Source organism: Apium graveolens, chromosome 10 (assembly GCF_009905375.1).
Source record: "Apium graveolens cultivar Ventura chromosome 10, ASM990537v1, whole genome shotgun sequence".
Classification (NCBI taxonomy): Eukaryota; Viridiplantae; Streptophyta; class Magnoliopsida; order Apiales; family Apiaceae; genus Apium; species Apium graveolens.
In genome coordinates this window covers 209,648,401-209,720,489 of record NC_133656.1, presented here as the reverse complement: position 1 = coordinate 209,720,489, position 72,089 = coordinate 209,648,401, and positions in this window count along the sequence as shown.

Below are 72,089 nucleotides of genomic sequence, written 5' to 3'. Positions count from 1 at the left end.
CACAATTAAGATAGAAATTGAATAGGCATCAATTATGTTGAGTCCCTATATGTCTACAGAAATTGACAACATAACGATTTAAGCACACGTTATTCCTTTTGATTACATGGGGCGAATAAAATGGTTAGAGTTACCCACTAATCATGTATACTCATACATGAACCTATGCTAGCATGGCAAGTTCTAAATCTCAAAATCCACCGTCGCTTCACAAGGGTAACACCCTATCTTATATGTTCGCGACGCACATAAGATGAATAAGCACAACTAATACTAGATATCATTCAATCATCACACACTAAGGTATTAAACAACTAACTAAAGAATTCCATAGTAAATCCGTTACGACCCCATGATCACGATTAGCCCATGATAGCACTCATCGTCATCATGGGTTCATATGAAAACATGATAATAACACACAAGAATAATAACTAAAACTACTTATATTAAACCAGAGTACGTCACAAGAGTATATAGGTTCAAAGTAAAGAAAACTAGCATCCAACGTTACAACGAAATAAGAATCACAAGAAAATATGCTTCCTCTTCGTTGCGGTGTGCTAAAACGGTCTTCTTCCTTATCTCCTCGCTCTTCGATTAATACTACGATCCAACCTTTGTGAAACGTCTCTGAAATCTACTTATATAGGAGTCCCATAATCCCCAGCTACCTCAGAAGTTGGAAGTTAAACAGAACTAGGAGTCTAAAATATTAATTCTGATTTTCCGTCCCTAAGCGGCCGCTCAGCATTCCTGAGCGGGCGCTCAGCTTCCTGAGCGGGCGCTCAGCTCCCTACTGGAAACTGCTCTATTTTTCTCCCGTTTCTTCGCTGCAATTTGCTCCTATCTTCCCTCTTACAATGCTAATCACATGCCAAGGCTTATTATTGATGAAATCTCTCCCGAAATGTAATTAATACCCTGAAATGCACAAACACTAGAAAAAAGCATCAAATACACAAAATACTTAATTTCAAGACATCAATTCAAGCCATTATAAGACATTCTAAGTGGTATAAAATGCCACTTATCAAGAAGTTATGATGAGAGTCTGTGCAATAGACTTGAAAGAATTTAGAATGATCAATTATCGCGGATTGGATTTTCTTACGATAATAGATCATATGTCATTATCGAGATGTCGCCATATGAGATCCTTGAGGGAAGACAATATCGATCTCCCTTATGTTAGGATGAAGTTGTAGAGCGCAATATGCTCGGACCCGTAGTAGTCCAAGGGACCAGAGATATAATAGATCTAAGCAGAGGACGCTGGCAGTAGCCCAAGATGGACATAAGAAGTATGTTGATTTGACACGGAAGGACAAAGAATAGGAAGTAGGGGACCTAGTGATGTTATAGGTATTCCCTTGGAAAGGATGGATGAGGTTCGGAAAGAAAGGAAAGATAAGCCCACGAATTGTTGGACCCTTGGATATATTAAGACGTATTGGGAAGTTAGCATATGAGCTAGCCCTACCCCCGAACATGTAGCAAGTTCATAACGTGTTCCACGTATCAATGTTAAGGAAGTGTAATCCGGATGCCAGACAAATAGGGGTATATGAGCGCATAGACATGCAACCAGGAAAGGTTATAGATCGAAAAGGAACAAGTGCTTAGGAGAAGGGTTACCAAACTAGTCAAAGTTTGGTGGTAGAACCACAATGTGGGAAAATTTACTGGATAGTTAGAAAGTACAATGCTAAGAGAGTATCCCTATTCATTTTCTATCTGATTCCGGGACGGAATCCTTTTAAGGAGGGGAGACTGTAATAACCCAAAAAATTTTGGACTTTTTGTAACCCTTATGAATTTTGATTTTGCTGATTATGCTGAATAAGAAAACTTTTCATGTCATACTATGTAGGGGTTCTTTTATTGATATTCTGAGATCTTATTAGTACTCTATATGGTATGTAAGTGTATGTAAAGATCGTCAGAATCCAAATTCGAACACTTTGATTTTTCCCGAAAACCCACCAGATACAGAAAGAATTGAGTATAAGGTAACATGATTAAAAGGATTTAAATTCAAGGATTATAAGAGAAGATCATAAAAGGAATATAAAATAATGAGAAAGGTTTAGGGGAACCCAAGTAATAAGATCCCGGGTATGATCCCTCAAACGATAAACGAGAATGAAAGTTAAGCGAACCGTATAACAGATAAGCGGTCATTAGCCAAGTAATTAGGGGTTAATCAAAGAGGTTAGTGGATGATGATATCATCACACCACAAGAAAAAGACATGTGGCAATTGGATGATATAAGAAAAATGACATAAGTATGACAAAAAGAAGTGTGTTGTTGGTTGATTCTTGGCCATGCAAAAGTTACCATGGAAAATCCTAAAAATTAGCCAAGCCATAAAAAGAAACAAAAAAAATATCATAACACAAACTTGGAGTTGACTTTCCCTTTCAAGAACATAAAGCTCTCGGCTCTTCATCTTTTCAAAGAGGAGAAAATCCAAAACCAAGATCCAAGCCTTGTTAAATTGTGAGGTAATTATCCAAGGTTCCTTATACTTAGATATAGTTATCCTATGAATCTAAGCTTCCATTTCCTTCACAATCTCTTTCAATAAATCATTGAAGAAGAGAGTGAATAGTGTTTTCAAGAACTTGAAACTTTTGATCTTGTGTTTTTGTTTAGATATAGCTTTGGTAAGAATTTTCAAAGGTTGTTTCAAGATCCTTAGTTACTTCTACTCACCAAGGAAGGTATAATCTCTTACCCTAGCCTTATTTTTGAATATTAGAGCTTGTTATGATTGGTATAGTCTATGGAAAGTATGATTCTTGTATATTTAGAGTTTTGTTGGATTTGTAATGAGTTTGAGTTGTAAATCTTGGATTATTGGTTAATGAACTTAAGTATAGCTTTTAGTTCATGTTAGGGAGTAGTATAATTGGAAAATCTTGAGATGTTGGGATTGTTGTAGTGAAGTATGGATGGAGTTTGGTTGTAATGTTGATTGTGGGTTGTTTGGTGAGGTTTTTGTGTAGTGAAAAACTTGGAAAACTCGTAAACATGGCCGTCGTAATGGCAATGGTCAGAATCTTACGGCGCTCAGCTTCCTGAGCGGTCGCTCAGAAGAGCTGAGCGGGCGCTCAGCTCTCTACTGGAAACTGCTCTATTTTTCTCCCGTTTCTTCGCTGTAATCTGCTCCTATCTTCCCCTTACAATGCTAAACACATGCCAAGGCTTATTATTGATGAAATCTCTCCTGAAATATAATTAATACCCTAAAATGCACAAACACTAGAAAAACGCATCAAATAAACAAAATACTTGATTTTAAGACATCAATTCAAGCCATTATAAGATGTTCTAAGTGGTATAAAATGTCACATATCACACCCCCAAACTTAAATCGATGCTTGTCCTCAAGCGTCACAGACTCAAAAACAAAACGAAAATATGCATGAATGCAGTCTATATGAAATGCAGCGATCCCCCTTACTTCGACAAAACCAACCAACTTACGACATCCCAACAAATGCAATTAGGCGAATAAAGATCAATCAAATCGTGCAAACTAACATACAGCCGGAAACGTGGTGTGTGCAGATGCTTAACAGATATGCTTCGAAACTAGATCAATTACTATAACTCGACTATCTTCAAGGTAATTACATGATTATACGAAGAATAAAATTCTAAGCACAAAATGACTTATAACACTTCAAGATTTCTGGAGCTTATTCTGGAATCATGCTTTTTTATTCATAACAACAAATGCTTATTTGACCGTGCAATGAGTGAGGTCCACAAAAGACTTATACAATGGCATCCATGTAGCGAGCGTTAGGTTAGCGAATCCCAGACTATAAAAGCCTTAGGTCACTAGGCACAAAGTCCCCTAAGAACTTAATAACTTGAATATCAAAAAGTCCACTCGTGATCAATTATGCATAAACTCTTTTTTTTTCTTTCTATTTTTTTATCTTTTTCTTTTTTTATCTTTTTATATTTTTTTCTCAATTTCTGAGCAAGTGCGTTTTGCTCCATCTTGCTCAACCCTAGACTACTCGCATAAAAATACGAGCTGGCTACTAGCCATTTGACGCCTAGCCACAATTAGCAATGAATTCCACTTTTCACTCCATTTTTTCTTTTCATGCCTTTTATCACTAAAAACCTATTATAAATTCTAAGCATAATCAATAGATTAACCCTGAAAACCATCAAACCATAACAACAATCTAGCCTTAAGCATTCTCTAAGACTTAGTGAAATTACAAGTGTTTCTAGCATGCATGTCAACCGACATTACTCAACATCACTTTAACGCTATCACTACGCTCGCATCAACAACACAAATCAATTGGTAAATCAACACAAAAGGGATCATGATATATGCATGAGCTACATGACATGATAAATAAATCTCTAAATAAAAATAAAAATCATAATAAAAAAACTATATGGCAAAAATATGCAATTATATGAGCTAAACTATCATGAATATGCAACTATATGACACACACAAAATATTCCTTAACTACCACCCCCAAACTTAAAATCTTCACTGTCCCGAGTGAAGGTAGTAGAAAGGAACATAGGGTATACCTACTCAGAGAGATCATCATCATCATCACCCTCAGAGGGTGGAGTATCAGGAGGCGGATACGCAGAGTCCTCACCAAAAACTGGCCATTGGATGTCAGCTCCAAGGCCTCTAAAAGCAGTCCCAAGCGCAAGGGTGAGCTCCTGAGCAAACCTGCTATGCGTCTCGTACATAGCATCCATCCTCCTCGACAGCCTCCTATACTGGGCATCAGCCATCCCATCCCCCTCCTGGCCTCTAGAAGAACCAGCCTCATCACGCGTTGGCATCGCCATGGTAGCACCACGTGTTGGACGCCCTCCTGGAAGACGATAACCCAGCCCATGCTCCTCGGGCTCTCCACCAGTCCACTCTTGCATCGCATGCAGAGTCCGAGAGTCAATAGGAGCGGCCGACAACTGCAACTGCTCATGAGACGGCCACTGAACCCCCACTGCTCGGCAAAGCTTTGTAACGGTGGATGCATAAGGGATGTTCATGTGCTTAACTCCCCTCAAAAACTTCAGAATTCCTTGGTAGATGAACTCACCGAGGTCCACATAGTACTCCTCATTCAAAATTCCCCATAACAACTGTGCTCTCTCAACTGTGACCTCATGTGCATGTGAAGTAGGCAGAATATTAGCGCAAATAAAAGCATTCCATGCACGGGCATACCTATTCATCGCAATCACCGGAAAGTGGCGATACTCGTTAGTCCCAGTCTTGAAGGTCCAAACTGTGCCCGGCCTACAGAGAGTAACACAAATCAAATCCAAGTCAAAATCCTCAGCAGTCTTCTCATTCCAATTTTCCTCCGTGGGCTTCCTCTGTCGCTGCCCAATCACACGGCGAATCACCGCAGGGTGATAATCCACCGTCATCCCCCGAACAACAGAATACCCATTTTTTTCAGCCTTCGCGTTCGCATAGAACTCGCGAACAACGCTCATCGGAACTGCTTCAGGAGACTCACAAAAAGTAATCCAACCCTTCTTTGCAATCATAGGCAACAACTCACCATCCCTCCCCGATGGTAAGAACCCCTTCTCCTTCAAAATTGGCTTACCCAGAAGCCTAGTATACTCCTCCTCAGTAGCCCTATCAAACAACCGAGGCCTCGCAGCAGTACCCCTCGAAGAATCAGCAGTAGGGACAGTGCTGCTGCTATCAATAGTCCTGGATCTCTTGGGTGCCATCGAAACTGAGAAAAAGTGTTTAAGATTTGTGTTTTTTAATATGGGAGGGAGTTTAAGGTTTGAAAGTGTATGGGAAGTATATGGAATAGGTGTATGTATATATAGGGTAAAGATTATGGTAAAATTTGATTAGGAGTGGGTTTGAGGGTTAAAAATATGGGATAATGGGCAATAGGTCGTGGGTAATGGTTTTGTGTTTTGTTTTTTTTTTATTTTTCAGATTTTTTTTTGGATTTTTATAAAGCTAAAAAAAATTCTGCCAGTCGGCCCCTGAGCGGTCGCTCAGCGCCAAAAACTTGTTAGGGCAAAAACGCGCGCTAATAATACACGCAAGTATACGCGTTCGCAAGTAATATAGAATACTTTCTACTTCGTTCCCACAGAGACTTAGACTAATTATGTTCAATTACACTCACTCACCAATGTATGATTACTTCTCAATGTTAAAACAATAACACTTAGATTGATTAGCTAATTATCAACCACGATTAACTACTAGAATTAAGCACTTAATTAACACTTGAATTAACAATATTAAAACACACATGAGATCACAACTTCATTACTACTTCCTTCAATAGTCATATTTATTACCTTTAGCATGCAACAGTGATGATATTAATCGAACAACACGAAACTGATAAAAGCCAACTCTCATTGTACTAATACCATTCTACCAAACATCCGCAATTAAGATAGAAGTTGAATATGCATCAATTATGTTGAGTCCCTATATGTCTACAGAAATTGACAACATAACGATTTAAGCACACGTTATTCCTTTTGATTACACAGGACGAACAAAATGGTTAGAGTTACCCATTAATCATGTATACTCATACACGAACCTATGCTAGCATGTCAAGTTTTAAATCTCAAGTTCCACCGTCGCTTCACAAGAGATTAACACCCTATCTTATATGTTCGCGACGCACATAAGACGAATAAGCACAACCAATACTAGATATCATTCAATCATCACACACTAAGGTATTAAACAACTAACTAAAGAATTCCATAGTAAATCTGTTACGACCCCATGATCACGATTAGCCCATGATAACACTCATCATCATCATGGGTTCATATGAAAACATGATAATAACACACAAGAATAATAACTAAAACTACTTATATTAAACCAGAATACGTCACAAGAGTATATAGGTTCAAAGTAAAGAAAACTAGCATCCAACGTTATAACGAAATAAAGAATCACAAGAAAATATGCTTCCTCTTCATTGCGGTGTGCTAAAACGGTCTTCTTCCTTATCTCCTCGCTCTTCGATTAATACTACGATCCAACCTTTGTGAAACGTCTTTGAAATCTACTTATATAGGAGTCCCATAATACCCATCTAACTTAGAAGTTAGAAGTTAAACAGAACCAGGAGTCTAAATTATTAATTCTGATTTTCCGTCCCTGAGCGGCCGCTCAGCATTCCTGAGCGGGCACTCAGCTTCCTGAGCGGGCGCTCAGCAGAGCTGAGCGGGCGCTCAGCTCCCTACTGGAAACTGCTCTGTTTTTTCCCGTTTCTTCGCTGCAATCTGCTCCTATCTTCCCGCTTACAATGCTAAACACATGCCAAGGCTTATTATTGATGAAATCTTTCCCGAAATGTAATTAATACCCTGAAATGCACAAACACTAGAAAAATGCATTAAATACACAAAATACTTGATTTCAAGACATCAATTCAAGCCATTATAAGACGTTCAAAGTGGTATAAAATGCCACTTATCATGAAGCTATGATGAGAGTCTGTGCAATAGACTTGAAAGAATTTGGAATGATCATTTATCACGGATTGGGTTTTCTTACGATAATAGATCATATGTCATTATCGAGATGTCGCCTTATGAGATCCTTGAGGGAAGACAATATCGATCTCCCTTATGTTAGGATGAAGTTATAGAGCGCAAGATGCTCGGACCCTCAGTAGTCCAAGGGACCAGGGATATAATAGATCTAATCAGAGGACGCTGGTAGTAGCCCAAGATGGACATAAGAAGTATGTTGATTTGACAAGAAAGGACAAAGAATAGGAAGTATGGGACCTAGTGATGTTATAGGTATTCCCTTGGAAAGGATGGATGAGGTTCGGAAAGAAAGGAAAGATAAGCCCACGAATTGTTGGACCCTTGAATATATTAAGACGTATTGGGAAGTTAGCATATGAGCTAGCCCTACCCCCGAACATGTAGCAAGTTCATAACGTGTTCCACGTATCAATGTTAAGGAAGTGTAATCCGGATGCCAGACAAATAGGGGCATATGAGCGCATAGACATGCAACCAGGAAAGGTTATAGATCGAAAAGGAACAAGTGCTTAGGAGAAGGGTTACCAAACTAGTCAAAGTTTGGTGGTACAACCACAATGTGGGAAAATTTACTAGATAGTTAGAAAGTGCAATGCTAAGAGAGTATCCCTATTCATTTTCTATCTGATTCCGGGGCGGAATCCTTTTAAGGAGGGGAGACTGTAATAACCCCAAAAATTTTGGACTTTTTGTAACCCTTATGAATAGTGATTTTGCTGATTATGCTGAATAAGAAAACTTTTCATGTCATACTATGTAGGGGTTCTTTTATTGATATTCTGAGGTATGTAAGTGTATGTAAAGATCGTCAGAATCCAAATTCGAACACTTTGATTTTTCTCGAAAACCCACCAGATACAGAAAGAATTGAGTATAAGGTAACATGATTAAAAGGATTTAAATTCAAGGATTATAAGAGAGGATCATAAAAGGAATATAAAATAATGAGAAAGGTTTAGGGGAACCCGTAATAAGATCCCGGGTATGATCCCTCAAACAATAAACGAGAATGAAAGTTAAGTGAACCGTATAACAGATAAGTGGTCATTTGCCAAGTAATTAGGGGTTAATCAAAGAGGTTAGTGGATGATGATGTCATCACACCACAAGGAAAAGACATGTGGTAATTCGATGACATAAGAAAGATGACATAAGCATGATAAAAAGAAGTATGTTGTTGGTTGATTCTTGGCCATGCAAAAGTTACCATGGTAAATCCTAAAAATTAGCCAAGCCATAAAAAGAAACAAAACAAATATCATAACACAAACTTGGAGTTGATTTTCCCTTTCAAGAACATCAAGCTCTCGGCTCTTCATCTTTTCAAAGAGGAGAAAATCCAAAACCAAGATCCAAGCCTTGTTAAATTGTGAGGTAATTATCCAAGGTTCCTTATACTTAGATATAGCAATCCTATGAATCTAAGCTTCCATTTCCTTCACAATCTCTTTTAATAAATCATTGAAGAAGAGAGTGAATAGTGTTTTCAAGAACTTGAAACTTTTGATCTTATGTTTTTGTTTAGATATAGCTTTGGTAAAGATTTTCAAAGGTTGTTTCAAACTCCTTAGTTACTTCTACTCACCAAGGAAGGTATAATCTCTTACCCTAGCCTTATTATTGAATATTAGAGCTTTTTATGATTGGTATAGTCCATGGAAAGTATGATTCTTGTATATTTAGAGTTTGGTTGGATTTGTAATGAGTTTGAGTTGTAAATCTTGGATTTTTGGTTAATGAACTTAGGTATAGCTTTTAGTTCATGTTTGGGAGTAGTATAAATTGGAAAATCTTGAGATGTTGGGACTGTTGTAGTGAAGTATGGATGGAGTTTGGTTGTAATGTTGATTGTGGGTTGTGTGGTGAGGTTTTGGTGTAGTGAGAAACTTGGAAAACTCGTAAACATAGTCGTCGTAATGCCCGATTTACCTTAGACTAGTTTTGTTCTTAACTTCAGGATCCGTGAACTCTCTGTAAGATTCTGACCATTACCATTTTTAGATAGTTCATGTTATGATCTTCGTTTTGATATATGGTTCGCTTGAATCCGATGTACTGTTTAGGAGAAATGACCATTTTAAGTAATGGCATTTTGGCATTTTACGAACGAACCATTACCTCTCGCCTTACTTTGAAACCTTGGTTAAAGCCTTTAAATGACTAAGTGGAGTATGAAATAATTATGTAAAGTGGATTAGGCAGTTGGTAGAGTACTCACAAAAGAATCGCCTTAAAATTCTTAATGGTTAATTTATTAAAAATGGTGGAGCCAAGGGTACTCGAGTGACTTAAGTGAATCGTTGAGCGTATAATAGGTTACCAGACTCACCCCAGGCCTTTTACTACCCCCAGTCGCTCAGGCAAGTTTTCTACCCGTTATACTGTTGTTGTGATATATATGTATATGCATTATCTTGCGATAAGTGCATGATTGTTATTAGCAAAATTTGCGATATATTGGAGCATGCTGATATGGTATATATGCATGCCTGTTTCATAATTTTGATATCTAATTATTGATTCAAATGCTTATAAGTTGCATAATACTTATGCTAGAGATAAGCAGTAGTTGCGTATACCCTTAGTATAGGGGACCCAAAGGTGAACATTTTCTAAAATCGGGAGTCGATGTTCCCGAGTATATTATATATATATTTATATATATATAGATATAGTTTTCAAAACTATTAATCAAATAAGGTTTATTCGATAACTTTATTTTAATTAATGAATATTATTTTGAATATTCATTCGAGGACTTATGACTCCGTTTATTTTATTTAATGAATATTATTTTGAATATTCATTCGAGGACTTATGACTCCGCTTATTTATTAAATAATATTCTTTATTTTATTAAAGAATAATATTTCGATAATCAAACTCATTTTCGATTATTCAAATAAAGATCGTACTTTCGTATAAGTATATCTTTGGTTATTTATTATTCATTTCAAGTATGAGTTTTAAAACTTCTACTTCAATTATTTTTATAGAGATTATCCTTTATGGGAATATTATTTAAATAATAATATTCAGATATTCTCCAATATATCGGGACTGATTTATTTTATTAAATCAGCATTACTCCAAACATTCTTAAAAATGTTTTCGAGTCTTCAAAATGATTTTAAAAGTTAGAGCGGATCCCAAAACTCGTTTTCAAATTTAAGATATTCCTTTCGAAGGGGATTTAAATACTCGCTTAAAAATCTGAGGGATCCGGCTCAATGGTGTATTTTATATTTGCAACGAGGTTGCTGTTTTGAGAAAACATTTTGATTACTTGCCCAACGTTCGGGAAGTAAGTCCATCTATTTGAGTTGGAATAAGCAACATGGGCTCAGTGGGCGTCCATGAAAGTGTAAGTGGCTCAGTGGGAGTCCATCAATGCGTAAGTGGCTGAATGGCAGTCTAGCATAGGTCCTAATGCGGCCAGGGTGATGATCAGTGGGGAATTCGTCCATCTACTAGTAGAAAATGTTACTTATTGGTATATTTGCCTGATCAACAAGATATCAGGTTTATGCCAAAATTCTTTTCTTCCAAATTCATTGGATATTACAACTCGTTCATACTTTTCATGACGGAGGTTTTCAGGGAATGTATAAGATATATATAGGTGTATATATATCGGGACTTAAATGAAGTATCTCGTAAATTAATTTCTTTTGAATGATATTTCAAAGATTGAATCTATTCAAATCTTATCTTGTAGTCTCATCTATGTGATGAACTTTTGAAACTGATTATAGCTTGAACAGTGGTAGTTCGAGTAGTATTCGAAAAAGATATAAGTATATTGGAGTATCTTGTAACTTCATCTTTTCAATTTATATCTAGTAAATGATTATCTTATGCATGACAAAGATTTTCAGAAAAATATTGAGATAAGGTTAGATATATGAGATCACCTTGCAACGATATTTTTATACAGTTATAAACTGGAACTCTGTGTATATTATGCATGGAAGAGGACTTCCAAGATTTTGAAAAGTATATGTACATATATACTGAATATTTTGCGACTTGGTCGCGTTAAGATATCAAACTTGGTTCATTTCTTCTTGACCAAGACTTTCATGAGTACTATGAGAATGCTCATATATTGTTAATTATTATACATATTATTTTAGTGGGCTTGTTGCTCACCCTTGCTTTCTTCTTTCATCACACAACAAAAGATAGAAAAGATGAACAGGACCAAGCTCCCAATTCGCAAGCGGTTAGGAAACGTTCCGCAGTTTTCTGGAGGCGTTGATGCCGTAGTAGCTGAGGTAGGAATTACCAATAGGCTAGGCTTTCAACTTTTGATGCTCCAGACTTATGTATCTATATGAATTGTAATAATGGCAAGGAAATGTAAATTTATTCAGAAACCCTTTCGAGGTATAATGACTTACAATTATGGAATAAACTGACTTGTGTTATTTTTGGTATTCATCTCTGAGACTATAACTTGTGGTGTGTGTGTGTATATTGTGGGGTCACGGTACGCAGTAGTTGATTGTTTATTAAGATTAAGTGTTATTAAGGGAAATGGAACTCGTGACAACCCGGATCCCCGACCCCGGATTTGGGGGTGTTACAGAATTTATCTCCAGAGCTGGTGTGGTTGCTTCAGAACTTGAGGAAGACTCATTATGTTCTGACAACACAACAGTGTGTGAAGCAACTGGAGATTCAGGAACAACTTCAGTTAAATTCTGAACATCAAAATTTATCTCCAGAGCTGGTGTTTTTGATATAGATGGTATCTCAGCATTTAAAATTGGAAAATGAGTTGGAAATTGCTGAGCTTCTGTAGATGGAGCTTCCAGATAAGAATATTTGGTATATTCAAATTATGAATATCAATTTCAGAGTTTTCAGTTTGTTCTTTAGCATCATCTGTTGCTTTAATAGGTGAGACAGGAGGGGTTACAACTGTATCAGTAGCAGTGTCGTTGGCTTGAGCTAGAATGGCTTCAATGATAATCGGTTCTTATGAGATCAGAGATGCCTGATCCCCTTCCTCAGCTTCTTCAGTATCTTCTGATGGAGCCTTAGCCAAATACCTCATAGCCTTCATTTTCTTCAATCTCTTTGCCAATGAAGGAGTTGCTTCAACAGTAACAGAACTTACAAATTTCTTTCTTTTCAAAGTATCAGAACTTTGAGCTACTGTTTCTGTCTGAGAAGTAACATTCTCAGGTTCAGCTATCACAGGTTTTGATGCATGAACACATGCTTCATTTATTTCATCTTTATCACTATCATATTCATCTCTGAGAATCACCTTCCTTCTCTTTTGTGGAGGTTGAGGAACATACTTTGTCCTCTTTGTCCTGGAAAATGAAGATATGATAGTATGTGCTGATGATTCAGGTTGAGATGATTGAGTTGATGGTTTGAAAGATTTCCTGATGGTAGATTTTGGTTGTGGTTGAGAAGTTTGAGGTGATTGGGTAGTGGTGGTAGGTGCTGATGGTTGAGGTTCTGATGGTTGGTCATCAAGATATAATGCAGTGTATGTAACTGGATCATAGATTATTAAGGCTTGTTTGACAGATAAAGGAATTCGGAGGGGTCTTAACACAGCCTTCTTATTATCAGTAGATAATAAGTCATTAAAAGCTCTTTTAGCTAGTCTAAATGATGGAAGTAATTCACTAGCTAATTGGGGCTTATCAACACAATAAAAACTATAGATAAGCTGACAAAATCTAGCAAAATAGACAGTATTCCTATCTTCTGTCATCCTATCCCCAATAAAGCCTAAAACAACACTAGCATAATCAAAATCAGTTTGATTAATGAGAGCATACCCGATTTGTTGACTGAGTATAGGGATTGCATCGAAATTGGAACATTTGTTGTTGAAGGTCTTTGTAATGCAGTCAAAGAAGAAACTCTATTCCCTCCTTATGTTGGATCTCTCCAATTGACCAGCTTTGCCAATGTCTTTTCATACCCCATACTGGCCATCATATTTTGAAGAAATGGCTCCTCAACAATTGTATAAGCACAGTTCTCAGGCAACTGCAATGCTTGGCGTACTGTAGCCAAAGTCACGACATGCTCATCCTATGTTAGATATATTTGATAATGTCATGACTAATATGATTTGTGTTTAGTTTTCAGATCTTACTTAACAGGACAAATCAGTACTTAATTGGAAATCAGTACTTATACTGGAGTCAATACTTAAGATATCAAAACTTAAGTTGTCAGAACTTAAGTTATCATGAGATATTTATCAGGAGATAATATCAGGACTTAAGGAGACTTTCAGATAAGGAAGACGGCTGATTGAAAGGAAAGAAGATCAAGACAAATGCAAGAAGAGATATGCATGAAGAAGGAATTCTATGAAGAATAGAAAACTTGGAAGAAAAGATAACTGGTTGATATATTTTAGGAAGCAGATTTATATTCCATATCAATTAGAATTTATCTTGTAACTGTGTAGTATATAAACACAGACATAGGTTTTGCACTATATGTGTTATCATAATCGAAGTTATTATTCATTGTAACCCTAGCAGCTCTCGTGATAAGTTGTTCATCACTGAGAGAGGACAGTTCCATATTGTAACAGAGTTTATTGTGTTATATAAAATCTATTTTTTGTGTTCTTATATTCGATTTGATTGTGATAAACATTGTATTCAACCCCCTTCTACAGTGTGTGAGACCTAACAAGTGGTATCAGAGCAGATCTATTAACACACAAACAGTTTAAGATCCAAAAACAATCATGTCTGAAGAAGAACAAACCCCAACCAAGCCCACCAAAACTGAAGAACCTACAAAGACTCAAATCCATAATCGATATGAGACTATTAGAGTTCCCATACTGAAACCATCTAAATATCCTATATGGAAGGTGAGGATGTCTATGTTTCTGAAAGCTACAGATCCAGAATACCTTGACAGAATCAATGAAGGACCACACAAGCCAACCAAACTCTCTGTTGTAGTTGCAGGTGAACCAGCAAAGTCTGTTCCAAAGGAGAAGAGTGATTTAACTGCTGAAGATATCTCATCGATTGCTAAGGATGCTAAGGTACGACACTTGCAACATAGTGCCATTGATAATGTCATGTCAAATAGGGTAATTAACTGCAAGACTGCAAAGGAGATATTGGATTCCTTGGAGACAAGATGCCAGGGAACTGATTCAATTAAGAAGAACAGGAAGACTATACTCACTCAATAGTATGAGAACTTTGACTCAAAACCTGATGAGTCATTGACTGGTTTATATGACAGATTTGTCAAACTCTTGAAAGATTTGTCACTAGTTGACAAAGAATATGATCTTGAAGATTCAAATCTTAAATTCCTGTTAGCTCTTCCTGAAAGTTGGGATTTGAAGGCCACCACTATAAGAGACAACTATAATCTTGAAGAAACAACTCTTAATGAAATTTATGGGATGCTCAAGACTCATGAACTTGAGATGGAACAAAGAAGCACGAGGAATGGAAGAAAATCAAGGACAGTTGCTCTAAAGGCTGAGGAGGAATCCCCCAAAGAAGCTTCCTCAAGAAAAGGCAAAGGAAAAGCTCTCATCACAAAGTCTAATACTGAGTCATCAAGTTCTGATAGTGATGATGACTCAGAAACTGAAAGCTTACCTGAGATGGATGCTGATGAAGAGATGATGAAGCTGTGTGCTCTTATGGTGAAAGGAATCACAAGGATTGCATACAGGAAATTCAGAAAGAGAAAGAATTTTTCCAGGAAAGGTGCAAGTTCTGATAAGAAGGGTTTCAGAAAATCTGAAGGCAAAGGAGGAAAGTCTGACAGAGGAGATTACTCAAATGTCAAGTGCTACAACTGTGGTGAGAAAGGCCACATATCTCCTGATTGCAAGAAAGTGAAGAGTGAGAAAGGCAAGGCTCTTGTCACAAAGAAGAAAAGCTGGACAAACACTTCATATTCTAAAAGTGAGGTGAACTATGCCTTTATGGCAAATGCTGATAGCAGTTCTGATAATGCTGAGTTAAAGGTACCTCAAACTACTTATGCCTTTCATACTGATGATATTACTGAGTTGAGAAGATATCTTAAAACCATGTTCATTAGTTACAAAGATCAAACTTTAACATGTGAAAGATTAACTTCTGAAAATCTTGCTTATAAAAAGAGGAATGATTATTTAGAAAAAGAGTTAGTCATGTTCCATCAAACTCAGAAAGATAGAGATGATGTCTTTTATGTCAGGGATGAAGTACTTAAAATAAATGAATCTCTAAAAACTGAGTTAGAAAAGGAAAGAGAGATTATCAGGAATTGGACTAACTCTGGCAGAACAACTCAGAATTTGTTAAGTAGTAGAAACTGGAAAGAAGGCTTAGGTTATGGAGATGATAAGAATGATAAGGGAACTGTAGAAATTGAGCCTATAGTTGTTAAATAAAAGACAAAGGTAAATCCTGTTAAGTTTGTAGCTGTAAAGTCTGATATTGATAAATCAGAAGTTAAAGAGAAATTAACTTCTGACAAACCAAAACAGGATAAGCCAACTGAAATTAACATAGGCTTAATGACAAAGAAACAGCTTAAGCATAAGCTGAAAGATATTAAGAATGTAAACAAGGTAAAGCTCCCTAGGAAAAATAGGAATGGAAAGGAAGGTGTGAGTAAAAGTAATGATTATAAGCCTATTCCTAATGCTCCTTGAAAGAAATGTTATAACTGTGGAAATTCTAACCATCTGGCTTCTTTTTGCAGGAAAAATAAGAACATAAACTCCTTACCTTCAAAGTCAGGAGTTAAGAGTAAGTCTGTTAGATATAGGCCACAAAATCCTTGTTTTCATTGTAGTAGTTTATGGCATTCCATTTATACTTGTAAGGAATATCATAGTTTGTACTATGATTATTATCAAATAAAACCTTCTTTAAAGAAAGTTAGCATTATTCCTTCTACTGTAAATTCTGATGCAAAGTCTGATAGTGTAAATGCTGATAAGAAAAATGTTAACATAAACTCTGATGCTAAATCTGCTGCAAATGTTAACAAACTTAATAAGGCGAAAGGATCCAAGCAATTCTGGGTCCTTAAAACTAATCATTAATGGTCTTTATGATTACAAGGCAATAGGAAAAACATCCTAGTTCTGGACAGTGGATGTTCAGGACATATGACTGGAAATAAAGCCCTGCTATCAAACTTTGTCGAGAAAGCTGGCCCAAGTGTTTCTTATGGAGATGGCAACATGGGAAAAACTTTGGGATATGGCAATATCAATCTAGGGAATGCCATCATTGAAAAAGTAGCTATAGTCTCAGGATTTAAACACAATTTGCTGAGTGTTAGTCAAATCTGTGATAGAGGTTATCATGTAGATTTCTTTGAAGAACACTGTGAAGTTGTAAGCAAATCTACAGGAAAAGTTGTTCTGAAAGGATACAGGCATGGTAACATTTATGAAGCTAAGCTTTCAACAAGTACTGATGGTTCTGCAATCTGTCTGTTAAGTAGAGTATCAATTGAAGAAAGCTGGAATTGGCACAAGAAACTCTCTCATTTAAATTTCAATAATATAAATGAACTAGTCAAGAAAGATCTTGTGAGAGGTTTTCCAAAATCAGTATTTGCTCCTGATGGCCTTTGTGATTCCTGTCAAAAGGCAAAACAACGAAAATCTTCATTCAAGAGAAAGACTAAATCTTCAATTCTTGAGCCTTATCGCCTACTACATGTTGATCTATTTGGTCCAGTGAATGTCATGTATATTGTAAAGAAGAAATATGCTATGGTCATAGTGGATGAGTTCACCAGATACACATGGGTGTATTTCTTGCACATAAAAAGTGAAACTGCATCTATCTTGATTGATCATGTCAAACAACTGGATAAAGTGGTTAAAGACTCTGTGAAAATCATAAGAATTGATAATGGCACTGAGTTCAAGAATTTGATTATGGAAGAGTTCTGCAAAGACCAAGGAATCAAGCAGGAATTCTCTGCTCCTGGAACTCCACAACAAAATGGAGTGGTTGAAAGAAAGAATAGAACTCTCATTGAAGCTGCACGAACTTTGCTTGATGAAGCAAAGTTACCAACCTATTTTTGGGCTGAAGCTGTGCAGACTGCTTATTTTACTCGAAATGCAACACTCATTAACAAGCATGGAAAGACACCATATGAGATGGTGAAGAAAAAGAAGCCAAATCTGAAGTATTTTCATGTATTTGGATGCAAGTGTTTTGTACTTAAGACTCATCCTGAACAGCTATCCAAATTTGACCTAAAAGCTGATGAAGGAATTTTTTTTGGATATCCACTTTCCACAAAAGCCTTCAGAGTCTACAATTTAAGAACAAGGGTTGTCATGGAATCTATCAATGTCTCTTTTGATGATAAGAAGATTACTGGACTTGAAGATTTCAATGATCATGATCAGCTGAGATTTGAGAATGAAGTTTTAAATTCTAATACTGTAAATCCTGACAGTCTAAATCCTGATACTGCAAACTCTGATGGATTAAACTCTGATGTTATTGAAAATGTGGTGTGTTAGGAATATGTTTATTAGTTTGATGATAAGTTAAGCAAAACACTTAAGTAGAAATCTAGTGTTTGTAGCCTCAACGGATAAGACCATCTTGGCTATCCGTTGAAGGAGTAGCTTTACTTAGCAATAAGTTTAGTATTGTAGCACATTTCACTCTCTGGTATCAAGACCATCTTGGCTAGCCGTAATTCTTAGATGTTGTTAGGAAATAATCAGTCATGTTGACTACTAATGGATGTACAAATAGGAGGGCTAATTGTAAATATTTCATGCCTTGTAATTTTGTATAAGTGAAGAAGTGTCAACGGATATTGAAGACCTTTAACGGATAAGAAACAATGCTTCAACGGATAATATCCATCAACGGATTAATGCTTCAACGGATAATATCCATCAATGGATAAATGCTTCAACGGATAATATCCATCAATGGATAAGTGCTTCAACGGATAAAGACTTCAACTGATAATGCATCAACGGATAAAGCTTCAACGGATAAAGCCTCAACGGATAAGGCATCAACAGATGAAAGCTTCAACGGATGCTTAGTTCATTAGCAGTTGATAGTGACAATTCACAAGCTGACAGAGGCACATGGATTGACAGAGACATACTGGAATGTGGAAGCCTCTAGGAGGAATCAAGAAAATGCAGCATTTCCATTCTGATGCAAACAAGGAAGTATTCAAAGATTTACAGATTACTCTAGATTGCATTGGATAGAGAAATGAAGAAGAAACATGTGAAGAATCTTTTCAATTGTATTTTACAGTTTGTCTTCACTTGTAAACTTGGTGATATATAAACCAAGTAGCAGCTAGTAATTAGATATGAATTTTCCTTGAGCTGTTTAGAAATATCAAAAGAGAAAATCATCTAGTTTGTACTAGGAAGCAGCTGTGATTTAATTCTTTGAATCACAGATTTTCTGAAATAACACATCTCTGGTGGAACAACAAATCCACCAGAAAAGTTTTTTAAAGTTCTTTGTGTTCATTACATTTGTGTTTGAATATATATCTGTCTGCATCTGCTTCAAGCAATTCACACATATTTGATCACTTAAACACTTAGCCTTAGAAACTGCTCAAAACTTGAAAAAGTTTTGAGATTTACATTCAACCCCCCTTCTGTAAATCTCATTGTTAGTCCACTGGGAATAACATGGTGACTACGCCAAAGGAAGATGCACCTGTGTAGGGGGAGCATACTGAAGATACAACCACATCTTAAGAAGCATCAGAACCTACAACTGGCTCTTCAAGTTCTGATTCATCAAGTTCTGATGGGCCAAGTTCTGATAATTCTGGGAACTCCAATTTTGAAGGATCCAACTCATAGAGCATAAATTCAGGGGGAGCATCAGAAAGGTTGATGAAGTCAGCATGTGTAATAACCCCAATTTTTGGAAATTTTTGAAACCCTTATGAATAGTGATTTTGCAGATTATGCTGAATGAGAAAACTTTTCATGCCACACTATGTAGGGGTTCTGTTATTGATATTCTGAGATTTTATTAGTACTCTATATGGTATATAAGTGTATGTAAAGATCGTCAGAATCCAATTCCGAACACTTTGATTTTTCCCGGAAATCCACTAGATACGGAAAGAATTGAGTATAAGGTAACAGGATAAAAAGGATTTAAATTAAAGGATTATAAGAGAGGATCATAAAAGGATTATAATGTATTGAGAAAGGTTAAGGAAACCCAAGTAATAAGATCCCGGGTATGATCCCTCAAACGAGAAACGAGAACGGAAGTTAAGCGAACCGTATAACAGATCAGCGGTCATTAGGCAAACAATTAGGAGATAATCAAGGAGGTTAGGGATGATGAGGTCATCCAACCAATAAGAAGAGGGCAAGTAAGGGATGATGACATCACAAGGTGACATAAGCATGACATAGGGGGGAAGGAGGTGTGGATGAATGATAAATACACAAAGTTCAAGGTTAATAAGGTAATTAACCAAAATCTAAACAAAAACAACCAAGGCAAGCAAAACAAATCACAAACACACCAAGCAAGCAAAAAATTCATTTCCTTTCTTTTTCTTCATGAAGCTCTCGGCTTCTTTCTTAGAAAAAGGGAAGTCCAAGCTCCTCCACTTGCTAATTTACAAGGTAATTATCCTAGCTTCTCCTAGTTAAGTTACATACTTCTTAGGAATCTTAGCTTCAAAATCCTTTCCTAGCATTCCTATAAATCATTCAAGAAGATGGTGAACAGTACTTTCTTGAAATTAATTTTTGTGTTCTTGATTTCTTTGAAAGATCAAGCTTGTAGGAGGTTAGATTAAGGCTTCCATGGGCATTCCAAGGATCTTGCATAGATTAAAAGCTTCAAGGAAGGTATAACTTTTCATTATCTTAGCATTTAGTTGTTTGGTATACATGATTATGATGATGGAATGAGAGATTAAGTGTAGTAGTTGTTTTGTCATGTTGAGATCTTAGTTGTTAAGTGCTTTTGTTGATTTTGGAGTTAAAGAGTAGCACTAGTTGTTCTTGATGATTCATGGTATGATTTAGGCTTGGTTTAAATGGTTGAAAGTGGTTGATGAGTGATATTGTCATATGGTTGTATTGGGATTGATTGGTGATAGTTTGGTGTTGAATTGGTTTGGTAAAATTTTGGGAAATCGCGTAAACATAGCCGTCGTAATACCCGATTTACCGTAGACTGTTTTTGTTCTTAACATCAGAACCCTTGAACTCACTGTTAGGTTTTTACCATTGCCATGTTTAGATAGTTCATGTTACGAGCTTCGTTTTGATATGTGGTACGCTTTAATCCGATGTACGGTTTAGGAGAAACGACCGTTTTAAGTAACGGCGTTTCGCGACCGAACCATTACCCCTCGCCTTACTTTGAAACATAGGTTAAAGACCTTAAAGGACTAATTGGGGTATGAAACAATTATGTTAAGTGGATTAGGCAGTTGGTAAGGTACTCGCGAAAGAATCGCCTTAAAATACTTAATGGTTAATTTATTAAAAATGGTGGAGCCGAGAGTACTCGAGCGACTTAAGTGAATCATTAAGCGCGAAAACGAACGTTAGGACTCTAAATGGTTAAAGTCTAGTTTCTTAAGCGACCGGGGTTTAATTCCGACTTATATTGTTGTTCATAGGTTATCGGACCCACTCTAAGCTTAAGTCTATCCGGGAGCACTCAGGCAAGTTTTCTACCCGTATAACTGTTGTTGTGATGTATATGTGTATATGCATGATCTTGTGATAAATGCATATTTGTTATTAGAAAATTCTTGCGATATATTGGAGCATGTGATATGGTATATATGCATGCCTGTTTCGTATTCTTTATTTAATGAATATTATTTATAATATTCATTTGAGGTATTATGACTCCGTTTATTTTATTTAATGAATATTATTTATAATATTCATTCGAGGTATTATAACTCCGCTTATATTTAATAATATTCTTTATTTTATTAAAGAATAATGTTTCGATAACCAAACTTATTTTCGATTATTCAAATAAAGATAGTACTTTCATATAAGTATATCTTTGGTTATTTAATATCCATTTCAAGTATGAGTTTTAAAACTTCTACTTCGAATATTTTTATAAGGATTATCTTTATGAGAATATTATTTAAATAATAATATTCAGATATTTCTAATATGTCGGGACTGATTTATTTTAATAAATCAGCAGTACTCCAAACATTCTTAAAAATGTTTTCGAGTCTTCAAAATGATTTTTAAAGTTAGAGTGGACCCCAAAACTCATTTTTATATTTAAGATCTTCCTTTCAAAGGGGATTTAAATACTCGCTCAAAACCTGGGGGATCCGGCTCGGTGGTGTATTTTACATTCACAACGTGGTTGCTGTTTTGAGAAAACAATTTGATTACTTGCCCAACGTTCGGGAAGTAAGTCCATCTAATTGAGTCGGCATAAGCGACAAGCCGGGGTACGGTCTATCAAAGTGTAAGTGGCTGGATGGCAGTCCATCAACGCGTAAGAGGCCGGGTGGCGGTCCAGCACAAGGTCCTTATGTGGCCAGGGTGATGACCGGTGGGGGATTCATCCATCTACTAGTAGAAAAGGTTACTTATTGGTATTTTTGCCTGATCAGCAAGATATCAGGTTTATGCCAAGGTTTTCTCCTTTCCAAATTTATTGGATATTGCAACTCTGTTTATAATTTTCATAACAGAGGTTTTCAAGGAGTGTATGAAATGTATATATATAGGTGTATATATATATCGGGACTTGATGAAGTATCTCGTAACTTCATTATTTATAATGATATTTCAAAGATTGAATCTATTCAAATCTTGTCTTGTAGTCTCATCTATGTGATGAACTTTTGAAACTAATTATAACTTGAACGGTGGTAGTTCAAGTAGTATTCAGAAAAGATATAAGTATATTGGAGTATCTTGTAACTTCATCTTTTAAACTTATATCTAGTAAATGATTATCTTATGCATGACAAAGATTTCCAGAAAAACGTTGAGACAAGGTTAGATATATGAGATCACCTTGCAAAGATATTTTGATACAGTTATACAATGGAACTCTGTGTGTATTATGCATGGAAGAGGACTTCCAATATTTTGAAAAGTATATACGTATATATACTGAATATTTTGTGACTTCATAGCATTAAGATATCAAACTTGGTTCAATTCTTTTGACCAAGACTTTCATGAGTACTATGAGAAGGCTCATATATTGTTAATCATTATACATATTATTTTGGTAGGCTTGCTGCTCACCCTTGCTTTCTTCTTTCATCACACAACAACAGATAGAAAAGATGAATAGGACCAAGCTCCCGATTCGCAAGCGGTTAGAAAACATTCCGCACTCTTCTGGAAGCGTTGATGCCGCCGTAGCTGAGGTAGGAGCTACCAATAGGCTAGGTTTTCAACTATTGATGAACCAGACTTATGTATAATATGAATTGTAATAATGGCAAGGAATATGTAAATTTATTCGGAACCCTTTTAAGGTGTAACGGTTTATAATTGTGGAATATAAGGACTTGTGTTATTTTTGAGTATTCATCTCTGAGACTATAACTTGTGGTGTGTGTGTGTATATTTTGGGGTCACAGTACATAATAGTTGATCGTTTAATAAGATTGGGTGTTATTAAGGGAAATGGAACTCGTGATAACCCGGATCCCCGACACCGGATTTGGGGGTGTTACAGAAGTGGTATCAGAGCTAAGCGTTATAAACCTCAGAGATGACGTGACGATAAGATAATAAGTTCACTAAGATAATAAGAACTCTTGCCAAGTTCATAGTCGGGCTACCTAACGTAGTACTGACAGCTAAAACCCTTATGGGAACCCTTATAAATATCGTGATAGAAGCGTAGTTCATTATCGTATATGGTAGCGGGACTCTGAACCCTGAGGTTGAGGAGCAACAACGCGATGATGTTTTATTACTTATTGGAGATCAGATTATGGATCCGATAGAGCGTCCTAACGCGGGATCGGATGATGTTCATATTGAGGATGTAGCGGTTAAGGATGTTGTCCTAGAAGGGATAGTTGCTGAGGAGGATTCCATGGAGGATCCTGACAAGAATGAATAAAGGACCATTGAGGAATTGATGACCATGGTTAGGGCGACTACCAGAGGTAGGATTGGTCGGTCACTACCGGAGGTTCGTTTAAGTTTGTAAAGATAGTAGCCCCTTTAACGCGGCTTACTCGTAAAACTGAAGCAAAGATTGGTGATGGCCCCTATGTTGGCATTGCCGGATGGAAAAAGGAGATTTTGTGATTTGTATTGACGCTTCGCATAAGGAATTAGGGTGCTTCTTATACAGCACAACAAGGTAATCGCGTACGCGTCAAGACAATTAAGGGAATATAAAATTCGATATCCCCACCCATGAGCTTGGGCTCGTGGCAATAGTTTTGCCCTAAAGATTGGAGGCACTACTTGTATGGAGAGAAGTGCGAGATTTACACAAGCCATAAGTGCTCTAGTGCATTTTCACGCAGGAAGAGCTCAATATGCGCCAGAGGAGGTGATTAGAGCAAATCAAGGATTACGATTATGAGATTCTTTATCATCTAGGGAAAGCCAAAATGGTGGCTAATGCCCTTAGTGTAAAGGAGAGACTCAAGATGATAATGTCTTTGGGAAAGTTGATAAGAGATTTTGAGAAAATGGAAATATATATGAAGGTAATCGGAGCCGGTACCGAAAAGCTGTTTAAGATTGCAATACTGCCCGAATTTTTGGAAAAGAACATATTATGCCAGAAAAAGTGATGAATAAAGGCAGAGAGCCAACAAATAGATAAGAGATTAATACCGAGAAAGATGATAAGGGAATAATGAGGTATTCCTACAGAATTTGGGTTCCAAATGTTCAAGAGCTTAAAGATGAAATCTTAGATGAAAGCTAGTTTGAGGAATAAGATTTAGAGCAAACCCTGAACGTGATAGTCAGGGAGGTCGCCACCAAGATTAAAGGAACCCATAACATGATGGAGTGGAAAATGAGGATTTAAAACATGTAGGATGACCCCGATTATGGGGAGAATGAGGGAACGTTCAGACTATGGAAACGGGAGTCGAGTAAGGAAAGGGGACCCGAGACGGTACTCCTATACAAAAAATTATGGACCTTTGTAGACAGAACTTAGACTATTATCCCCAACCCCTGAGGAAACAATGCGGTGAGAAATTCTTTCAGGTTCTTTAAGTCGCTAAGCTCTCGGAGTTCCAAGGAACAAGCGAACCCAGTCGAGGCAAGAGCCTGGCTAAAGGAAATATAGGAATCATTTGAGATTCTAAATGATTAATGAATCACAAAAGACTGTTTTGTCACTTACCCTCCTAAGAGAGAGGCCACCCGCTGGTGAAAGACCAAGAAAGGCACGGAGCCAGAGGTTAGAATAAACTGATTAACGTTCAGTCAATTATTTTCGGGAAAGTAACTCCCGAGGTTATGAAGGTAGTATAAAAAAAAAACTTTAGAGCCAGAACAAAAGCGGACAAGTATGATGAATTATGAATTTAAGTTGTAAAAGTTGTCAAGATTCGTTCTGAGGACACGAATCTAGAATGACGGGATGTTTGAAATCAATGCTTATGTTGTGTTGGTTCATGTAATGGTTGTAATGGAAACGAAAATAAAAGACTGAAAAGGGTAGAAATATAAAGGGATATAAAGGAAATAGAGTTGAGAAGTGATAAGGGAGTTAGGTATGGGAAACCCTAAGAAACCCTTGCAATGAATATAGAGAAGTGTGTCATCATCAGCGCGATGGTGACTGATCATGAGATAAATTCAAGGTTTGAAGGAGTAAGCGATCCGTATAGTTAATTCCCTTGAAGTTGACAGTATTCGATGAAACTTTGAGATAGATCGATTGATTAATAAGGAAACGCGGATGGACTGAGGAGTCAAGAAAGTAAGAAATTAGGAAAATTGGATGAAGGAAGTGACCTTCAAGAATATGAAGTGTAAGACCGGTGGCTTGATACCCAAAAAGGGAGATGCCAGGTATGAAAGATATCCCAACATTGAGATGACTGTTGAGATAAACAACAAAAGTAAATAAGGAATTATTAAGAAGAAGTTCACGTTGAACACGACCAATATCTTCCAGAACATCCTTGTTATCGATACCCAATTTAGGCAATAAAAGCGGATAACCGTTGTTATCTTTTGGAGGCCATATTGATTGACCTCATTTTGAATACAGATGTTATTGTGAAATTCAGCATATACTATCGAGGTGGGAATGATTGAATAAGACACCCTTATCAGGGATATATGACTTGATTATCCATGGAAGGATGCATGTACCTTTTTAAAGGTGGAATTAAGGATAGAACATCGGTAACTTAAAATGAATCCTAGGGGAATGCATAGAGGTTGGCATTTCACCCTTAATAGGGATAGTATGAGTTTTGACAGTATGAATTGGAAAGGATTAAGGTAATAACAACCTTTAAGAATCAGTGGAGAAATTTTTCAGAAGTATGTAGACAATGATTCTGGTATTAATAAATGGTATCTTGATATGCCCTGTATCTAGGGAATACATGAGGAACGATTCAAGGATAACCTTAGAGGTGTTACAAGGAGAAAGGTAATATTCAAAATTCTCAAGAATAGAAATATTGATAAAGGAAATATGACGTAATTATAATGATGCCAAGTGGGGCACATGTTAAACCACGAGAAAGTATGGATCGAACCAGTAATGGTCGAAATTGTTCAGGGCAATTAGGACTTAAGATAAAAGATGTTCTGAGTCTGATTGAGAGTCAGTCGTGACAGTGATTAACCTCTAAAGATTGAGGCAATAACTTATGGAAAAATGGTGATATTTTTTTTACTCATCAGGTTTTAAGGAAAACATCTTCACATAAGCTGTGATTGAAATGAGGTAGAAAATTTATTTGGAGGTGGTTAAAATGACATTGACTGTAAGGAAATTTTACTATCAGGAAAGGCCAAAGAGGTGGTCGACACTTTAAAGGTAAGAGGATAATTATCGGCGCTCGTGCCAGAAGAATACAATGATAATGGTTAAAGCCGTGAAGATTGTATTATGATTTGAAAGATTGACATTCCTTCTGATGACTGTGCAATACCCAACTGTAATAGTAGTTTGGTAAAGGTTTAATTCGTATAATCGCCATGAGCGGGCTATCTATCTCAGAAGATACTATCTTGAGATAAGCCAGGACCATGTTTCAAAAAGGACTAGACGAACCCTTGAGTTAAGTCTTCTATTTAAGGCATACGATTAAGAATGGTATTAACCTGCTATCGTTGCTTTGACTGAAACTCTTCTGTAATTTTATCTACTTCATGTCATGAAAGTACGTCAGAGTTTGGAGAGTTCTTCATGAATTATGATTGGTGATTATGTTAACTCCTTAGAAGTATTCTATACGACATGTATGGACTCCGTATGGTTAGATATTAAGATTTCATGGAAAGTGAATGCCGACAGTAGGTCAGTGGTGGACCATAGTAATGCAGCAATGATTCTGCGAGTAATGAGTCGATTACAACCATGAGAGTTGTATTGGAATGGATGTTGAGATCGAGTACCACTAATCGGGTCGTGGTAGTGTATAAGTTATCATTGATAGACTAATTAAGTAGAGTATCTACCTATTGAATATTTATTCCCTCTAATGAAAAGAGAGTCGTATTACTATACGAGGAAGGTTGCGATGCAAGCATAGAATTCTAGTAACGATGATGTCTAGAATGAGATCCCAGATTCGATTTTCGATATCGAGGGAGTTTCAAAGGTGATTGTGTATAAGCTCGAGGAAGAGCATGGGTCCATAGAATTATGGACGGAATATCAAAAATATTTAGGCATGTGAAATACGATGCTATAATACTTGATGTTGATATAAATATATATATGTTTTGTTCTACTATGACAAACCTCTATAGTTTAGAGGTAGGTTCCAAGCCAGATATTTTGTGGCAGTATATTTTTTTTCATATATACAATTCTCTTCAATTCATTCTTTTCTCTTCTTTTCATTTCATATAAACTGAGAAGAACAACCCTTCCAGAAGGGGAGGTATTGCCGAATGACTATCTAACTGTGTGATAGAAGCCGAGTAGGATACCATCTATTGTTTAATTGCTTGTCAAGTACTAAAAGATGGCCACATTCTGTACTAACTATGCGATATAACAAGTGTTCATGATCATAGTGATCTCTCAACAAATTCCTTTACTTCTATATGATTGATCAAACTTTGGGAAATAGAAACAGCTGAAAAAGGAGTAATAAAGTTGTGGTAGTATTCAGAATGGAAACACATTCGTGATACTAAGGTTGATGTGGTTATTAAAAGGTTATAGAACGCTAACGAGCAAAAGTATAACCAGTATAATATTAGGAACGGAAGGTAGTAGCGATTACGAATTGGAAAAGAATGGGTATTGAGAAGCAAAAGCTCTAATGCTAAAAGCTATAATGAGAGTCTGTGCAATAGACTTGAAAGAAATTGGAATGATCACTTAACACGGATTGAGTTTTCTTATGATAATAGATCATATGTCATTATCGAGATGTCGCCTTATGAGATCCTTGAGGGAAGACAATGTCGATCTCCCTTATATTAGGATGAAGTTGTAGAGCGCAAGATGCTCGGACCCGCAGTAGTCCAAAGGACCAAGGATATAATAGATCTAATCAGAGGACGGCTGGTAGTAGCCCAAGATGGACATAAGAAGTATGTTCATTTGACACGAAAGGACAAAGAATAGGAAGTAGGGGACCTAGTATTTTTAAAGGTATCCCCTTGGAAATCCTTGGAAAGGATTGATGAGATTCGGAAAGAAAGAAAAGCTAAGTCTACAATTTGTTGGACCCTTGGATATATTAAGACGTATTGGGAAGCTAGCATATGAGCTAGCCCTACCCCCAAACATGTGGCAAGTTCATAACGTGTTCCACGTATCAATGTTAAGGAAGTGTAATTCAGATGCCAGATAAATAGGGGCATATGAGCGCATAGACATGCAACCCAACGTAACCTATATGGAGCAACCAGGAAGGGTTATAGAGTAAAAAGGAACAAGTGCTTAGGAGAAGGGTTATCAAACTATTCAGAGTTTGATGGAAGAACCACAATGTGGGAAAATTTACTCGAGAGTTAGAAAGTGCAATGTTAAGAAAGTATCCCTATTCATTTTCTATCTGATTCCGGGACGGAATCCTTTTAAGGAGGGGAGACTGTAATAACCCCAATTTTTGGAAATTTTTGAAACCCTTATGAATAGTGATTTTGCAGATTATGCTGAATGAGAAAACTTTTCATGTCACACTATGTAGGGGTTCTGTTATTGATATTCTGAGATTTTATTAGTACTCTATATGGTATATAAGTGTATGTAAAGATCGTCAGAATCCAATTCCGAACACTTTGATTTTTCCCGAAAATCCACTAGATACGGAAAGAAATGAGTATAAGGTAACAGGATAAAAAGGATTTAAATTAAAGGATTATAAGAGAGGATCATAAAAGGATTATAATGTATTGAGAAAGGTTAAGGAAACCCAAGTAATAAGATCCCGGGTATGATCCCTCAAACGAGAAACGAGAACGGAAGTTAAGCGAACCGTATAACAGATCAACGGTCATTAGGCAAACAATTAGGAGTTAATCAAGGAGGTTAGGGATGATGAGGTCATCCAACCAATAAGAAGAGGGCAAGTAAGGGATGATGACATCACAAGGTGACATAAGCATGACATAGGGGGGAAAGAGGTGTGGATGAATTATAACCACACAAAGTTCAAGGTTAATAAGGTAATTAACCAAAATCTAAACAAAAAAAAACCAAGGAAAGCAAAACAAATAACAAACACACCAAGCAAGCAAAAAATTCATTTCCTTTCTTTTTCTTCATGAAGCTCTCGGCTTCTTTCTTAGAAAAAGGGAAGTCCAAGCTCCTCCACTTGCTAATTTACAAGGTAATTATCCTAGCTTCTCCTAGTTAAGTTACATACTTCCTAGGAATCTCAGCTTCAAAATCCTTTCCTAGCGTTTCCTATAAATCATTCAAGAAGATGGTGAATAGTACTTTCTTGAAATTAATTTGTGTGTTCTTGATTTCTTTGAAAGATCAAGCTTGTAGGAGGTTAGATTAAGGCTTCCATGGGCATTCCAAGGATCTTTCATCGATTAAAAGCTTCAAGGAAGGTATAACTTTTCATTATCTAACCATTTAGTTGTTTGGTATAAATGATTATGATGATGGAATGAGAGATTAAGTGTAGTAGTTGTTTTGTCATGTTGAGATCTTAGTTGTTAAGTGCTTTTGTTGATTTTGGAGTTAAAGAGTAGCACTAGTTGTTCTTGATGATTCATGGTATGATTTAGGCTTAGTTTAAATGGTTTAAAGTGGTTGATGAGTGATATTGTCATATGGTTGTATTGGGATTGATTGGTGATAGTTTGGTGTTGAATTGGTTTGGTAAAATTTTAGGAAATCGCGTAAACATAGCCGTCGTAATGCCCGATTTACCGTAGACTGTTTTTGTTCTTTACATCAGAACCCTTGAACTCACTGTTAGGTTTTTACCATTGCCACGTTTAGATATTTGATGTTACGAGCTTCGTTTTGATATGTGGTACGCTTGAATCCGATGTACGGTTTAGGAGAAACGACCGTTTTAAGTAACGGCATTTCGCGACCGAACCATTACCCCTCGCCTTACTTTTAAACATAGGTTAAAGACCTTAAAGGACTAATTGGGGTATGAAACAATTATGTTAAGTGGATTAGGAAGTTGGTAAGGTACTCGCGAAAGAATCGCCTTAAAACCCTTAATGGTTAATTTATTAAAAATGGTGGAGCCGAGAGTACTCGAGTGACTTAAGTGAATCGTTAAGCGCGAAAGCGAACGTTAGGACTCTAAATGGTTAAAGTCTAGTTTCTTAAGAGACCGGGGTTTAATTCCGACTTATGTTGTTGTTCATAGGTTATCGGACCCACTCTAAGCTTAAGTCTATCCGGGAGCACTCAAGCAAGTTTTCTACCCGTATAACTGTTGTTGTGATGTATATGTGTATATGCATGATCTTGTGATAAATGCATATTTGTTATTAGCAAATTCTTGCGATATATTGGAGCATATGATATGGTATATATGCATGCCTATTTCGTATTCTTGATTTATATATCTGTTGGTTTAAATGCTTATTAGTTGCATAATACCTATGCTAGAGATAAGCGGTATTTGAGTTTACCCTTAGTATAGGGGATCAAAAGGTGAACATATTTCTAAACCGGGAGTCGATGTTCCCGAGTATATTATATATATATATATATTTATATATATATGGATATAGTTTTCAAAACTATTGATCGAATAAGGTTTATTCGATAACTTTATTTTATTTAATGAATATTATTTGAATATTCATTCGAGGACTTATGACTCTGTTTATTCTATTTAATGATTATTATTTGAATATTCATTTGAGGATGTATGACTCCGTTTATTTTATTTAATGAATATTATTTGTAATATTCATTCGAGTTATTATGACTCCGCTTATATTTAATAATATTCTTTATTTTATTAAAGAATAATGTTTCGATAACCAAACTTATTTTCGATTATTCAAATAAAGATAGTACTTTCATATAAGTATATCTTTGGTTATTTAATATCCATTTCAAGTATGAGTTTTAAAACTTCTACTTCGAATATTTTTATAAGGATTATCTTTATGAGAATATTATTATAATAATAATATTCAGATATTTCTAATATATCGGGACAGATTTATTTTAATAAATCAGCAGTACTCCAAACATTCTTAAAAATGTTTTTGAGTCTTCAAAATGATTTTTAAAGTTAGAGTGGACCCCAAAACTCATTTTTATATTTAAGATCTTCCTTTCAAAGGGGATTTAAATACTCGCTCAAAACCTGGGGGATCCGGCTCGGTGGTGTATTTTACATTCGCAACGTGGTTGCTGTTTTGAGAAAACAATTTGATTACTTGCCCAACGTTCGGGATGTAAGTCCATCTAATTGAGTCGGCATAAGCGACAGGCCGGGGTACGGTCTATCAAAGTGTAAGTGGCTGGGAGGCAGTCCATCAACGCATAAGAGGCCGGGTGGCGGTCCAGCACAAGGTCCTTATGTGGCCAGGGTGATGACCGGTGGGGGATTCATCCATCTACTAGTAGAAAAGGTTACTTATTGGTATCTTTGTCTGATCAGCAAGATATCAGGTTTATGCCAAGGTTTTCTCCTTTCCAAATTTATTGGATATTGCAACTCTGTTTATAATTTTCATAACAGAGGTTTTCAAGGAGTGTATGAAATGTATATATATAGGTGTATATATATATCGGGACTTGATGAAGTATCTCGTAACTTCATTATTTATAATGATATTTCAAAGATTGAATCTATTCAAATCTTGTCTTGTAGTCTCATCTATATGATGAACTTTTGAAACTAATTATAACTTGAACGGTGGTAGTTCAAGTTGTATTCGGAAAAGATATAAGTATATTGGAGTATCTTGTAACTTCATCTTTTAAACTTATATCTAGTAAATGATTATCTTATGCATGACAAAGATTTTCAGAAAAACGTTGAGACAAGGTTAGATATATGAGATCACCTTGCAACGATATTTTGATACAGTTATACACTGAAACTCTGTGTGTATTATGCATGGAAGAGGACTTCCAATATTTTGAAAAGTATATACGTATATATACTGAATATTTTGTGACTTCATCGCATTAAGATATCAAACTTGGTTCATTTCTTTTGACCAAGACTTTCATGAGTACTATGAGAAGGCTCATATATTGTTAATCATTATACATATTATTTTGGTGGGCTTGCTGCTCACCCTTGCTTTCTTCTTTCATCAAAAATAACAGATAGAAAAGATGAACAGGACCAAGCTCCCGATTCGCAAGCGGTTAGAAAACATTCCGCACTCTTCTGGAAGCGTTGATGCCGCCGTAGCTGAGGTATGAGCTACCAATAGGCTAGGTTTTCAACTATTGATGAACCAGACTTATGTATAATATGAATTGTAATAATGGCAAGGAATATGTAAATTTATTCGGAACCCTTTTAAGGTGTAACGGTTTATAATTATGGAATATAAGGACTTGTGTTATTTTTGAGTATTCATCTCTGAGACTATAACTTGTGGTGTGTGTGTGTGGATATTGTGGGGTCACAGTACAGAGTAGTTGATCGTTTAATAAGATTGGGTGTTATTAAGGGAAATGGAACTCGTGACAACCCGGATCCCCGACCCCGGATTCGGAGGTGTTACAGCATGGATCATGGGGGAGCATCAAGTTCTAGAAAAAACCTTCCATTTGTAAGGAAGTGAACTAAAGCACATACACCTGACTTAATTATTGGAAATCCTGATGCAGGTGTCAGAACTAGAACAGCTACATCAAATGAATGTCTCTATCACTCTTTTCTTTCTCAGACTGAACCAAAGAAAGTAGAAGAAGCTCTTCAAGATGTTGATTGGGTGCAAGCAATGCAGGAAGAGTTAAATGAATTTGAAAGAAATAAAGTCTGGACCCTAGTGCCAAGACCAAAGAATAGATCTATAGTTGGTACAAAGTGGGTGTTCAGAAACAAAACTGATAGTGATGGCATAATTACATGGAATAAAGCAAGGCTGGTTGCAAAAGGATATTCTCAACAGGAGAGAATTGATTATGATGAAACATTTGCATCAGTTGCTAGATTGGAAGCCATAAGGATATTTTTGGCTTATGCTACTCACAAAAAGTTTATAGTCTTTCAAATGGATATAAAAAGTGCTTTTCTTAATGGAGAAATGGAAGAAGAAGTATATGTTGAACAACCTCCAGGTTTTATAGATTCAAAATTTCCTAATCATGTCTATAGACTTGACAAAGCACTTTATGGCCTTAAGCAAGCTCCAAGAGCATGGTATGAGACATTAGCTCAGTTTCTTCTGGAAAGTGGATTTAACAGATGGACTATTGACAAAACACTGTTTTATCTCAACCATGGAAATGACTTACTTTTGGTGCAGATATATGTTGATGATATCATTTTTGGTTCTACAAATGACAGACTTTGTAAAAGGTTTTCCAAGCTAATGCAGTCAAGATATCAAATGAGTATGATAGGAGAACTTAGCTATTTTCTGGGTCTTCAAGTCAAGCAAAATGAAGAAGGAACTTTTATTTGTCATTCTAAGTACACTAGAAATTTGTTGAAGAAATTTGGAATGCAAGATTGTTCAAGTGCATCCACTCCTATGGCCACTGCAACAAAATTGGATAAGGATACTAGTACATCAGTAGATATTACTGATTACAGAGGTATGATTGGCTCACTACTCTATCTAACTGCAAGTAGACCTGATATCATGTATGCTACCTGTCTTTGTGCAAGATTTCAAGCAGATCCAAAAGAACCTCACTTAACAGTTGTGAAAAGAATTTTCAAATACCTTAAGGGTATAGCTGATCTGGGATTGTGGTATCCTAGAGAATCAGACTTTAAGCTAATAGGTTACTCAGATGCAGATTTTGCAGGATGCAAAATTAACAGGAAAAGCACAAGTGGAAGCTGCCAATTTCTTGGAGGCAGATTAGTTTCTTGGTTTAGCAAGAAACAGAAGTCAATTTCCACATCAACTGTAGAAGCAGAGTACATTGTTGCAGGAAGCTGTTGTGCACAAATTCTTTGGATGAAGAATCAGTTACTGGATTATGGGTTAATATATTCTAAAATCCCTATCTACTGTGATAATCAAAGTGCTATTATTATGACAGGTAATCCAGTTCAACACTCAATGACAAAGCACATCAACATTAGGTACCACTTCATAAGAGAACATGTGGATGAAAGTACAGTGGAATTGCATTTTATTCCAACAGATCAACAACTAGCAGATATCTTCACAAAACCACTATGTGAAGCAACCTTTACAAGATTGGAAAATGAACGTAGAATGGTTTCAGGTTCTTTCTCTAAATCTGCTTAGTTTATGTTCTGATACATCAGACTTTATGATCAGTATTTACAGATATTACTATCTTTGTGAATTATGTGCCTAAATTAAAAATTTGCTTAAATGTTGATTGTTGTCTGATGTGAATTTCTAAACTCTGATAGTGATATGAATGTTTCTGTGACTACTCAATCCAATGAGGATAATTATGCTAGATGCTGAACTAGTAGTCTTTAATATACTACAGATCCCATGTCTGAAGTAATTGTTTATGTGGATATCTCTTAACACAAGAAAATTCTAATATTGAGCTTAGTTGAAGTTTACTTTGTGTATCTTATTACTAAGTCAAAAACTAGAATAGTGCTTCTTATCTGATTAAGTTCTGATGTTAGTAAATCTGATGGATGTACTAAGTGCTGATAAGCCTCACTTATCAATAAAAAAATAAATAAAATAATAAATAAAATAAAATAAAAAAATAAAAATCAGGTAATCCTTTGAGATCTAGAGTAAAAATTTGGAAGGGAAGACCCAAATGCATTGCTGGTATTAAGTAATATGCATTAGAAAACCAAAATGAAGTTTTCTTGGTGACTTTTCACATTCTCTGATTACTGGAGAAATACTCTGATAATAGCATAAATTCTTATAAGCAGTTGTGACTCACTTACACTGAGAAGCCACTGTAAAAAGGAATTTCAAAATATGCATAAAATGAGCACAAAACAGTTGAGGTGGACTCATGCATGAACTCATTCTATAGTAGACTTCAGAAAAATGACAGATTTTAAGCAAAGTTCTTAGTTATGCCTTATTTCTAAGATGTACTGAAGTGAATCAGACTTTACTCTTTGTCTGATTTTTAGCTTAATGCACACACATACACCCCATATGAATGATGAAAATTACTGTGGTGATAAATGTTATTTTGGATGAACTGTTTAAGTGTTAGTTGCATAAATTCTGAGGACAAGTTCTGATAGAAGTTCTGATGATTAAGTTCTGATGTACATATCAGTATTTGTGTGAAGAATTACAGGAATAAACATTCACTTTTCGAGTTAAGAAGCCATATTCTGATGACTTTTAAATTCTGATAATAATCAAGTTCTGATGCTGACGTGGCAGTATTTATTTACTTGGTTTATTTTTGGTCATTACCTCAACGGTCACATTTTTTTTCAAAATATTGGTTTATGTGAGATAAAGCAGTAATAATCATTTGTTTAGTGGGAACAGTTTTTTTTAAACTGAACGTGCAAAGTCATAATTGCTTATTTACCGTGCCCATTAACTTTTGCCTTAACTGCTGCATGTTTGACAGGTGTAAAGGTCTGTTCCACTCCTCATTAACTGCTGTAACGTGGGTTGTCTAAGTAAAAGAGATAAAAGATTTTCAAATTTTTTATTCATATTTTTATTCTATTTCACTCTCTCTCTTTTCTTATTCTCTCACATTTTCTGACGGTTCACTATACAGACATTTCAACAAACACCTTTCAGGCAAACAAGTTTCTCACTTATTTCTGATGGCGCCCAAGGATTTAATTGTTGATGGAGCCAAGTTTGTACCAAATAACTATGCTGCAATCTTGAACAAGGCTGAAGCTCCATCAGATTTGCACTTTGTGCAAGATTTCTTAGCAAATAGTGAGATTGGGTATGCTTTGACCCAACCTCAAACCATTTCAAGCCAACAAGTACTGACGTTTTGGCGGACTGGGATTTTTGATGATGGTGGTGCTACTGGTACTCCAAGCATTGTATTTGAAGTAAATGATGTTGAACATGTAGTTACTCCTGGGGCAGTTCACAAAGCTCTCCACTTACCAAAAGGTTGTACATTCTTAACAGTGGAGGACCCTGTTCTACAGCATCTTATGGCCAGTTTGGGTTATGAAAAAAGTTTGGGAAAGCTTGAACAACTTAAAAGAGCAAATATCATGAAAGAATGGAGCTTTTTCTTTGATTGCATCACTAAGGCATTCACCAATAAATGCTCCAACTTTGATGCTATTCCAATCATGAGTCAGCAAATCGGGTATGCTCTTATTCATCAAACTCACTTTAATTTTGCCAGTGTTGTGCTAGGTTTCATAGGGGATAGGATGATAGATGATAGGAATCTAGTATACTTTGCTAGATTCTGTCAGCTTATATATACTTTTTGTTGTGCTGATGAACCCCAACCTACCACTGATTTAATTCCACCCATTAAGCTTGCAAAAAGGGCCTTTAATGATTTGTTAAATGCTGACATTAAGAAACAAGTGGTTAGACCTTTACAAATACCTCAGTTAGTGAAACAGATACTGGTAAATGCTGATCCTCAAGCCTACACATCTGTTTACCCTAATGTTCAACCCATATCCCAGCCACCACAACATCCATCAGAACATACCACATCTACACAAACACCTCAAACTTCTCAACCTCAACCTACTCAACCCTCAATCAGGACATATTTCAAACCATCACAGTCATCTCAATCTCAACCTTCAGCACATCCTGTGAAGCGTTCATCTTCCAAACCCAAGGGACTAAGACAGTACCTCAGACTCAACAGAAGAGAAGGAAACTTGTTTTGAGAGATGAGTCAGACAATGAGGAACAGGTTCCCATGTCTGAACCTGTTGTAGTAGAAGCTGAGAAGATCTCTTCTCAAAAAGACACTGTAACTGGGAGTTCTAGGCCTCTCAAAAGGCTTAGAAAGCTAAATCCTGATGATAAAGCTCCTACAGTGTCTCCACCCTTGAAGAAAAAGAAAAAGCAAAGATCTCACAAGGACACAGTTGAGTCAGAATCAGAAGATGAGGAAGCAGCTAAGAAAGGGGGTCAGGAATCTCTGATCCCAACAGAACCAATTGTTATTGAATTACTTCTTTCAGCACAACCAAAAACTGCTCCAGACAAAGTGCTTACTCCTCGTGTCACCTATAATTGAACAAGTACATACTGATGACCCAGGTACAAGTGTTGAGATTGATATTCATAACTTGATTGTACCTGAGGTTTTGTACTTAGAAGCTCCACCAACTCCAATCACTCCACCAACAACACCAATTCTAGATGCTGATTTTAATGAAGATATTCCTACTACACCAGTTCCGAATCTGGATGATGAAAATCAGATTTTAGGTGGGCATCAAGGTATGGATGTTGATCAGAACTTAGTTGGAGATCAGCACTTAGAGGATGATGTTGTAGCCTCAATAGCCTCTCATATTATCTTTTATCAGAGGATGCTGATGATGCTGATTCTATAAGTTCTGATGCTGCAAATGCTGAATTTACTGGTGAAGCTGCTACCAATGTAGATGCTGATGCAGCCGGTCCATCAGGACATGCACCTCAACAAGCTCCAAACAAAGCTGAATTAATCAAAAAGTTTGTTAGAGAAGATGCACCAGTACCTTGGAGTGAAACTCCTAAAGGAAGGGAGTGGACTAAGGAATGGAACAAAGTTGATTTTGTTCCTTCTTCAACCATACTTGCTGATCACTTGACCAAAGCTGATGAGATGCTAGTCAATGATGATTTCAAGACACAGCTCAGAGTTACTACACTAAGTACAAGGTACCTTCAAGGTCAACAATCTGTATCTCAGGCCAAGGTAGACAAGATTCAAGAATCCATAAATCAGCAAGATATGCTTGTCAAGCTGGACAAGAAAAGGTTTTTCAAACCTACCTTTGACAGAATTGAGTACATTGAGAAAACTCAGGAGAAGCAACAGGCTCAGATTGATGAAATTTTGAAGAATCAAGCTTCTCATCAAAATCAACTCAATGAGATCCAATCCTCAGTGGATTTGCTTGTCTCTCTTCTTTTACCTTCTGATGCCAAAAAGGGGGAGAAAGTAATTAAGTCCAAATGCAAAACTGTTAAGACACTGAAGGGAAAGGATGATGAAAAAGATGACTAAGGAAACTCTGGAATGGGTGGAGGTCATGGTCAAGGTAAAGGTTTTTCATCAAGAAAAGCTGGAACTACAAGTCAAAGAACAAGTTCTAATACTGGGAGAAGAATAAGTTCTGATACTGGTAAAAGGATAAGTTCTGATGAACATCTGGAACTTGAAGAAATTTCAAGACAGTTATTTCTGAAAAAAATCCAGGAATGGACTTTGAGAGTCTAAAGGAAGAAGAAGCTAGACTTAAGTTAGAAAAAGTCAACTCCAAATCTAAAGCTTTTGTTGTTGAAAAGAAACTTCCTAAGGCTAAAGGCATTGTGATAAAAAAAGGACAAATCCTGAGGCAACTAAAGCCAAATCACAAGTGGAGATAGATCCAAGGTCCAAGGGCAAAGAAAAAGTTGATGAACCTGTAAAGGTTTATGTGCCATTTGGGGATGAAGAAAAATCTGATGAAGATGCTAGTCTTACTCTGATAAAAAGGAAGATTTCTCAAACAACCTCTGACATGGCTCATGTTGTTCAGAGTCAAGATATAGTAAGTTCTGATATGACAGTGAAGCAATCAACCTCTGACTTAGCCCAAGTTGGCTTGATATCAGAAGATAAGGAAAGGGAAACCTCTGACATTGCTCATGTTAAACCTTCAAAGTTACTTCTACCAGGATTCACCAAAGCTAAACAGACTCAATCTTTGAAGACTACAACAGGTGGTTTTGAAGCAAGGGTTGTTACAGGAAAAGAAGCCAGAGATAAATCTGGATTGGGTAGTGCTGATGAAAGAAGAATACAGAACACAACCAATGATCCAACTTCTTTAAGTGAACCAGGTGTTGGAGCAACTCCTGAAAGATTGAATCAACTTGAATCTGTACAGATGGTTTACCATACATTTTTGAAAGAACACATCTTGTTATATTTTATGATAGATGGAAAGGTATACCATATTAGGCAGAATGCTATACCACTGAAGTATTTTGAGGAACTAGAACATGTTCTATTCTTACTTCAAGTGAAGAACAGATTAACAGATGGTGCTGTAAATTATTTGAAGACTCAAATTCAAAGACAGAAGAAGCTTTACTCTGTCAAGTCTGACAGCACATACTGTCCCAAGTACAAAGATCACAAAGGTGATATTGTCGAGATGAAGCCTAACTCTGCTAAGATTATAACTACTTTTCTGGGTTATAAGGCTGTGGAATTCAATCTTGAGTCTGACAAGGCATATTTAATCAGACTAGATCAGGATATAAGGAAAGCTAGAATAAATGATCTCAAGGCTGTTATCTTTCAAATTGGTGAAAATACAGTTGAATTGAAGAATGCTAAAAGGAGGATGGTTAATGAACTTGAATATGCTGAGAGATGTTTGTTAAAGAACTATCTCAGAACAACTCCTGATATCAAAGAGATCAGTAAATGAAGCCAAGTCAAAGATCTACAACTGCTTAAATTCTGATGTGTATACAGACTGAAGCTGTTATCAGACCTTGAGGATGGTAAAGCCACAAGGACTGTAAGTTGTAATTATCTAGTCAAATTTTCATGCATTTGTACTTAATGCTTTTGACATCATCAAATATCTGTTAAACTTATATATTATACTAATTTACAAGTTGGGGGAGATTGTTATATATATTTGATAATGTCATGACTAATATGATTTGTGTTTAGTTTTCAGATCTTACTTAACAGGACAAATCAGTACTTAACTGGAAATCAGTACTTATACTGGAGTCAGTACTTAAGATATCAGAACTTAAATTGTCAGAACTTAAGTTATCAGGAGATATTTATCAGGAGATAATATCAGGACTTAAGGAGACTTTCAGATAAGGAAGGCGGCTGATTGAAAGGAAATAAGATCAAGACAAATGCAAGAAGAGATATGCATGAAGAAGGAATTCTATGAAGAATAGAATACTTGGAAGAAAAGATAACTGGTTGATATATTTTAGGAAGCAGAATTATATTCCATATCAATTAGAATTTATCTTGTAACTGTGTAGTATATAAACACAGACATAGAGTTTACACTATATGTGTTATCATAATCGAAGTTATTATTCATTGTAACCGTAGCAGCTCTCGTGATAAGTTGTTCATCACTGAGAGAGGACAGTTCCATATTGTAACAGAGTTTATTGTGTTAAATAAAATCTATTTTTTGTGTTCTTATATTCGATTTGATTATGATAAACACTGTATTCAACCCCCTTCTACAGTGTGTGAGACCTAACATCCTCCCATGTTGTAAAGATAATACTTGGGGATCATTGAGCACCACCATCATCATAGATTCCACTTCTCCAAAACTCCAGCACTTGGGTTCCAGAGAATTCTTCTGGTTGGGTCAAAGCATACCCAATATCAGAATTAGTAAGGAAATCCTGAATAAAGTGAAGTTCCGATGGAGCGTCAACCTTGTTAAGAATAAACGAGTAGTTATTAGGAACAAACTTAGCTCCATTGAAAATCAAGTCTTTTGGTGCCATCTCTGTAGAAATTGAGAAAGATAGTGTTTGCAAGGTGTTTGATAAAAGTCCTAAAAGAAAACGCTTCATAGAATATGAGAGAGAGAGAGAGAATAAAAGAGATTAAGAATAGAATAGTAAGTAAAAGATTAGAAAATCTTTTAACTCCCATATATATATACTCTCTCCGCTCAACAATTATATTTTTGAAGCATGGGAGACACTTTACACCTGGCAACGTGTGAACAGTCAGTGAACAGTTAAAGCATGAGTTAATGGGCACGTAAAATAAACAATAATTACCGTGCACATGCAGTTTTTCAGGACAAACACGTTTACCACTAACCCATAATGATTATGACTGCTTTTATCTTACTCAAATATATACTGATTTAAATATGATTGTTTCAGATTTTACCATAAATAAGTCAAGTAAAGAAAAATGCCACATAAGTATCAAGGATTCCATCAGGATTTAATATTAGAATTTAACTTATATCAGATTTTAACAGTCATCAGAATATGGCTTCTGAACTCAAAAAGTGAATATCTTTTTCTGTGATTCTTCATACAAATAATGACTTGTTTTCTTCAGAGTTTAATTATCAGAACTTCCATCAGAACTTGTCCTCAGAATTTATGCAAATGACAGTAAACTGTTTGTCAAAAACAACTTAATCACCACAGTAATTTTCATCATTCATATGGAGTGAAAGTGTGTGCATTCAGCAGAATATCAGATAAAGATTAAAGTCTGATAAACTTCAGTACATCTTAGAAATAAGGCATAACTCAGAAAAGTGCTTAAAATCTGTCATCAATCATGAAGTCTACTATAGAACAAATTTATGCAAGAGTCTACCTCAACTGTTTGTGCTCATTTTATGCATCTTTTGAAATTCCTTTTTACAGTGGCTTCTCAGTGTAAGTGAGTCACGACTACTTATCAGAATTTATGTTGTTGTCATAGTATTTCTCCAGTAATCAGAGAATGTGAAAAGTCACCAAGAAAAATAATTATTTTTGCTTTTATGATGCATATTACTTAATACCAGCAATGCACTTGGGTCGTCCCTTCTACATTTTTACTTTAGATCTCAAAGGAGTACCTTATTTTTATTCCCTGTTCTTTTTCTTTTTCTTTTGATAAGTGAGGTTTATCAGCACTTTGTACATTCAGCAGATTTACAAACTTCAGAACTTAACAAATGAGAAGCATTATTCTAGTTTTTGACGTAGTAATAAGATAGACAAAGTAAAATTAGCTAAGCTCAATGTCAGAATTTGCTTGTGTCAATAGATTTCCACATAAAGAATTACTTCTAACATGGGATCTCTAGTATATTAAAGACTACTAGGCCAGCATCTAGCACAGTGATCCTCATAGGATTAAATAGTCACATAAACAGTCATATCACTATCAGAGTTTAGAAATTCACATCAGACAACAATCAGTGCTTAAGCAATTTTCAATTAGGCACAGAATACACAAAGAGAGTAATATCTGTAAATACTGATCATAAAGTCTGATGCATCAGAACAAAAGCTAAGCAGATTTAGAGAAAGAACCTGAAACCATTCCAAGTTCAATTACCAATCTTGTAAAAGTAGCTTCGCATAGTGGTTTTGTGAAGATATCTGCTAGTTGTTGATCTGTTGGAACAAAGTGCAATTCCACTGTACCTTCATCCACATGTTCCCTTATGAAGTGGTACCTAATGCTGATGTGCTTTGTCATTGAGTGTTGAACTGGATTACCTGTCATAGCAATAGCACTTTGATTATCACAGTAAATAGGGATTTTAAAATATGTTAACCCATAATCCAGTAACTGATTCTTCATCCAAAGAATTTGTGCACAGCAGCTTCCTGTAGCAATGTATTCTGCTTCTGCAGTTGATGTGGAAATTGACTTTTGTTTCTTGCTAAACCAAGAAACCAATCTGCCTCCAAGAAATTGGCAGCTTCCACTTGTGCTTTTCCTGTCAATTTTGCAACCTGCAAAATCTGCATCTGAGTAACCTATTAGTTTAAAATCTGATTCTCTGGGATACCACAATCCCATATCAGCTGTTCCTTTAAGATACTTGAAAATTCTTTTCACAGCTGTTAAGTGAGGTTCTCTTGGATCTGCTTGAAATCTTGCACAAAGACATGTAGCATACATGATATCAGGTCTACTAGCAGTTAGATAGAGTAGAGAGCCAATCATACCTCTGTAATCAGTAATATCTACTGATTTACCAGTATCCTTATCCAGTTTTGTTGCAGTGGCCATGGGAGTGGATGCACTTGAACAATCTTGCATTCCAAATTTCTTCAGCAAATTTCTAGTGTACTTGGTTTGACAGATAAAAGTGCCTTCTTCATTCTGCTTGACTTGAAGGCCCAGAAAATAGCTAAGTTCCCCCATCATACTCATTTTATATCTTGACTGCATCAGTTTGGCAAACTTCTTGCAAAGTCTGTCATTTGTAGAACCAAAGATGATATCATCAACGTATATCTGAACCAGAAGTAAGTCCTTTCCATGGTTGAGGTAGAACAGTGTTTTGTCTATAGTTCCTCTGTTAAATCCACTTTCCACAAAAGCCTTCAGAGTCTACAATTTAAGAATAAGGGTTGTCATGGAATCTATCAATGTCTCTTTTGATGATAAGAAGATTACTGGACTTGAAGATTTCAATGATCATGATCAGCTGAGATTCGAAAATGAAGACTCAAATTCTGATATTGAAAATCCTGAAAGTCTAAATCCTGATAATGCAAACTCTGATGGATTAAACTCTGATGTTATTGAAATTGTGGTGACTACGTCAAAGGAAGATGCACCTGTGCAGGGGGAGCATACTGAAGATATATCCACATCTCAAGAAGCATCAGAACATACAACTGGCTCTTCAAGTTCTGATTTATTAATTTCTGATAAGCCAAGTTCTGATAGTTCTGAAAACTTAAATTCTGAAGGATCCAACTCAGAGAGCATAGTTTTAGGGGGAGCATCAGAAAATATTGATGAAGATAGCATGGATCATGGGGGAGCATCCAGTTCTAGAGAAAACCTTCCATCTGCAAGGAAGTGGACTAAATCACATACACCTGACTTAATTATTGGAAATCCTGATGCAGGTATCAGAACCAGAACAGCTACTTCAAGTGAATGTCTTTACAATTCTTTTCTTTCTCAGACTGAACCAAAGAAAGTGGAAGAAGCTCTTCAAGATGCTGATTGGGTGCAAGCAATGCAAGAAGAGTTGAATGAATTTGAAAGAAACAAAGTCTGGACCCTAGTGCCAAGACCAAAGAACAGATCTGTTGTTGGTACAAAGTGGGTATTCAGAAACAAAACTGATAGTGATGGCATAATTACAAGGAATAAAGCAAGGTTGCTTGCAAAAGGATATTCTCAATAAGAGGGAATTGATTATGATGAAACATTTGCACCAGTTGCTAGATTGGAAGCCATAAGGATATTTTTGGCTTATGCTGCTCACAAAAAGTTTACTGTCTTTCAAATGGATGTGAAAAGTGCTTTTCTTAATGGAGAATTGGAGGAGGAAGTATATGTGGAACAACCTCCAGGCTTTGTAGATCCCAAATATCCAGATCATGTCTATAGGCTTGTAAAGCACTTTATGGCCTAAAGCAAGCTCCAAGAGCATGGTATGAGACTTTAGCTCAGTTTCTTCTAGAAAGTGGTATCAGAGCCTATCTGTTAACACACAAACAGTTTAAGATCCAAAAACAATCATGTCTGAAGCAGAAACTCCAACCAAGCCCACCAAAACTGAAGAACCACCAAAGACACAAATCCATAGTCGATATAAGACTATTAGAGTTCCCATATTGAAGCCATATGAATATCTCGTATGGAAGGTGAGGATGACCATGTTTCTGGAAGCAACTGATCCAGAATATCTTGACAGAATCAATGAAGGGCCTCACAAACCAACCAAGCTCGCTGTTGCAGTTGTAGGTGAAGCAGCAAAGTCAGTACCAAAGGAGAAGAGCGACTACACTGCTGAAGATATCGCTTCAATTGCTAAGGATGCTAAGGTATGACACTTACTGCATAGTGTCATTGACAATGTAATGTCAAATAGGGTGATTAACTGTAAGACTACAAAGGAGATATGGGATGCCTTGGAAACAAGGTGTCAGGGAACTGATTCAATTAAAAAGAACAGGAAGACAATACTCACTCAAGAGTATGAACACTTTGACTCAAAGGCTAATGAGTCATTGACTGATTTATATGATAGATTTTGTCAAACTCTTGAACGATTTATCACTGGTCAATAAGGAGTATGATCTTGAAGATTCAAACCTTAAATTCCTGTTAGCTCTTCCTGAAATCTGGGATTTGAAGGCAACAACTATAAGAGACAACTATAATCTTGATGAAACGACTCTTGATGAAATTTATGGGATGCTCAAGACTCATGAACTTTAGATGGAACAAAGAAGCAAGAGGAAAGGAGGAAAGTCAAGGACAGTTGCTCTTAAGGCTGAAAAAGAATCTTCCAAGACAGCTACCTCAAGGAAAGGCAAGGGTAAAGCTCTCTTCACAAAGTCTGATACTGAGTCATCAAGTTCTGATAGTGATGATGACTCAGAAACTGAAAGCTTGCCTGAGATGGATGTTGATGAAGAGATGATGAAGCTGTGTGCTCTTATGGTGAAAGGAATCACGAAGATTGCATACAGGAAGTTCAGGAAGGGAAAGAAGTTTTCCAGGAGAGGTGCAAGTTCTGATAAGAAGAATTTCAGAAAATCTGAAGGCAAAGGAGGAAAGTCTGACAGAAGAGATTATACAAATGCCAAATGCTACAACTGTGGTGAAAAAGGCCACATATCTCCTGATTGCAAGAAAGTGAAGAGTGACAAAGGCAAGACTCTTGTCACAAAGAAGAAAAACTGGACATACACTTTAGACTCTGAAAGCGAGGAGAACTATGCCTTGATGGCAAATGCTGATATGGCAAATGCTGAAAGCAGTATTGAAGCTGCTGAGTTAAAGGTACCTCAAACTACTTATGCCTTTCATACTGATGATATTAATGAGTTGAGAAGATATCTTAAAACCATGTTCATTAGCTATAGAGACCTAACAAGCTTTACAAACCTCTCACAGAGTTTGGCATTTGTAGAACCAAATATGATATCATCAACATATATCTGTACCAAAAGTAAGTCCTTTCCATGGTTGAGGTAGAACAGTGTTTCATCAATTGTACCTCTGTGAAATCCACTTTTCAGAAGGAATTGAGCTAAAGTCTCATACCATGCTCTAGGAGCTTGCTTAAGGCCATAAAGTGCTTTGTCAAGCCTGTAGACATGATTTGGAAATTTTGAATCTACAAAGCCCGGAGGTTGTTCAACATAGACCTCTTCTTCCAATTCTCCATTAAGAAAGGCACTTTTTACATCCATTTGAAAGACTTTAAACTTTTTGTGAGCAGTATAAGCCAAAAAGATCCTTATGGCTTCTAATATAGCAACTGGTGCAAATGTTTCATCATAATCAATACCCTCCTGTTGAGAGTAGCATTTAGCAACCAGCCTTGCTTTATTCCTCGTAATTATGTCATCACTATCAGTTTTGTTTCTGAACACCCATTTTGTGCCAACAACTGATCTTTTCTTTGGTCTCGGCACTAGGGTCCAGACTTTATTTCTTTCAAATTCATTTAACTCTTCCTGTATTGCTTGCACCCAATCAGCATCTTGAACAGCTTCTTCCACTTTCTTTGGTTCAGTCTGAGATAGAAAAGAATGATAGAGACATTCATTTGATGTTGCAGTTCTAGTTCTGACACCTGCTTTAGGATCTCCAATAATTTAGTCAGGTGTATGTGATTTGGTTCACTTCCTTACAATTTGAAGTTGACTTCTAGAAATGGATCCTCCCCCATGATCCATTTGACTTGGATCCTTCAGGATTTGAAGTATTAGAGCTTCCAGAATTATCAGAATTTGGCTCATCAGAACTAGATGAATCAACACTTGAAGTGCCAGTGACAGGTTCTGATGCTTCTTGAGAGTCTTGAGATGTGGTAGGATCTTCAGCTTGCTCCCCATGGATAGGTGCATTTTCCTTTGGAGTTGTTACCACAGATTCAATGACATCAGTACTTACAGGATCAGAGTTTAAGTCATCAGAATTTACGATATCAGAATTTAAGTCTTCATTTTCAAATCTCAGCTGAACGTGATCATTGAAATCTTCAAGTCCAGTAATCTTCTTATCATCAAAAGATACATTAATAGATTCCATGACAACCCTTATTCTTAAATTGTAGACTCTGAAGGCTTTTGTGGAAAGTGGATATCCAACAAAAATTCCTTCATCAGCTTTTAGATCAAATTTTGATAGTTGTTCAGGATGAGTCTTAAGAGAAAAACACTTACATCCAAATACATGAAAGTATTTCAGATTTGGATTCTTTTTCTTCACCATCTCATATGGTGTTTTTCCATGCTTATTTATGAGTGTTGCATTCTGTGTAAAACAAGCAGTCTGCACAGCTTCAGCCCAAAAGTAGGTTGGCAGCTTTGCTTCATCAAGCATAGTTCGTGCAGCTTCAATGAGAGTCATGTTCTTTCTTTCTACAACTCCATTTTGCTGTGGAGTTCCAGATGCAGAAAATTCCTGTTTGATTCCATGATCATTGCAGAACTCTTCCATGATTGAATTCTTGAACTCAGTACCATTATCACTTCTTATAATTTTAACAGAATCTTTGACCAACTTATCCAGCTGTCTTACATAATCAGTTAGAGTAAATGCAGTTTCATTCTTCTTGTGCAAGAAGTACACCCAAGTGTACCTTGTGAACTCATCCACTATAACCATAGCATATTTCTTCTTTGCAATAGACATGACATTGACTGGACCAAATAGATCAACATGCAGTAGGTGATAAGGCTCAAGAATTGATGACTCAGTTTTGCTCTTGAAAGAAGATTTTCTTTGTTTTTCCTTTCGACATGAATCACAAAGGCCATCAGGAGCAAATACTGATTTTGGCAATCCTCTCACAAGATCTTTCTTTACAAGCTCATTTATGTTGTTGAAATTTAAATGAGAGAGTCTTTTGTGCCAATTCCAGCTTTCTTCAATTGATGTTCTACTCAACAGACAGATTGCAGAACCATCAGAAGTTGTTGAAAGTCTGGCTTCATAAATGTTACCATGCCTGTATCCTTTCAGAACCACTTTGCCTGTATAATTGCTTACAACTTCACAGTGTTCTTCAAAGAAATCCACATGATAACCTCTGTCACAGATTTGACTCACACTCAGCAGATTGTGTGTAAGTCCTGAGACAAGAGCTACTGTTTCAATGATGACATTCCCAAGATTAATATTGCCATATCCCAGAGTTTTTCCCATATTGCCATCTCCATAAGAAACTTCTTGGCCAGCTTTCTCCACAAAGTCTGAGAGTAGGGCTTTATTTCCAGTCATATATCATGAACATCCACTATCCAGTACTAGGATGTTTTTCTTGTTGCCCTGCAATCACAAAGACCACTAATGGTTAGTTTTAAGGACCCAGACTTGCTTGGATCCTTTGGCCTTTTTAAGTTTGTTAGCATTTGCAGCGAATTTAATATCAGAGTTTATGCTAACATGCTGTTTATCAGAACTTATATCAGACTTTGCATCAGACTTTACACTAGAAGGAATTAAAGCAACTTTCTTCAAAGAAGGTTTTATTTGATAACAATCATAGTATAAACTATGATATTCCTTACAAGTATAAATGGAATGCCATAAACTTCCACAATAAAAATAAGGATTTTGTTGCTTAAACCTAACAGACCGACTCTTAACTCCTGACTTAGAAGGTAAAGAGTTTATATTCTTATTCTTCCTGCAAAAAGAAGCAAGATGGTTAGAGTTTCCACAGTTATAACATTTCTTTCTAGGAGCATTAGGAACAGGCATATAGTTATTGCTTTTATTCACACCTTCCTTTCCATTCCTATTTTTCCTAGCTGCCTTAACCTTGTTGACATTCCTTATTTCTTTTAGCTTATGCTTAAGCTGCTTCGTTATCATTAAGCCTATGTTGACTTCAGCTGGTTTATCATGTTCGAATTTGTCAGAAGTTGACTTCTCCTTAACTTCTGTCACAGACTCTTTCATCTTTTTAGAATCAAACTTTACAGTTTTAGCTACAAACGTAACAGGATTTACCTTTCGCTTAATAGTTTGTTTAACAACAATTGGCTCAATTTGTTCAATTCCTTTTTCACTTTTATCATCTCCATAACCTAAGTCCTCTTTCCAGTTTCCACTACTTAATAAATTCTGAGTTGTTCTGCCAGAATTAGTCCAAGTCCTGATAATCTCTTTTTCTTTTTCTAACTCAGTTTTGAGAGATTTATTCAATTTTAGCAATTCATCTCTAACATAAAAAGCATCATCTCTCTCTTTCTAAGTTTGATGGAACATAACTAACTCCTTTTCTAAATAATCATTCCTTTTCTTAAAAGCAAGATTTTCAGCAGTTAATCTTTCACATGTTAAAGTTTGATCTCTGTAGCTAATAAACATGGTTTTAAGATATAATCTCAAACTCAGTAATATCATCAGTATGAAAGGCATTAGTTGTTTGAGGTACCTTTAATTCAGTAGTTTCAGGGCTACTATCAGTATTTTCCATTAAAGCATAATTCACCTCATCTTCAGAATCTGAAGTGTCTGTCCAGCTTATCTTCTTTGTGACAAGTGCCTTGCCTTGGTCACTATTTCCTTTCTTGCAGTCAGGAGATATGTGGCCTCTTTCACCACAGTTGTAATATTTGACATTTGAGTTATCTCCTCTGTCAGACTTTGCACCTTTGCCTTCAGATTTTCTGAAACCTTTCTTATCAGTACTTCCACCTTTCTTGAAAAACTTCTTTTCCCTTCTGAATTTCCTGTAGGCTATCTTCGTGATACCCTTCACCATAAGAGCACACAATTTCATCATCTCTTCATCAACATCTATTTCAGGTAAACTTTCAGTTTCTAAATCATTATCATCAGAACTTGATGATTCTGAATCAGAATTTATGATGAGAGCCTTTCCTTTGCCTTTCTTTGAGACAGCCACTTTGGGGAATTCCTCTTCAGCCTTAAGAGCAATTTTCCTTGACTTTCTCCCTTGTCTCTTGCTTTTTTGATCCATCTCAAGTTCATAAGTCTTGAGCATACCATAAATTTCATCAAGAGTAGTTTCACCAAGAGCATAGTTATCTCTTATGATAGTAGCCTTCAAATCCCAACTTTCAGGAAGAGCTAAAAGGAATTTTAGATTTGAATCTTCAAGATCATATTCCTTGTCCACTAGTGACAGATCATTCAAGAGTTTGACAACCTGTCATATAAGTCAGTTAATGACTCGTCACTTTTTGAGTCAAAGTGCTCATACTCTTGAGTGAGTATAGTCCTTATGTTCTTCTTAATTGCATCAGTTCCCTGGCATCTTGTCTCCAAAGCATCCCATATCTCCTCTGTAGTCTTGCAATGAATTACCCAGTTTGACATGACATTATCAATGACACTATGCAGCAAATGCCTTACCTTTGCATCCTTGGTAATGGATGAAATATCTTCAGCTGTATACTCACTTTTCTCCTTTGGTATGGTCTTTTCTGGCCGATCTGCAACTACAATAGAAAGCTTGGTTGGCTTATGCGGTCCTTCATTAATTCTGTCAAGGTATTCTGGATCTGTAGCTTCCAGAAACATGGCCATCTTCACTTTCCATATGGGGTACTCAGAAGGTCTCAGTATAGGAACCCTAATAGTCTCAAATCGATTGTGGATTTGAGTCTTTTGAGTTTCTTTAGATTTGGCGGGCTTGGTTGGATTTTCTGCTTCTTCAGACATGATTGTTTTGGATCTTTACTGTATGTGTGTTAACAGATAGGCTCTGATACCACTTGTTAGGTCACACAACACTATAGAAGGGGGTTGAATACAGTGTAGAATACAATCAAATCGGTTTCGAACACAAGTAATAGTAAAAAGATATATTCAATATAATTAACTCTGTTATAATGGAACTGTTCTCTCTCAGTGATGAATAAATATCACGAGAGCTGCTAGGTTACAATATATGATCTTCTCGATAATGATAACACATATAGTGTAAACCTATGTCTGTGTTTATATAGTACACAGTTACAAGATAACTTTTAATTGATATGGAATATAATTATGTCTCCTAAAATATATCAATCAGATATCTTATACAATTCTTTAAGTCCTCTAACTCTTTCCATGCATATCTTCTTTTTATATAAGTCTTGATCTTCTTTCTTGTAAATCAGCTTCCTTCCTTAACTATTAGTCCTCCAGTACTTAAGTTCTGATATCCATCTTCTGATATTTATCTTCTAATAATCTAAGTCCTGATATCCTTAAGTTCTGACTTTCAGTAAGTACTAATTCTAGTAAGTACTGATATTTCCTGTTTGTTAAGATCTGAAAACTAAACATGAAACATATTAGACATGACATCTCAAATATAACTAACATGGTGGTTCAGAATAATTCTTTGAAGGTGAGGGTGGAGATAGTGAAGAAGAGCCATTGGATATAGGGGGAGAAGTAGGCCCTAGTTCCAGATCAGGTATGCCATCTTGGGCATTTTCAAAGCAGTGTGATGAACACTATTTCAAGACAACCCTGATTCAACTTATAAATCAGATACATTCTGCTCTTCAAACCACAACAAATGCCAGCACCAAGAAGCTCCTTCAAGCACACTTTGCTTCTCTGCAACTACAATAAATCCAAGGTCTTCAACATACTCAGGATGTCACCACTATCAAAGGTGATATTATTCAAATGAAAAGGGATATTTCTGAAAGGTTGGACTCTAAACTTCCAGAAGCTACAATGCTTGACATTAAGAGACAACTCAGGAAGAATTCTGATCTTGTCACAAAGATAGATGCATTGGATACAAGAATGACAGCAATGGAAGCCTCTCTAACAGCAATTCATCTCCAACAAGCACAACAAACAGACTTGCTTCAGAAACTGGTGGCTGCACAGACCTCCTCCTCTACTCAACTTGCTGATAACAAAAAGGGGGAGAAAGAGAGTTCTAGGAGTGAGGGGGAGCAAAAAGTGCTTAATATTCAAGTGAGTAAAGCAATTGTGCCAATAATTGCTTTCACAAAGCCACCAGCTAAAGATAGGATTGATCTAATAAATGAAGCAGCAGCCACTTTGAGAGCAGCAGAGAAGAAGCAGTTTAGTCCAATAAACTGGGAGAAAAATTGATAAGGATATTCAAAAGAAATTTGGTCTAGCAAAGAAGCCTGAAAAATCAGTCATTCATCACTCTCAAGTCAGGAAAATTTCTGTGAATGATATGAGCATGAACTATCTGGAGAGAGGCCGGACATCCTGCATCAAATCCCCAAAGGCAGATCTAATCATGAAGCCAAAGGTGAACTGCCCAAAATCTTCACTAGTATATGAGACACCAAAGCCTGATGAGAAGAAGCTGTTGGCCAGGTCTATAGTATTCTACAAAGATCCTGCAGATTCAATTCTAAAATGGAGAACAGCCAAGATTTTCAAAAATGGTAAGGAAATTTGTGTGGTGGCTGGACACCCTCAATTTGTTGAAGCAAAAAGGGAAGTAATTGCAAGATTGAAGCAAGAAAAGAAGCAAGTTGCTCTAGATGCTAAAAAGCTCAAACAAAAGAAGGAGCAAGCTGCTATCTTGGCCAAGTTGCAAGCTGTGAAACCCACACAATAAATTTCTGCACAACCATCTGTAATTGTTGAATCTCTAGATCAAGTAGTGCAAGATGAACCTCCACAGACAAAGAAACCAAGGTACAAGCAAAGAATCAAGAGAAAATTGGATTTCAGTGATGAGAAGATGGAAGAATACTTTCCCAAATCTACTTCTACAACAACTCAAACATCCATGCCCTCTGTGGCACATGAAGAATTCAAGATAGATCCATGGTGAACCTATCATTCCAAAGGATGAGCCAATAGACTGGGATAGTCTACCAATTCCTGAACTCAAACTACCTCATTTCATGAAGCCAAAGAAGACAAAAACCAGAGCAGTCAAGAAAGTGAAGCCCCTCAACTCTCAGATCCAAGTCCCTAACCAAAGCTCAAACTAAGATCAACAAGGGAGATATTATGTACATCTGTGACATCAAGGAATTCTCTGATCTAAGCCTCTATCTAGATGAACTGGAAGAAGTTAGAGGGATTGATGCTTACAGGAATCTACCTGAAAGGTTAGTATTCAAGTACAAGAGAGGAAAATAGATAACATGACCACTTCACAGGATTCTTCAAAAGAGCCAATATGTACTGATAAAAGTTTATTCATCCTTTAAAAAGAACTTTGTATTCAATGTGACAGCTAAAAGATTAGTTCTAAAGAAGATTGAAGAACTGAGGAGTATTAGAGTCAAAGATGCACTCCCAAAGACCTTAACTATTCCTTACACAGGGAGTAGAGTGCATCTAAGGCCCTACTGGCTGATGGAATTCATGGATGATAAGGGAGTAAGAAGATTCTTCAGATTAGAGGACCAGTTGAGCATCTCTAGCAATGAGACTCTTCTGGAAATGCAAGGAATGTTAGATCTCTTAGAATCTGATGAACATGAATTCCACAGACAACTCCAAAATCAGATAGAAGAAAATAACAGGAGGCTTGGGAAGAAATCCAGACAATCAAGGAAATAGATCAATTTGCTCAGACTAGAGGAGCACCTTGAAAATGATTGTCAGCAAATCTTTGTACACTTTGTCTTGTAAATTTTTCAGTAAATAATGCAGCACTTTTTAGTTTTATCTACTACCTTTTAAATCTGTATTTTTAGGGTGTTTTGTTATCATCAAGTTTCTCTTAATTTATGGCTACAATTCTAGTAGGCATAAATTGGGGGAGATTTTTGGGAATATGTTGTGAACTTTATGATTACATTAACAAAACACCTTAGTAGATTTAACTTAGTGAAACTGTAGCACTCGACGGATGATCAAATATAGTCCCGACGGATGACTCAATATAGTCCCGACGGATGATGATTTGACATCCATCAAGTGAGTAGCTTTTGTAACAATAAGTATCGTAACACATTTCTGTGAACAACTTTGTATAGATCCTGAAGTAGCATATGAGTCATGTTGACTATTATTAGATATGCAGAATAGGCTGATTAATTGTAAATATGAGATGTCTTGTAATTCTGCATTAGTGAAATGAAGTCAAGTGTTAAATAGCTACTCGACGGATGATCAACAAAGCAACCCGACGGATGATCAACAAAGCTACCCGACAGATGACAAGCATGTACCCGACGGATGATCAATTCAAATATCTGTTGACAGTGACAAGACAGTCACATGCGTTGGGTGTTTATAAAAGGAATGTGGGAGCCTGTTTAATAGGAAATGAAGAACAAAGAAGCATTACCATTTCCATGCAAGTTAAGAAGATTTTCAAAGATGCTGAAATAGAGTAGTGAAGCAGCATGAAGTTTGACTTGATAGTTTTGTTTTATTATCTTGTCTTATTACCAAGTTTATAAACCAAGTGTAGCTAGTGAAACAAATAACTAAGCAAACACTTTTAGAAGAGAAATAGAAAAAGCTGTAACTGTTAAAAATTTCTCTGTAGTTTGTTTGTTCACTTGTAAAGCAGCTGTGAGACAATTTGTTCTTCACAGAGTTCTTAAATCGATATATATATATATATATATATATATCTGGTGGATACTTTCAAATCCACCAGAAAGTTTTAAAAACGTGTGTTTTTATTACTTTCTATTTTTGATTTATTTAACTTATGATTCCGCACCTTGCAAATCAAAACACTTATATATATAGTTTGAGTTAGAACATTTTACAGTTCAAGAAAAAGTTTACTAGAATTACATTCAACCCCGCCTTCTGTAATTCTTGTTGCATTGTTAGGGACTAACAGTTAGTTTTAAGGTTGATGATTGTTGCCTCAAGAACATGATGTTATTGAGAGGAATTAGTGTTGAGATGATGATATGATGGTTTTTTATGGTAATAATGATTTAAGACGTAAACAAAACTCGAATCGTAATCGTAACCTCGTTAAAACGAACAAAACTCAAGTTAAAGTTTCTGCACAAGTTCTCAAATGTGTAAACTGAAGTTTCTTAATAGTAACACTTGATTATGATAGAAAGGGTTATAAGGATCGTTTAGGCACTTGAATCTCTTGATTTCAATTTACGGATCAAAAGTCATGACCGTTTTAGTAACAGTGATTTATGCGACGAAAACTGCTACGAATTACGAACTTTGGGAATAGAAATGATCGATATAAAAATATTCAAAAATCATGAAATTTTTACAAGAGTAAGAAATAGAGTTTTTTAATTTCTATGAAAATTTCAAGTGAAATTAAGGATTTTTCAATTTTATAAAAATGTCGGATCCGAGACCGCGCGATTAGAAAACCATTAGGAATCATAAGCGGGGCCGATGATCAAAATGTAAAAGGCATAAAAGGACATAAAGGACTTCGAAAAGAAAGCGAACGTGACATGAATGAGTGATTAAAGGAGTAATAAGGGTAAAATGTGTTACGGAAACGATTGATAAGTAGCGCGTATGTACGAGTCGTCATAAATAAGAACGGGATCTAATGAAACGATATATGTTTATGATTATAGATTTTCGAGTGGACCCTAGAGCATCCTCCACCTCAAAGTACCCAGGAAAGTTTACAAACCCAATTTTTTTAAGAACTGTTGTGTTGTGAATGTTTTTAAACACTAAGATATATGCATGTTGATTATACACTGTTTTACAAAACTGTGATATATGCATGAGATTGTTTTAAAATGTTTTACGAAGTTTGAGATATACTATATTACTTAATTGTTGATAATTTTTGGTATATGTTCATACCGAGTTTGAAATGTTATATTTAGACCGAGAGTCGGTCGATGTATGTTTATAAAAACCCGTAAGTATTCCGGAGGAGTTTATATTTGAGAATGTTAACGCTAGCAAGTAGCATGGATTATATATTGTAGACCGAGAGTCGGTCGGTATGTATTATTTAAAAACCCGGAAGTATTCTGGTGATGTTTTGGACGATCAAAAGTTCGTCTTTATTTTATTCCAAGGGTCTCCGATGTCCACTTGCGAAGTATTAAATACCTCGAATATATTTGAAATAATTTCCAAAGATCGTATTCCCTCAACTATATTTTATTTACTTGAACAACAAATATTATTTCAGTTATTCATTTAAAATAGGAGAAGTATTCTCCGACGATTATTTAATTCAAACCCGATTAATTATATTATTAAGGATTACTTTAGTTATTTAAACATAAATTAGTTGAGAAATATTATATCAAATATTCTTTTAAAAACATAATTATTCGAGGTTTAATTATCTAATAACTATTTTTTAATTATTAATTAATTATTAAATTATTTAATATGATTTAAAAATCATAAAACCTATTTTAAAATAATTTTTGAGTTTCAGAAAATCATACTAATACTTTCAGACCGTTGAAGAATATTATCTCGGCTTATTTTAAATATTTGAGCATAGTTTCAAAAGAAACTCCCCCTGATTTATTTATTTGTTGACAACGGTCAACTCACATCCTTAGTACTTTCTCCGAAAATTCCCGGAAGTACATATATATAAACATATGAGATAAGCTGTACCTATCACCAAGCAAGACGCTTGGAGAACTTCGATATGATTCGAGTTCTTGATATATGATAGGATTTCTTAAAAGGACAAGGGAGGGGTAGAGATCTGGTACTCCGTGTATTGGGAAGACTCCTAATAGAAAGGTTACTAATTTCCGTCTTACGAATGATTATCGTAAGCGGGTGCTCCAGTGAATGTCCTATTCTTCCAATTGGAATTGAGATGCAAAACCATAACCTAAGCTTAGGCGCTGGGTTTACCATTAAGGTATTTACAGACTAATAAGTCAATTAAAAATATTGTTTTGAAAAGAGGTGTGTATTGTTTGTGTTTGTGCCCTAGAGACAACACTATTATGTTTCTATTATGAAACATTTGGATTATTAATTATGATTATATGGATTATTCTTTAGTAATTTATTATATCTTTATTTTCTGTGATAAGATGTTAGATTAATAAATGTCCTTGGAATATGATATATAAATCTATATCTCTAAGTACGTGACTTAGAAATGAGATTATGGGAATAGCATTGATATTTCTAAAGATCCCTAGTCAAGTATTATTGTTAAGGGACGATAATAAATACATTGAGACTAATGTGTTTGTTGGCTGATGATCACATCTCATTGATCATAGGTATGGTGATACTAAAGTCAAAACACAGGCACATGTATTAAATACATGGTGTTGGATTGACTTGTTGTGAGATACTACATGTTTATAGTGTCATAAGTTAATCTCACAGTGATAATGATGTATTGGTCCTTTGACCTGAAATCATTATATTTCTATACGAGAATTAATATACTTTGATATCATTGAAAGTTATCCTTGACCGGGTAATAATAAAAGTAGACATTGGGTACATTATGAATCGTATGAGAAATATGAATGATCTAGATGGGATTTAGCCCTCCTTTATTAAAGGAGTGATATTATTGGCCTCTTGATTGAGTAAGACTATAAAATGTATGGTCGTGCTCAAATACTGATTTGTTTAATAGTTTACTCATTGATCAAGGAAAGAAGGATTGAACGTTAACAGAGGATGACACAATGCATGCCTTAAGTTTGATCTATAATATAAGACTAAAGGGATTATATTACATTGTACATTATTCACGAAAGGTTTAATTGATCACCGATTTAATTATTATTACTTGGGTAACAATGATGTATTACTAGATGCCGCTCATTGTTTATGATTTTAAATTAGATTTAAAATTGTTGCCAATGTAATAATAAACTAAAGGGTCGCACAAAGAATGATTGGAGGATTATTTAATTTAAATTTGGATTTAAATTAAATATAAATAATTTAAATTATTTGTTATTAATTAAGTGTAACTTAATTAATTAAATAAATAGGAAATTCGAATTTAATATTAAATCTGAAATTAAGTTATTGGATGATTAAGTGAGACTTAATAATACAATAATTAGAATTTCGAATTTAATAATAATAATAACTATAAAATTCAGTTTAGGGTTGGAGGCCCATTAACTCTTTCCTATATAATATCTCTTTCTAATAGAATTAGGGTTACACATTTTATTTGATAAAACATAAACCCTAGCAGCTTGAAGAGAGATAGAGAGAACAAGAAGGCAGCCTCAAGAACGTGCTAGTACACACCCATCCCCCGGGCGATCATTCGTGTGGATACCTTCAAGAAGTAGATCGTTCCAGCGACGGGCTACGTGGTGATCATTCAAGACCTCCATCTTTCCATTAACGTAAAGTTTTTTAAGGTACACATCTATTCTCCATAATTATCCGTTCATTATACATAGATCCTGCGGCAGGGATTCGAAAATTTTATTTTTCTGTTGCATTTTTATGCTGGAATCCCTATCAATGGCATCAGAGCTATGTGTATAATGGGATAATTTGGTTATGTGTTTTACGGTTTTTTAATATATTAAGTATGAATCAGATATGCCATGTATGTATGTGATACGATTTATATGTGAGATTTAATATGCATGTTATTATGTTCATTTATGATCGAGCTAATTATGTAGAACTTTCTGGATATTCACGTGATGTTTATGCATATAATGATATGAGCACGTAATAAATTTTCCATGATTGCTCAGTATGCGATCTGTATGTTATGCATGATGTTTGGTTTATAGATAGTGATCTAATATGTTGGACAGATGGTGTGTTGTCATGATCTGTGAAACGGGGTATGTTCAGTATGTATCTGATACATGCTTCTGAAACTGCATATGATGCAGTAGAGGCAGAGATTGGTTTAGATATGATCTGTTATTCCGAAATTGAGAATTCTGTACAAGACTGGTCTTCTGAAATTGAGATTCAGCTCGACCCCAGCCGGGGTCTTCCGCCCCCGAACCCCCGCCCCGGGCTGCCGTCCCGGACCCCCGCTTTAATTTTTTTTTTTCTCAAAGTACTTTATTTGTTTACTTGAGCATGGTGCTGGTTATGGCCTTAAGACCTTTAGATTAAAGTTTAGGGTTTTGGTTTTATAAAAACGACTTGCATGTCATTTTCATTATTCTTGTAACTATATTACCTCGAATATAACTCGAGTTTTCTTATGTAAGTACATTAATATAGGTTGTATTTATGTAATGTACTTCAAGAAGGAATGATCCAAGAGGTAAAGCAGCAATCAAGACAAGAATAATGAAGACATGTAATTATAATTGTATTTATATTATTCACCATAGATTGACCTTGATCCTTTCATTAGATTGAAAGGATCACATAGGATAAAGGCCATAACCAAGCACGTTTGCATACCGCACTTTACATATTAATGTATGAATGTATGTATACAATAGTTAATGATGCATGCTTCAATTAGATTAATCATGCATGAATCTATGTATTAGATACGTCACCCATGCCATGCCTAAACAAGATAAAATCTGTAACGACTCAAGATTTTAAAATTTACAAAAGATTATGATATTCTCATGTTTATGAAACTTGAAATGAAATACGAATCTTCTTTATTTCTGACATGGGGTGATTTTGTCAACAACGGGTTCATATAACTTATAAGGCTGTGGGTTTTAAGCGAGACCGATGTGAATCCTCCACTACCTGGAAATCAAACCATTGACGAGTATTGATTTGAAGTATTTTATTCAAGGAAAAATTGGGAATCACTTTATGATGGGATCATGATCGTTATAATACTAACAAAACCCTAATGTTTATATTAAGTTATTTAGATGCCTTCCAATATATCCAACGCGTTAACCCCTAGATTGATAAGGAGAGGGTTCGCCATAGCGAAGTACTTCCATCTATCATGGGATGGCGTGTTGAAGTATATGATACTTTTTGGACCTTTGGGTTTTGACTTAACTAAGTTACCACAATAGGATTGTGAACTTAGAGGCATAGAGTTTGGTGAGATTTATTGGATAAATAAGAATAAATGTTGTTCCACTAAACTATCCAAGAGTTATATAGTTGATATAATTGACAAATGTTGTCTACCTTATTGAATCATATTTTAGGAGTAAAGCCAAAATTGAACTAAAATGTTGTGAAAAATTGGATCTTGGCTCACTAGAAAGTATATAGAAGATACTCTTTCTGAATTAATAGTTAGGGCTATTAATATGATAAAATAGTGGGAGATATATATTTTGAATTTATATGAATAATCAATTGAACATAATTTAATAATCATCTGTAGACTAATTTATCTTATGTATTTTAAACATTGTAGATATCAAATGACAATCAATTCAAACAACTTCTCTGTGCGATCAGTCCTTGAGAAGGACAAGCTGACAGGAACAAACTTCCTTGACTGGCAGAGGAACTTGAGGATTGTCCTCAAACAAGAGCGCAAGCTCTATGTCATAGATATCCCTCGCCCTGCACCTCTCCCTGAAGGAGCACCCCGTGCTCAACATAATGTTTATCAGAAATATATCGATGATGACACGGATGTTTAATGTCTCATGTTAGCAACCATGAGTGCTGAACTTCAGAAACAACATGAGAATATGGATTCTTATGATATGATTGAGCACCTTAAACATATGTTTAAAGGACAGGCTCGTCAGGAGAGGTTTGATACTTTCAAATTGTTGCATGCATGTAAGTAGGGAGAACGTGATCCGGTTGGACCGCATGTTCTAAGGATGATTGGGTATATTGAGTACCTTGCCAAGTTGGGTGCCCCAATTGCTGTGGAACACCAGATTGACCTAATTTTATAATCTTTAAACATAAGCTATTCTCAATTTGTGATGAATTACAATATGAATGAGATAGATAAGAACACCACCGAACTGTTAGCTATGTTGAAAACTGCTGAGACCAATTGTTAGTCCCTAACAATGCAACAAGAATTACAGAAGGGGGTTGAATGGAATTCTTGAACCTTTTTCTCAAATTATAAAATGTTCTATCTTAATAATATATAAGTGTTTGATTTACAAGGTATGAAATAAGAAGTCAGTAAAATCAATACACGAGTAATTAAAAACACAAGTCTTTAAAAATTTTCTGGTGGATTTGAATGTATCCACCAGAGATATATATTATATCAAGAGAACTCTGTGTAGCAAGATTTGCTCACAGTTGCTTACAAATGTGAACAACTAAGTTTACAGAGAAATGCTAGATATACAGCTAACAAATCTTTATCTGAGAATTTTCTTGCTTAGTGTTCTTGTTGTTCTATTTGCTACTTCTTGGTTTATATATCACCAAGATTATAAAGTAATAAGACAAGATAATAAAACAAAACCTATCAAGTCTAATACTATGCTACTTCATTACTCTTTTCCAGCATCTTTGAATATCTTCTTAATAGCAAGGAAATGACAATGCTTCTTTGTTCTCTAAAACCCAGTTGAATAGGCTTCCACATTCCTTTTGCATACACTCGACGCATGTGACTGTGTTGTCACTGTCAACAGATGTTTGAATTGATTATCCGTCGGGTACATGATCATCCGTCGGGTTGCCTTGTTGATCATCCGTTGAGTGGCATTGTTGTTTATCCGTCGGGTAGCTATCTGGCACTTGAATTTATTTCATTTATACAGAATTACAACACATCATCTATGTACAATTAATCAACCTATTCTGCATATCTAATTAAAGTCAAAATGACTTGAGTGCTACTACAGAATCTAAACAAGGTGTATGAAGAAATGTGCTACAGACTCATTATTACACAAGCTACTCACTCGATGGATAATTGATCATCATCCGTCGGGACTATATTGAGTCATCCATTGGGAATATATTCCTTATCCGTCGAGTGCTACATTTTTCACTAAGTAAAATCTACTAAGGTGTTTTGTTAATGAAATCATCAAGTTCACAACATATTCACAACAATCTCCCCCAATTTATGTCTACTGAAATTGTAGCCATAAATTAAGAGAAACTTGATGATAACAAAACACCCTAAAAATACAACTTTAAAAGTAAGTAGATAAAACTGTAAAGTGATTCAAATAACAAAATGCACAAAGATTAGCTCACAGTCATTTTCAAGGTGCTCCTCTAGCCTGAGCAGATTAATCTAATTCCTTGAAGGTTTGGATCTCTTTCCAAGCTTTTTGTTGTTTTCTTCTATCTGATTTTGGAGCTGTCTGTGGAATTCTAGTTCATCAGATTCTGAGAGATTTAGCTTTTCTTACATTTCCAAAAGAGTCTCATTGCTAGAGATGCTCAATTAGTCTTCTAATCTGAAAAATATTCTAACTCCTTTATCATCCATGAACTCCATCATCCAGCAGGGCCTTAAATGCACTCTTCTCCCTGTGTAGGGAATAGTTAGAGTCTTTGGGAGTGCATCTTTAGCTCTAATACTCCTCAGTTCTTCAATCTTCTTTAGAACCAGTCTTTTTGCAGTTACATTGAATCCAAAGTTCTTCTTGAATGATGAATAAACCTTTATCAACACAGATTGGCTTTCTTGAAGGATCCTGTGAAGTGGCCATTGAATCTCCTTTCCTCCCTTGTACTTGAAAACTAACCTTTCAGTTAGATTCCTGTAGACATCAATTCCTCTAACTTCTTCCAGTTCATCTAGATAGAGGTTTAGATCAGAGAATTCCTTGATGTCACATAAGTACATGTAATCTCCCTTGTTGACTTTGGATTGAGCTTTGATTAGAGATTTGGATTTGAGAGGTGTCAGCTTCACTTTCTTGACTGCTCTTGACTTTGTTCTCTTTGGCTTGTTAAGCATTGGCAAATTGAAATCAGGAATTAGTAGACTTTCCCAGTCTATTGGTTCATCCTTAGGCACAATAAGTTCATCATGAATGTTCATGTAAGGATCCACCACCTTAATATCTTCAAATACCACTGAGGGTTCTCATGCTTGAGTTGTAGTTGGAGTGGATTCCTTGGGAAACTGATCCTCCAATTTCTTACCAACAAAGTTCAATTTCCTTTTGGTTCTTTTGGCCAATTCCTTGTATTTGTGAGATTTCTTCTATTGTGCTTCAACTTGCTTCTTTGGATCTTGAGATTCAGTGATTTCAGATGGTTGAGTAGGAATTTGTTGTGTTGGTTTCACAGCTTGTAGCTTGGCCAAGATAGCAGCTTGCTCTTTTTTTTATTTAGCCTTTTTAGCATCTAGAGCAGCTTGCTTCTTTTCTTGCTTCAATCTTGCCTTTTCTTCTCTCTTTGCTTCAGCAAATTGAGGATGTCCAGCCACCACACAAATTTCTTTACCATTCCTGAAAACTTTAGCAACTCTCCTTTTTTAAAGTTGAATAAGCTGGATCCTTGTAGAAGGCAATGGATCTTGACAACAGTTTCTTCTCATCAGGCTTTGGTGTCTCATACCTGTATCCAAAGGGTTCTTTAGTGATGATTTTGGATAGTTCACCCTTGGCTTCAAAAGTACTTCATCCTTTGGAGATTTGATGCAGGATGGTTGTCCTCTTTCCAGATAGTTCATACTCATTTCATTCGCAGAGATTTGCCTGACTTGAGAGTGATGAATGGATGACTTTTCTGGCTTCTTAGCTAGCCCAAACTTCTTTTGAATATCCTCATCAATTTTCTCCCAGTTGATTGGATTCAACTGTTCCTTTTCAGCTGCTTTTAAATTGGCTGCTACTTCATTTATCAGATCAATGCTATCTTTGGCTGGTGGCTTGGTGAAAGTAATTGAAGGCACAATTACTTTTCTAACTTCAATGTTGAGCACTTTTTGCTCCCCCTCACTCCTAAAATTCTCTTTCTCCCCCTTTTTGTTATCAACAAGTTGAGTAGAGGAGGTATGTGCAGCCACCAGTTTCTGAAACAAGTCTGTCTGTTGAGCTTGGTGTAGATGAATTGTTGTAAGAGATGCCTCCATTGCTGACATTCTTGTATCTAAGGCATCTATCTTTGTGGCAAGATCAGAATTTTTCCTGAGTTATCTCTTGATGTCAAGCATTGTAGCTTCTGGAAGTTTAGAATCCATCTTGTCAGAAATGGCCTTTTTCATGTCATCTATATCATCTTTAATAGTGTTGACATCTCGAGCATGTTGAAAACCTTGAATTTTTTGTAGTTGTAGAGAAGCAAGATGTGCTTGAAGGAGCTTTTTAGTATTGGCATTTGTGGTGGTTTAAAGAGCAGAATTTTTCTGATTTATGAGTTAAATCAGGGTTGTCTTGAAGTAGTGTTCATCATAGTGCTTTGAAAATGTCCAAGATGGCATGCCTGATCTTGAACTAGAGCCTACTTCTCCCCCTATGTCCAATGGCTCTTCTTCACTATCTCCACCTTCACCTCCAAAGAATTCTTCTGAACCACCAGTCTCATAATCAACATCACCAGCTGTAGAGGGCAAAGCTGTGATGGCATCCTTAGCTCTTAGCATCCTTTTCTGCATTTTCATTGCCCTGTTCAGCAAGAAGTTGATATGCTGGAACAGGGTGAGTAAATGTCTCAGCATCAAGGGAGGTAGAATCTATAACAGCTTGAGGTTGCTGAGGTAGTCCCTCCCTGTCTGCATCCTGGATATTCATTAACTCACTAACAATAACATCCACCTTATATCTTCAGTACCTGTTTTTCTCTCATTTTCCCTCTTTTATTGCATCAAGGTCTCACCTTGGCTCCCCACCCTCACACCCTCACCTTCACCATCTAAGGTGAGACTCCACACACTCTCTTTTGCCAATCCTGAAGAACTGGATTGCATATTTTCACTCATTTCCTCTCCTTTTTCCTGGGAGCAACCCAGACTCTCACTCATAACATTCTCTTCCCTCAATCCTAGGAGTGATTGTACTACCACTAAGTAATCTCCACTTGAGATAATTGATGAAATTTGAAGCTGTGCAGAGACACTTGACAGATAAGGGATATCCGTCGGGTTAGCAGTTTGACTATCCGACGGATAACTGTTGTTAAGCTTATCCATCGGGATACAATCACTACTCGACGGATGAACAATATCCATCGAGAGAGTAGGAATAAATGAGTTTGGAGTGGAAACTATTGTGGACTCTATGCAGATTGATGAGAATTTTGGCACAGATGTCTCAACAGTTCCTGAAAGAATTGGCAAGTAAGCCAACAAATCATCCAAAATATGATGCTCACTTGCACTAGATTTTGGCTTCCCCAACAGAGTTAAAGAAGGGGAATCAGGAATTGATGTGTTGATCATATCCACATCCAGAGAGTTTGTGGGAGAATTTGGTGTTTGAGGTGCTTCTATAACTATATATTTTGGCTGTGACTCCACATTTATTGGAGCCACATCAAACTGACTTTGAAAAGGTGCAGTGACTGTGTCTTTAACACCAGTTTGCATAGTGTGTGAACCCTATGCATCCCGAAAGGTTTTTGGTTTCTTTTTTCTAGTATAGGTTTGGGGTGAGCTTGTGTCCCTTAACCTTTTGGACTGTGCTCTTGGCTTAGAGCTTTGTTCAATAGTTACATCCTTTTGGGAGGATGTAACTAGCAATGAGCTTATCTCCTTATTAAGCAGTGTGGCTAGGCTGGGAAACATTTTCCTCTCCAACCTTATACTTAGGGTTTCTTTTATGTTCACCCTGTCCCTCACCTACCTTACCCACCTTCACACTCCCCTCTTTAGATTTGGTGGATTTTGCAACTGGCATCTTTTGCGAGATACCAGAGGGGGCTTTCTTTGACTTGGATTTAGAAATTTTTGATGGTTTGGTAGCTTGGGTAGACAATTGTTGGGTCATTGACACAGTTGTCATAGCTACACTAGAATGCAAAGAAATTTGTGAGGTTGGAATAGTAGAGACTGATAAACTTACCTCACTTACATGAGGTGCTTCCATTACAGGGAAATATAAGAGTGGCACCTCTATGTGATGGTTTTCCCTGTTCAGATCTGTAATAATTCTTCTCTCTTGAACCCAACAATCTAATTTGTTGGTTGGGTTCTCAAGCACAATTTCTTCAGAGAGGTGGTTAGCAAGCATCATGAAAAATCTAACATAATAAACATTTTTACCCCTCTTATTTAACTCCCCTAACTTAAACCCCAACTCAAACAAAACAAGATCACTAAAGTTAAAGAACTTATCAGTAACTAGCATGTAAAGCATAGAGATATTGACAGAATTAAAATTACTGATTTTACCAGAAAAGACCTTAGTAACTACATCACATAGATAACTCCATTGCTTTCTAAGACCCAACCTCCTAATTTCACTTAACTTATAAGTAGAGAGTGCATAGTTCATGGAGTTAAGCATATTAACAATGTCAGTGTCTGTGTGTGGTGAAGTTACAGTATTATCAGGAATTTTGAAATATGCTTTAACAACATCACTATTAATACAGAATTCCTTACCTTTAATAGTGAGTGTGATGGTCTTATCAGTTAAGTTGTACACAGCAGTTGACCATATTTCTTCAACAACCTCACAGAAGATGGTGGGTGATTCTAGCATGGCATAGTTGAGTTTGCAGTTCTTCACAAAATCCATCATTTTGTGGTAGTCACTAGACTGTTGAATCCCCTTGTTTACTAGAGCCGTGAAGTTATTCTTCTCATAGATGAATCCAGTTTGTGATATGATCTTGACGACTGGTGCCATTATTAGAGAGTGGAAATTACAGAGATAGAGATGATAATTGCTTTTGACAAAGAGAGAATTTAAAGCAGATGATTTGAGAATGATAAAAGAAAAAAAATGGAAATAAATTAAGCTTTTATACTATCTCAAGAATAATTGTCAAAAATAATAAAGTAAAATAAAGTAACCAATAAGAATTTCCCAAAATAGCCGTTTAAAAATAAACTGTAAAAAATTCCTTCAATTATCCGTCGTGTTATACTTATAAACTGTAAGTATACTCGATGGATAATGTTCAGGAAATTAACAGCTAGGATTCAGACAATTCGACAGATGAGAATAAATAGCTATCCGTCCAGTCATGAAATATTCCAGAAAAATAATTGATTTTATTAACCAAACATATACCGACGGATGATCAAACTCGATGGATAATGATCATCCGTCGAGATGTAAATTTTGACTTGGTCAAAATTTCATCCAAGACTGTAAAACCAATTAAATTTCTGGCTACAATGCAACTTGCAAATTATCTTAAAAAGATTTAAGAATAATTTAGCATACCTAACTCACTTGCCAACCTTGAAAAGGTGGATTCATCCAGTGGCTTGGTAAATATATCTGCAAGCTGCTTTTTACTTGGAATAAAATGTAGTTCCACAGTACCATTCATTACATGTTCCCTTATGAAGTGGTACTTGATGTCTATGTGCTTCGTCCTTGAATGTTGTACTGGATTTTCAGTGATGGCAATTGCACTTGTGTTATCACAGAAAATGAGAATCCTTTCAACTTGCAAACCATAGTCTAGCAATTGATTTTTCATCCACAAAATCTGTGCACAGCAACTGCCAGCAGCAATATATTCAGCTTCAGCTGTAGAAGTAGAAACTGAATTTTACTTTTTACTGAACCAGGACACAAGCTTGTTTCCTAGAAATTGACAAGTTTCTGTTGTACTTTTTCTATCAATTCTACAACCTGCATAATCTGCATCTGAATAACCAGTTAGATCAAAACCAGAATCTCTAGGGTACCAAATGCCAAGTTTTGGTGTTCCCTTGAGATATCTGAAAATTCTCTTAATAGTTACAAAGTGAGATTCTCTAGGATCAGCCTGAAATCTAGCACACAAATATGTAGCAAACATTATATCTAGCCTACTAGCTGTTAAGTACAGAAGTGAGCCAATCATGCCCCTATAACTTGAAATATCCACAGACTTTTCAGTAGTGTTTAATTCAAGCTTAGTTGTAGTGGCCATGGGAGTTTTTGCAGATATGCAATCCATTAGATCAAAATTCTTTAAATATCATAAATGTATTTAGTTTGACTAATGAATATTCCATCACTAACTTGCTTAACTTGCAAACCAAGAAAGTAAGTTAGTTCTCCCATCATACTCATTCCATACTTACTTTGCATCAGTTTGGCAAACTTTTTGCAAACTTTTTCATCTGTAGAGCCAAAAATAATGCCATCTACATAAATTTGAACAAGTATACTAGAGCCATTAACATTTCTAAGGGAAAGAGTTTTGTCTACAGTACCTCTAGTAAAGTGATTCTCTAAAAGAAACTTTGACAAAGTGTCATACCAGGCTCTAGGTGCTTGCTTCAGTCCATAGAGTGCTTTCAAAAGATAGTAAACATATTCTGGAAAATTTGGATCTTCAAAACCAGGAGGCTGACTGACATAGATTTCCTCCTCCAAATCTCCATTCAGAAAGGCACTTTTGACATCCATTTGATAGACTTTGAAATTAGCATGGGCTGCATAGGCTAAGAAGATTCTGATGGCTTCAAGTCTTGCAACAGGAGCAAATGTTTCATCAAAATCTATTCCTTCTTGTTGACAATAGCCCTTAGCAACCAATCTAGCTTTGTTCCTGACTACTATGCTATTTTCATCCATCTTATTTCTGAATATCCATTTGGTGTCTATTGGATTCTTTCCTTTAGGCTTGGACACCAGCTTCCATACCTTATTCCTCTCAAATTGGTTTAGCTCATCCTGCATAGCTAAAATCCAATCAGGATCCAACAAGGCTTCTTCTACCTTTTTTGGTTCTTCCTTAGAAAGAAAGCTGATGTATAGACATTTTTCTTGAGTTACTCTCCTTGTTTGAACTCTAGAAGATACATCACCAATGATGAGCTCAAAGGGGTGATCCTTTGTCCATTTCCTTATTGAGGTAGATTAGCTCTAGATGAAGAGGCCTCATTGTTTTCTTGATGTGTGATTGAGTTTTGATTATTAGAAACTCCCCCTGAGTTAATGGATCTTTGATTTGAGAAAGGGGAGCTTTTTGTAATTGATCTATTCTGACTTCCAGCTTCTTTTGATGACCCGACAGATGGTGAATTTTGAGTACCGACGGATGAGGCTGGTTGTCTCCCAACGGATAAAGCAAATTGTCTCCCGACGGATGAAGCATTATGCAACTCGACAGATGTTGAATTTTTTACTTCATTGGTAGTAGATTTTTCTGCATTATCCTTTGATACTGTTTCATGATCGCTTTCATCATCACTGTCATCACTAACCATCTCCGCATTATCAAATTTGAGGCTCTCATGGTAATCTCCATCTTGCAGTCCTTCAATCTTTTTGTCATCAAACACAACATGTATTGATTCCACAATATTGTTGGTTCTTAGATTGTAGACTCTATATGCTTTAGCAACATCATATCCAAAAAAAATTCCTTCATCTGCTTTAGCATCAAACTTCCCATTCTGATCAGTTTGATTTCTCAAGATATAACATTTGCAGCCAAAGACATGAAGAAAATTTAGAGTTGGCTTCTTGTTCTTGAACAATTGATAGGGAGTCATGCATTTTGCTTGATTAACCAGAGAAATATTCTGAGTGTAGCATGCAGTATTTACAGCTTCAGCCCAGAAATATGTTGGTAACTTAGACTCTTCAAGTATTGTCCTTGCAGTTTCAATAAGTGATATGTTCTTCCTTTCTACTACTCCATTTTGTTGTGGAGTTCTTGCTGCTGAAAACTCATGAAAAATCCCATTTTCTTCACAAAATGCTCTCATGATAGAATTCTTGAACTCAGTTCCATTATCACTCCTGATTCTTCTAACTTTGAAATCGGGATGATTATTGACGTGCCTTATGTGATTGATGATGATTTCACTAGCCTCATCTTTAGACTTTAGGAAATATGTCCAAGAGAACTTTGAGAAATCATCTACAATTACTAGGCAAAATCTTTTCCTTGAGATGGACAACACATTGACTGGTCCAAACAAATCTATGTGTAGCAGTTGCAAAGGTTCTTCAATTATTGAATAAAGCTTCTTTCTGAATGATGCTTCGATCCGCTTTCCCTTTTGGCAGGCATCACACAATCCATCCTTAGAAAACTCTACTTGAGGAATACCTCGAACCATTTCTTTCTTTACAAGTTCATTCATGGTCTTGAAGTTTCAAGGGGATAGCTTCTTGTGCCATAACCAACTTTCATCCTGACTTGCTTTGCTGAGAAGACAAGTAACAGATTCTGCATTTGATGAGTTGAAGTCAGCTAGGTACACATTTCCTTTTCTCACACCTGTGAGAACCACTTTGTTGCTCCTCTTGTTAGTCACAACACAGGCTTCTGAGTTGAAGGTTACTGAATTGCCTTTATCACAAAGCTGGCTGATACTCAACAAATTATGCTTGAGACCATCCACTAAGGCAACCTCCTCAATGATGACATTGTCTTTTGAAATCAAGCCATATCCCATAGTATAACCCTTGCTGTCATCTCCAAAAGTAATACTTGGGCCAGCTCTCTCCTTGAACTCTGTGAGCAGGGTAGAATCACCAGTCATGTGTCTTGAACAACCATTATCCAAGTACCATAGATTCTTTCTGTTTCCCTGCACACATCAAAATCAAATCAAGTTGATTTTGATACCCAAGTTTCCTTGGGTCCTGCCTTGTTAGCTTTCTTTTTCTGTTTCTTAGGCTTTATCTCATTTGACTTGGGGATATCAGATTCATCCTTAGTCACTTGAATTGAACCTTTGAAACCATTCATTACAACAGAATTATCATGCATATTTTGATTAACAGGAAATGGCATGCTATTAGTAAACATGTTATTCCAGTAAGGCATGCTAAATGGCATTTATGGCATACTAAATGCAGCATAATAAGGATTAGGTGCAAATGGCATATTAGTAAACTGTGCATTCATATTCTGTGTAGACATAACATTCATAGGCATAGAAGGCATGGCATTTATATTTAGAAAATGAGGTGACACAGATATGGAAGTAGGCATGACAGTTTTGCAATTAACAGATAAATGATTTACACTACCTCACTTAACACAGATTTTTCTAGGAGCATATTTATCAGGTGTGTAGTTGTTATGCTTGTTAATTCCTACTTTACCATTTCTATTATTTTTCTTTTTAGCCTCTGTTTTAACCTCAATCTTTTCCAGTCTGTCACTCAATTGCTTGACAGTCATATGACCAACATTAGCCTTTTTCTCCTTCTTCACTTGATTGGTTTCTCCTGGAACAAAATTCTTGGAAACTGATTTATATTTCTCATTTAACTTGGTAAGTTTGGCTTTACTCACAGGTTTGCTCATAGTCGACGGACGAGGATTTATATCACTCGACGGATAACCCTTTTTGTTATCCGACGGATGATCCTCATCATCCGTTGAGTCTATATATGTTAGAAATCCTTCAACCAAATTGGATTCCAGCTTTTCCTTATTCTTCTTCCAGGCTGCATCACAAAAGGACTCAATACCTTGAACATTGGTGATTTGAGCATGAACATCTCTAGATGTTTTTTAATGCCTTAATCACCTCATGTTCTCGTTCAAGCTGCTTCTTCAAGATCTCTTCTTTCTTTAAGGACTCAGTTAATTCATCCTTAGCAATTTTACACTCAATTCTTAATTTTTCAAATTCAATGAACTGAGATTCTAGCACATTATTCCTCTCACTTAAAAACAAATTGTTTTCTTTGATTTTAGCATTTTCCTTAGTAAGAGACTTAAGTGTAATACGCAAATGATATAATTCTGTACACATGTCATTTATTGCATCATTACACTCAGCTTTAGATAAATGTGCAAGGTTAGTGGTGATTACCTAATTACTTGAAGAACTTGTCTCTGTTTCATCAGACTTGGCCATTAGGGCTAGATTGACATAGCTGACATCCTCATCCTCATCCAGACCATCTGCTGCCTAGTCATTTTTTTGCGTAATGAAAGCCCTTTTCTTTTGTTTGAGCAACTCAAAGTATTTCTATTTATAATCCACAGGCTTAAACTTCTTTTTACTAGAATCTGACTTTCTACACTCATTGGCAAAGTACCCTGCTAAGCCACATTTGA